The following is a 72,089-nucleotide window of genomic DNA, read 5'->3' as shown; positions in this document are numbered from 1 at the left end:
AATTGCAAAAGTAGGGATTAAAATAAAAAATTCTTAAAATCTAAAGCGTACATGAAAAAATGGATTTGGCATAATTCAATTAATAAATTACAAAAATAAGGATTAAAATATAAAAATTTTAAAATCTAAAACATATCCAAAAAAATTTTAGCAATATTTTCTTAATAAATTAAAAAAATAAGGATTAAAATACAAAACTCTTAAAATCTAAAGCATATCTAAAAAAAATCTGATTTAGCATCATTCACTCAATAAATTGCAAAAACATGGATTAAAATAAATTTCTTAAAATTTAAAGTATACCTAAAAAACATTCAGAATTAGCACCATTCACTCAATAAATTACAAAAATATGGATTAAAATACAAAACCCTAAAATCTAAAGCATGTCACAAAAGATTATGAATTTAGCTTTATTTACTCAATAAATTATAAAAATAAGAATTAAAAATAAAATTTCCTAAAATCTTAAGCATACGCAAAAAAACATATTTAGCATCATTCATTCAATAAATTGCAAAAATATAAATTAAAATACACAATCCCTAAAATCTAAAGCATATCTAAAAAACTAGATTTAACATCATTCACTCAACAAGTTGCAAAAAATAAGGATCAAAGTACAAAACCCTTAAAATCTAAAGCATATCTATAAAAAAATGGATTTAGCATCATTCACTCATCAAGTTGCAAAAAGTAAGGATCAATATACAAAACCCCTAAAATCTAAAGCATATCTGAAAAAATAATGCCCCAAAAGAGTTTGGCGTAGTGGGATTGGACCTAGGCAGGTTGTCTAAGTTTAAATCCCATGGGTGTCACCCCTTGCGCAAGCCAAAGTGTGGTGACTCCCTGGGGGAAATGGATAAGCCCATGAAGTTTTACACTGTTAGGACAACAATCATAAATACGGCATGCAGAACCAACGCGACTAAGACTCTGATCTTGGGGGTTGGTTCTCTATGTAAATATTTAAAAAAAACTGAAAAAGGAATTGGATTTAACATCATTCACACACTAAATTAAAAAAATAAGGATCAAAATGCAAAACCTCTAAAATGTAAAGTGTATCAGAAAAGAAAATTTGGATTTAGCATTATTCACTCAATAAATTACAAAAAATATGGATTAAAATATAAAACCGTTAAAATTTCAAGCATATCAAAAAAAAAAATTGAATTTAGCAAACCCTAATTCTAAAATTGGATTAGGGTTCACTATAACTGATGAAACGCATTTGGGCAAGCTTGAGAATAATGCAATGAAGACATGTTCACACCTAGTGAAACCAAGCTTGGAGGCTAAAATGCCTATTTTTGGATAATTTTGAAATTTTTTGTCTTTTATTTTAGAGAAAACACATTAGTTTTACCCAAAAATCATTTTGTAGGCTTTAGGAATTATTTATGATTTTTGTAGCCCATTAGGATCTATTTGGGCTACTAGAGGGTGTATAGTGTTTTAGGGTAGATTTTTTTTCTTAATTGATTAGATTTGGTTGGTGTCCCAAATTCATCTATTGGGTCCAAAAGAACTTTCATTAGGCAACAACATATTGTTTGACCCAACCTAGCCCATTGGGTAGGGTTGGACGGCTATTCAAGGCCCAAAATATTGGGCGCTTCTTCCTCTTCTTTTGGTTCATTAAAAAGGAACCCTAAACGGATTAACGTTGGTCGAAAAAGACCTAGATCGATCATTATGAAATCTGATTGTGATAAGTTTTTGTTTTCTAGGAGTTTCGAGTGTGGGTTAGTTTTAGTTTTGAGCCCAAACAACTAGAGTTGAATCAGTTTAACATCGAAACCAATATATGTTTTGACTGAATATTGGCATGATTTTATGCACATCAATTTTGAATTAATTAGAAATTATATACATATTTGTTGTTGCATGATAGGGAACTTAGTTTACGGTATCTTCGCGTTGCGTTCGGACAGTTGCACATTGTTCGCACAATATTTTGGGGACGTTCACCAACTACTCGGTGAAACGTCCCAAAGAAGTAATTGACATGCATAACCTCATTCATCTATGGTACTTATAGGTTCTTATTCATTGTTCTCAATTATTGATTTCAATGCGAGAAAATGGTCTTTGGAGCCCTATTGTAATCCCTAAGCTGTATAAAGAGTGGTGTGTGAGGACCACTACTTGGCTGCACCTGAGACACCCTAATCGAGGTGGTAGGTATGCCAAAGTAAAATCAGCAATAGCATATTTTAATTTAAAATTTTAAAATTATTGTTACTTCGTAGAAAATTTTTATATATGATTGCCTTAAATAGAGATTGAATTCTTCTAAGAAATATCTCCATATTTCAATGTGTTTTGGTCAAGCACGTACATAGGCATGTTGCTAGGACATCTTCTATCATCCCCATCATATAAGCAACATCAGTTTGATATCAAAGCCTAGGGTTACTGAGTTTCTTAATTTTATATGGTCCCCTAGTTTTCATAATATCTCAAAAAAGATGAGGGTTAGGTACGGTTATAAAGTTTCCTAAAACTAATTAGAAAGTATGTCAACAATACTGCTTTAATCAACGTCAAATTAATGACTTTAATCAACGTCAAATTAATGACATGATGCAGAGAATAGATATACTGAAATCTCGAGTTTTGTGTAAGCAGAACCATGAGCTCCAACACTGGTTGGATACATTGGTGCAACAGTTAGCAGTTATGGAGGTCAAACAAGTGTGAAGGGATGACAAAGAGGAAGAACCCATACATGAATTTAAGGGCAAACTCATCTTTGATGATGATGGTGAGGAAAAGAGGTTGTTTGTACCTCTATGATTTTTTTCAGAAGAGTCTCGTGGTGAACCCCTTTGCGAGATCCATGATGAATCGATCTTTGATGAGTTCGAAGATGGTGAGGACAAAAGACAAAGCTCATACATCCCTCTTAGTGATATTGAACATTTCATGGGCGATGCAGCTCCTTTCTCACCTGAGTGTGGTTTGAGTATATTGAGTGAGGATAACTCTAAGGTGTTCATCTTCAATTCTTATAGGCATCATAGATTAAGATTAGATCAGGGGTTGAGTGGAAAACTGCATTCAAGACTAGGGATGGTTTGCATCAGATACACCTACTTTCATGTGAATCCTAAACCAGATTTTTAGGTCATATACAAAAAAATTTCTTGTAATTTATTTTAATGATATTTTAAGAAAGAATAAGCATGACCATCTATTTTAGTTGCAATCTAGATTTTCTATTCTTAGAAAATAAAGTTTTTATGTTACCCTTGATAAATGTTTGTTTTTAGTAGATGAAATCGAACTTTTAGGATATGTTGTTTCTATGAGTATATATGTTGATTCCATTAAAGTTTATTATAGTTTAGTTTCATTTTATCAAAGATTTATTTTTCATTTTAGTAGTATGGTTGCATATCTCACTGATTGCATAAAAAAAATCTTTTTAGTGGACATTAGAGACAAATAAATCATTTGAATTGTTGAACTTTAAATTGTGTGATACCTTTGTTTTAACACTTGTTAGTTCTAATTATGTGTTTGAATTATCATTTAATATTTTAATAAAATATTATTTTGTTCCTTTGTTATGTTGGTTGATAAACTTTTTTCATTATTTGTAGATGATCTAGATCTTTCTAATATTTTGTTAGCATTATTTCAATGACAAATTGTTAAATGCTCTTTTTTTATGAGATTTTGTGTAAAGAAAATCTTTAAGTAATCCAAATTGTCTTTTGTATGTTACTATTTTTGCAGAAGAAAACAGAGGTCATTGAAGACAGGACAAAATTCATTTTATCTATTTTTCACACTTTAAGAAAGTTCGCATGTATTTAAATAAAAATCAACAAAAGGTAATTTTTGAACCTCTTGGTTTGGATATTTTGATAAGAGAAAGAATGTCACTTTAAGTATGAAAATTTAGTAAGTCATTGTGTTGTTCGTCTTAAATTTACAAAAATAGTTTATATGTTCAAGGTTCCATCCAAAATATTTATTGTTGAATGTTTTTCAGGTATTATAGTAATCCAACTAACAAAGAGTAGGATATAAGAACGAAGCCTTTTGACCTCGAAGAAACTGATGCAACTCATCTGGGCGAACTTGAGGAGAATGTGGTGAAGACACATTCACACCTAGCTTAACCCAAGCCTATTAAAATGCTTATTTTTTATATTTTTGAGTAATTTTAAAAAATTTAGATTTTTATTTTAGAGAAAATATGCATTACTTTTATGTGAAAATCATTTTGTAAGATTTAGAAATTATTTATGATTTTTGAAAATTCTTCTCTTTTGAAACTAGTTTTTTTTTCATTTTTGATTAAATCATTGGATAAGATCTAGATCCAGCAACCTGTTAGGATCTATTCGGGCTATTGGAGGTTGTATAGGTTTTTCTGATAGATTTTATTTTATTTTGAATTGATCAGATCTGGTGGGTGACCCAAATTCATAATTTGAGTTAAAAAGAACTTTCATAGGAGTAATATAGTTGTTAGACCCAACCCATCCCATTGGGAAGGGTCGGGTGGATATTCATGGTCCAAAACATTGGTTTCTTCTTTCCCTCCTTTTGGTTTTATAAAAAAAACCCATAAAATGTGAGAACCTTCGTTATCTTTATTACTATAAAAAAACTTCTTTGTGACAGAGTTGTGCATGTGGAAGAGATGTGGTGGTCGCCGGTGGTGAGCATGCTACCCTAAACCTCGGCCGAACGTAGACCATTCCTGGTTTGCTTGAGTGCTTCAGAGTGTTGGATGAAGCCCCTTTCTGCTTGGCCAGCATTGTGATGTTGGAGCTAAGCCTTTCTTCATCTTTCTTCTCTATATATTATTTTATATATGTGTTTCTCGATTGATTGAACATGAAAAAGGCTTACAGGAAGCTTAAAGGGGGATGACTCCTATTTATACAAGCATTGGAGTCATGGGGGGGCTCCAATATATACGTTGGAGCCCCTCCAATGGTTATAAATCTAACCGTTGGAGGGGCTCCAATGTATATATTGTGGGGCCCCTCATGGCTAATTGAAATAATAAAAAACAAAAGAAGAAAAAAAACTGAAAAGTAAAAAGAAATAAATTACAAAACATATTCTCAAAAAAAGAATCTGTAAAAGATTGATATACCCCTATCAGGTGTATATATATAGTTAGTTAGTTAGTTAGTTAGTTAGTTAGCTAGTTAGTTAGATAAATACATATGCATATATATTAGATCTCTCTCTCTCTCTCTCTCTCTCTCTCTCTCTCTCTCTATATATATATATATATATATATATATATATATATATATATAAAGAAGTGGACAAATTCATATTACAATTTAACATTGTATGAGAGGTATTTTGACAAGAATAATTTCATACAATCAAGGAGATTTTCTTAAAGGAAAGGACATATGAGATGGTATCCTTCTGGCTTGTGTATTCAATCATGAAGATGAATGATTCTACTATATGTATTAAGTTAGATCTTTCTAAGGCGTACAATAGAGCAAGTTGAAATTTTCTAGAGAGTTTATTATTGAAGTTTGGCTTTCGTCCAACATGGGTCCATTGCATAATGCTCTGTGTGTCTACCCCATCTTTTCATATGGTGGAGAATGACATCCCTGGGAAGAAGTTTTACTCTGCTAGAAGCGTTAATCAGGGGGACCCGATTTCTCTGTACCTATTCTTGGTGATTATGAAATGCTTCTCTGTATAGTTATGGAAATTTTTAAAAGTCATCTTGAAGTCTCTTTCCTACACTTTCAACATAACATTTCACACTTATTTTTTGTTGATAATGTCATGTTATTTGCTAAGCCAGATTTACGATCTTTCTTATCTTAAGTTAATTCTTAAGGAGTTTGAGAATTCAGCAACGATGAAAAATATTGATAATAAGTTTGTTCCTTTTTATGTTGAGAAGAGTCATATAATATATGCAACATAATTCTCTTCCAATTAAGTATCTTGGCTTGCCTATGTTTGCTGGTAAATTGGAGTCAAATTTGTGTTTGCATGTGGTTGAATTTTTTTTTTTTAATGATTGATTCTTGGAATGTCAAGTTGTTTTCTTATTTAATAAGAATTTTTTTTATTCAGAATATATTGAGCATTATTCTAGTTTTTTGGCTTCTATCTTTTAAACTGCCCAAAAGGATTATTAGCATGTTGGAATCACTCTTCAGAAATTTTCTTTGGCAGGATGGAGTTGCTGGTAAAAGACCATGTGGAAAGTGTTATGTAAGCCCAAGATGGAGGGAGTATTGGCCTTCGTAGAGTTGAGAAAATTAATAAGGCTTGCCTTGCAAAGTTGGCTTTTGATGGGTATCATGAGCAGAGGTGTATTAGTTTGTCCAAAAGGTGTATTAGTTTGTCCAAAAGCTTGACTGTGGCAGAAAGAAGGTATGTTATATTTGGTACTTGTTATGATACTCCTTTCCCGTCTTTGCAGCCTATGTGGAGTCTAGTTTTATCTTTCTCTATTTCTATTGGCAATGGCCAGATATGATGGAAATGTAATTCTAATGTTGATTATATTTTTCATTTAGATATTTGGAACACTATAATGGCAGGGAGAATATCATCAATAGTTCAAAATTATATGGGTAATAGATGTTATTCCTGGGGCTTTTTGGACTATATATTTGGCATGTTTTCATAAGTTATTAACTCAAGAATGGATATACAAGTTTGGTATATCTTTGCCTAATTGGTGTTTTCTTTGTGATAAAACAGAGAAGATCTCATTGCCATTTAATATTTTACTTTCCATGTTGCTTAATATAAATATATATATATATATATATATATATATAGAGAGAGAGAGAGAGAGAGTAGTAATGTGTCCCTTAGGCCCCCTTTTTTAATAGGTCTCTTTAAGCCCATTCCAAAAACATAGTTTTAAGTATTTTTTCTCACCTCTAACACCATAGATGTGATCTATAGGTTTTGTTTAGTGGGAGCCGGCTTTTGGATTGATGGAATCTGACCTGTATACAGGTTTTTTTGTGATCCAAAATCAATGGCCATGAAGGTACCAGTTTTTCTCGTTTCATAAAAGCATGTTTTTTCTCGAAAAACATGATCCATGAGTCGATTCCCACTAAATAGAGCATGCTTAACACATCTAACGGTTCAGATCTATCATAAAATTCTTAAAACCTATGGAGCAGAATGAGAAATGGGGCCTAATATGTTCAGTTCTCTATATATATCTCTTATAAGCCACTAGTTTTTTTAGATTTCAATTCTAACTTTTTAGCTTCTATGTGTGCATTTTCTCATTTATCTTTTTTGAATCAGAAATAATTTTCCATGGTTGTTTTTTTTGTTATACCACGTTTCACTTGGAAAAATAAAACAAAATACGTTTGGCATCTTCTTTTTGTATATTATTAGCAAGCTGAGGTTAGGAGACCACTACTAGTTTCTTTTGGCATCTCATATTTAGTCACAAGAAAGGAATACATCACAAAATATAAGTCCACTAAATTCTAAATTACCATCATATTCACATACGACAAACATTATGTAATGTTTGTTTATTTCATTTTCATTCTCACCTTACATATCGAAATATGTGTTGGAAAAAGTTTCAAAATTTAACTCTTTTTCGCATGATGGAAAAATACAAATCACTTGCTCTTTTATAAAGTTTATGGTTTTCTTTCAAAATGCCTTTGAAATTGTTTAGTCCTATATCTAAGAGGGAGAAAAAAAATTGAGCTTAAATAGAGATTTTTTCTATGTTTTTCACAACGTGCTGGAACAAAAGTGTTGTCTACGACACGTGTTAGTGTGCATGTGCGTAAGGGCATTTAGGTGCTTGAAGCACCCTAGACCCGTTTTCTATGCGCATTCATTTGGCTCGTTTAAGAACTTTTAAATGATTTATTAGGTTTTGTGAGTGCTGGGTGGTTTTAGAGGTCATTGACCTTTGGTCAAAGGCATTAGACCGTTCAAGGTCGTGATGGCAGTGGGGAGGGGTGGGGGACAAGGTCTCCACCCCTGCCTTCATCCCCGGTTCAAACGGGGATGAGGCGGGGCGGGGAAAAGTGGTCGGGGAGGGGATCGTGGCGGGGACGGGAAAAGTGCACGTCCATCCCCCGCCTCCATAAGCGGGGCGGGGCCCCGCTTTCCCCCGGTCCACTGCCATCCCTAGTTCAAGGTTATTTTCATCCAACATTTAAAACGTTGGATTGATGACCATTAAAAGTCATTTACAACCCAAAAAGATTATTTTCATTCTTAAGCCTATAAAGAACTTTCATTTTGACCTTTCTATCACCAAAATTTTTTGTTCTTATGTTTTCTCTGTTATCCACTTTGCTCTTGTTTGGCTTGCAAGTTCTATGTGTAGGAAAGATGACCTGGGCTTGTTTCTAGGCTTGGAATATCAAAATTTTAAAATATTGTTTTTGGCCACCATGTTCTAACAATATGTATTCTTAAAAATATGTGCATGCCTTTGCTTAGTCAAAATTTAATTTGATATATAAGTTAATGTCTCATAAATATTTTGTGTACTTCATGTCTTATGGAAAATGAAGTGTTTCTTTTGTCTTGAAACTGTGTATCCAAACTATATAGTTGTAGCATGCAGGCTGAATATGTGAATTGGGTGAAGCTTTTTATTTGAAAATCAGTTAAAGCACCATAGAAAAAAGTTAGCTTAGAGACTTTCTTCTATTCAATGGATTTCAAATGGATATATATAATAACAGTAAACAAGTGAATAAGAAATAAAGTGAGGGTAGCAAGTGTTATACCTGCATTGTGCTAGGAATCAAGCCTGCAAACATGGATCCGAAGCCGTCCCTCTCAATCATTTTTGCCAAATGCAGCAATCAAGCCGAGCTTGGCAGCCCTGTGAAGTTGAAGCTGCCTGCGTTCTACTTCTAGAGGGTATGTAACAGTTTCTGCACAAGCGCCTGCAATAGCTCCTCCATAAATGACAGTCCTCACAACTCCCAACTCTACCCCCTCCTTTTTCCCTCTGACTGTGGTGAGGATTTGAGATAAGCTGTTTTCAGTGTGACTGCACTTGCCGGTCCCATGCTAAGTAGTGCTGGGGTCAGGCCCTTGTAGAGACAGAGAAACCCTTCATTTTAAATCATATGAATGACACATCCAACAACTCCTCTGAGGGCATCTCCTCCTGGTCCCAAAAGCCTAGTCCTAATCTGCATTATAGAAGCCATTGACAGGATAACAACAACAACTGCGCCTTCATCCCAAAACAATTGGGGTCGGCGATATGAACCAACAAAGAAAATCATTCTGGGTCTTCCACATGAATCCTTCTCCTCTAATCATTTTTATCCAATGTCATGTCCTCGGTGAGGTTCAAAGCATTCATATCTTTTCCTATCATATCCATTCAAGTCTTCCTAGGCCTACCCTGACATCTTTTAACTAATATATTTTCCCATTTCTCCATCCTTTTAACTGGAGCATCATTAAGCCTTCGCTGAATATGTCCAAACCACCGTAAACGATTCTCTCTTATCTTATTTTCAATAGGTGCAACGCCTACCTTCCTACGTATCTCCTCATTTCGAATCTTATCTTTTATTGTATTTTCACACATCCATCTAAGCATACGCATCTCAGCTACACTCATTTAAGCCATTGACAGGATATGCTTCTTTATTCTTTTTAGTTCAAAGAAGCCAATGACAGGATTCTTTCTTTATTCTTTTTACTTTTCTTTATGAAAGGACATGGCATCTTTAGCCCAAATGGGAGTTGGCTTAGTGGGGTGGACCTTAGCCGCTAGAGGGGGGAGTCAATGTTTGATTCTCCCCTCTGCATAAGCCAACGCCTAACATAGGCCCTAGAAGCGAGGATCCTAGTTTCAGAGTTTAGTCTGCTGACATCATGACCGTAGGGTATGGCAGGCTGAGCCGCTGAGCCAGCCAGAGCAGGCAGGTCTTCGTGCTGGGTGCAGTTTCTTTAATGGAGATTTTACAGATCTGTTAGTGCCATCAAATTTTAAGGGCTCATTTGTTTCATGTAGTTTTCACAGAGCTGGCATCTCTTTTCCTTTTTTTCGCAATGTGGACGAAACAAACATCCAAGCATCATGGTGGTGGGGAATGCTTGCACGTGTGCCCCAAATTGTCCCACCACCTTCGTCTTTTCATCTGTGAATATCTGCATGCCTTCCTTCATATGAAAGAATTGCCATGGGAAGGATGAGCAAACAAGAGCTTTTTACAAATCTGTGCCATCTCCTGTGGAAGACCCCTCTTTTCCATGGGAATGAAATAAACAAGCTCTAAGGCCACATTTATTTCACTCACAGTCATGCAAAAAAGATCGCACCCTCTACTCCACCACCCACATCCCCCAATTGGGAAAGAGTTTTCCCATGGGAAAGTTTCACACAAAAACCTTCCCCACGGGTGTAACAAACGTGCCCTAGGGGGTTGTTTTGAAGTAGCCACTTGTCTAGGAGAGCAGGAAGAGTTGGAAATTTGCACTGTACTCCACAATGCAATTTGCCAACTATTGCTTTTAAAGGTGAGAGGTTGCATCCAAACACCCCCCAACTTTTTAACTTTGAAATGGTTCAGAAGTTTATGCAGAAACTTGAACAAAAAAAGCTATTTCAAGTTGGAAGCTCTAGTGCAATGACCCAGAAACGCGATTTTGCTGTACGTAGCAGCACCTTCAAAACAGTGACCTCTTGACAAAAACTAGCAAATGTTTCAACTCACATGAGGACTAAGTGGATGTACCATTTGGCAACAACACTGTAATCTTAGCATGCTTTATAAGCCCCCATGGGGAGGTTTGGTTCTAGTCACCCCTACCGTCATACCCCTTGAGATCTCATTGATGCATGTTGTTTTAATCAAATCGGACTCCATTGATGTGATTTGCATTGTCCATTTATTGAAGATTGGAATTTGAATCACCAGAATCTCACTTGTTTGCAGGATTTTTTGGCAATTAAAAAATCAACTGTTGAAAAAACACTGTTGCCAACTTCATCCTTCCCCGTTACTTCTTCCTCTTTCTCTATGCTGCCTAATTTTTCTCGAGGTCAATGCTAAGATACCTCTAGCACTTGCGGATTGTGCAATGTTGGCAAAATTAAGATACTCCTGTGACTGAACCTGCACGCCATTGATGTTGAGGGCTAGTGCTTGAAACTTGGAGGCCAATTGAGATGCCAGGACGAAGAAACTTGCTGCGAATGCCTTGAGCTCCCCGGCATGGTCTGGCTGGTAAAGGGCTGTTGAAAAGGTTTAGATAGAGAGAGGAGAATGGAAAAAAGTGTAGCTTGTGTCAATGGAAATATGGCTGTATTTTGCTTGTTGGAGTTGTGGGAAATACTTGCGTAGGTTGTTACTGTGTGAAGAAAATAGGTTCATCCTATCTTTCTTCCTAGAGAGAGAAGGGAGGAAGAAGAAAATAGAAAAGTTAAATGTGATGGCCATAAGACACTGGATGATAGGGAGGGATCATTTTGTGGTGGAGAGAGAGAGAGAGAGACTCTGCTTCGTCTAAATGTATACGTCGTCTTGTTTTGCGAGGACTAGAAGAGTTGTGCTACCATGGAGGAGCCAGCACAACACCGTCTAGGTTTTTACCCATGTGGGGTCCTGTGTCAAGCTGAAGGCCCAGGATCAAATTCCGCTGATGCGTGCACGTAAGGCTGGGTGGTCGGGTCCTCAACCCAAAATTTTACAGAGCAGGGAGGCAGGCCGATTAAGTGACCCGGTTCTCGATGAGGGTTTTCCTCCATCATCAAAAAAATTAAGCACCGTCGTGGTTTTTCAGTAACTTGCCAGAACTTTCATCCCAGAGATGCAAGATGGTGGGGAGACATGCTTGACGCTACCGTGCATCAAATGTTTTACATGAAAGTCTAGGAAATCAAAATATGCAGAAGCATAGATAGTCCAATACATTGCAGTGCTGCTACTAGGAGCATTTAATTATCTGTAAGTAATACTATTACCAGCAGTATGCGCCCATCCACATGGCCCAGGCTCTAGTAAAAGAGTTATCAAAATTTTACTAAAATTTGAAGAAGAAAAAACTAAAGTTTCAAATATATTTATACATCAAAAATTTTTTTTTTGTTTGATAAAATTAAGCCCATGCCAATGTACAAACAAAATTGCTACAGAAAATGGTAAAATTAACCAAAGGATCTTCACGTACTATTTTTATTCAATCCCTGGAGAGAGAGAGAGAGAGAGAGAGAGAGTTGGCAAGTTTTTTTTATATATATTTACATGGAGAAACCATCCCCAAGATCAGAGACCTAATAGCGATGGCTCTGCCAGACATACATACTATTACTGTCCTAGCAGCATAAAACTCTGTGGACTTACCTCTTGCCTCAAAGGAGTTTGGCGCAGTGGGATGGGCCTATGCTTCTAGACAGGCGGTCGAGGTTCAAATGTCATGGACATCATCTCTTGTGCAAGCCCAAGCGTGAAACGAAATTTTGATGTTTGGGAAAGGACCGAACAACTTTCAGTTAAAAAAACAAAAAAGAGGAAATGGTTTTTGATATATGAGAGAATCTAGAACGCAGACGTGGGAACCATTTAGGTAGGGAGGACGAACAACATTGCTTTTACAGCAATGGTAAAGGCAAAATAAATTTAAATTTCTTGAAATGTCTTTTGAGATATTGAAAAAGAGTAACATTTCTTATGCAGCTTGCTTCTGCTTTTGTATATGGTATGAAAGGACTTTTATGTCCTTTAAACAGGTCCAAGTATGCCCACTCTTGGTAGATCTAAATTAGATTTCATTTAATTGTAACTAGATACACTATAACCGCATCAATCCAATACATACTTTAACGGAACTACAAGTAAAACATCCCCTACTTTGAACTCATAAAGAGAGGTTTTGACCAAATCTGACCCTATGGATGAGTTCAGCATGATAGGGATAGTAAAAACTGACCCTTGGATAGCATTTTTTTGACATAAAATGCAACTTTTTAAGGATTGAAAATTCAGTATATGTAAGGCGTTGATTCTTTACTCTCCAGAAAATCTGATATATATCGGGAAAACATCATCCAAGAGCCAGTTTTTACTAAACCAAACATGTAAATCACAAAACAAAAGGGTTAGATGTGCTATAAATAAAGGGTTAAGATTTCCAAAAGTTTGTATATGAAAACGGCCTAGCAAATGGGACAGAAACCCCTTGTTTGTTTGTTTTTTTACATCTAACACCATAGATGTGATCTACAGGTTTTGTTTAGTGGGAACTTGGCCGGAATCTGACTTGTATACAGGTTTTTCCAGCAATCCAAAAAACAGTGGCTATGAAAGCAGCATTTTTTTCAACTTATAAAAACATGTTTTTTATCAAAAAACATGATCCAAGAGTCGATTCCTGCTAAATCGAGCATGCTGAACACATCTATTAGGTTAGACTATGTCAAAACAACTCGCACTGTGACATTGTGAGGTTCAAACTAGATTGTAGGTACAATCAATTGTACCAACTATAAACCGATAAATAAATCACAATTTTCTACTAGGGGTTCCTTACCCAAAGGGTAGCAAACTTACCCTTTTTCCTTTTTGCTCTTCCAATCTATGCAGGCATAAGAAGCGTGGTTGTGAATAAAAATGCGTACCTTGTTATCACAATTCAAGAAGGTATAGTCCACAAGACAACAGTTGCAAATGTGAAGGAAACAAGCACATGTTTGTGATGGATGTTAGTAAGGAGTTGGAACAATGGCATGTATCAAGAATTCATGTACACCCCCAAAGAACAGCAGGTTAACTGGGGTTTCTGAGGACAATGATCACAGAGTCTCCACGCAAGAACATCTTGCTGATGAATCGATCCTTGTTCACAGGGTGGGCCTTCTTTTTGCCTTTACCAGTCTTTGGAATCTGCACAACCACAGCTGATAAGACGGAGAAGAAAAGGAGAACAGGAATGAAAGCAAAAGGTTTTCTCACACAAACCTCTGTCCACATCTCTCTAACATTCTCAAGCACCATATTGCAGTGCCGGTCAAATGCACGAACACGTCCCAGGAGTTTCTTGTTGTTCCGACAGTTAATAAGTACCTAACAGCAGTCGAGTCAGACAATTTTCCTTCACTAAAGACAGCACTTCATTGATTGAAAGACAAAATCCAGAATATAAAATAATACAATGTGCAACTTACCTGTGTATTGTTTTTAACGCTCATCATCAACACAGATAGAGGACCAGTGTTGAATTCCTCCTCTTGTTTCTTGGCCTGGCACATGAAAAAAAATCATGAGAAAGAGAGGAGAGAGAGACAGATTGCCGCCTAAGCTAAATAACTTTCCAGAGTGAATCAGAGAGAGATTGCTGCCTAAGCAAAATAACTTTCCTGAGTGCCTATTGCATCGTATAATAATCAAGGATATATATGCCTCAAATGTTGCATAGAGAGTTTATATTCTAACTTAGGCACAGACCTCGGCAATAGAACTTGACCTCCTTTTCTTAAGTGGTAACCTGGTACATTGCATAAATATATTTAAGAAAAATATTGATAAATCTAAATGGAGATCCCTACTTCAACAAACAATGAACATGAAGGGAAAAAAATCATGTCATCATTGCAACGAAACGGGACATATTAAACCCTATTGTCCCAAACTCAAAAAAAGGACGACGAGAAGGCTGAAAAGGTAGTCAAGGTGGGTGTAATGAAACAAAGAAAAAGGTACAAAAGAATGCCTCTAAGGGCTACAAGAGCACACAAAATGCACAAATACAATGAGCCATGAGCAAGATACAAACTCACAAGTCACATAAACACTAGCCACTTAAAGGGCTACACAATGTAAAATAAATAATAATTTTAATATTGAAATGCTTGAGAAAGCATAAGCATACAATGGAGAAGAACCCCCTTTTATAGAGCCAAAAGAGAAAGCACAAGGCAAGACCAACTAGCCAAACGACTAGTTGGGCTAGTCCCAACAGCGAGAAAACAGAAAAAAATAAAAATGTTTTACAAAACTGCCCCTAATATGCAGACCTTATTACAAAAAGGGAAATAACAAAAATGCCCCTAATGGGCATTACTTATTACTTGTATATCTTGAATATTATATATATATATATATATATATATATATGAGAACTGAACATATTAGGTCCCATTTCTCGTTCTGCCCCATAGTTTTGAAGTGTTTTATGATAGATCTGAACAGTTAGATGTGTTTAGCATGCTAGATTTAGTGGGAATCAACTCTTAGATAATGTACTTTCGACAAAAAAATGTCTTTTATGAGCGGGAAAAACAGGTCAGATTCCGGTGATCCAAAAACCGGTTCCCACTAAACAAATCCTATAGATCACATCTATGGTGTTAGATGTGATAAAAAATGTCAAAAACGATGATTTTTGAGGGGCAGAACAAGAAGGTAGCAGGAGCGCATTACTCTATATATATATATATATATATATATATATATATATATATATATATATATATATACACACACACACAATGTGCATCATTTAAATACATATACATTGACACTCCCAATTTAAAAAGGCATTATTTGCATCCACTCTATGGTACCCGGATACTCCATTTTGCCCTCCATACTTGTGTTGACACGTGTATCCCCATGTCGACATGTCGACACCCGGACACGCCATTTTACCCTCCGTATATACAAGTTTGTATTCAATTTATAATTTATAATTATATTTTCAATTTATAACTTTATATTTTCAGTATATAATATATATTTTAGATATAGCATATATATTTAGATTATATTCAGTTTATTTTGTATTTATATGATATTTAATATGTATATATATAGTCGTGTCCTTGTGCCCACATTTTTTGAAATTGTCGTGTCGTACACTCCATACCCGAACCTGAACTCGTACATAGGTGACATAACATCCATTTAATATATGGCCCAACCCTTGACAGCAGGCACAACTATGAGTGTCCTAATAGAGGTCATCCTAGCTACAGGTGCAAAAGTTTCATCATAATCTATATCATACTCTTGAGAATAACCTTTCGCTATTAATATGACTTTATATCTCTCTAAAGTCCAGGCACTTTTGGTTTTGACTTTGTAAACTCACGTACAGTCTATGGTTTTCTTCCTTTTGGTAAATCTTTTATTTCCCAGGTTTTGGATTTCTCATGAGCCTCTAATTCGTCATTCATGGCTTTTATCCATTCAGGGTATAGGTAATTGGTTAAAAATATGACAAGATCTTAACTAGACAGGATATATATTGGAGAGAAAATGATTCATATGAAACAAATCTATCAGGAGGTTTATAAAAGATCTTCTAAGTTCGCCTAATTGTTGTCTTTTTAGGTTTGAATAATTTTCTAAAGCACTAGGTTGTCTTTCATTCCCATGTCTACTATATTCGATTATTATGAGCTAAGTTTGGTCAAGATTTTCACCATCCTGGATATTCAGTCATGGTTATTCATTAACAATGTCATTAACTACACAATCACCATTGCTCTTGGGTAATAAATCCAACAACAATGAATATTTAGTGTCTTTCTTAGGCACATTTTGATAAAAGAAAAACTTTCTTTTCTATGAAATAAATATTTCTAGAAACATAAAGTTTGTCATTTTTTAAATCATAGCATCTAAATCCTTTATAGTTTTCTTCATACCCAAAAAATACATATGGTATGGCTTTTGGGAAAAGCTTGTCATTTTTTTTTTGGTAAGAACAAAACACTTACATCCGAAAGTCCTTAGTAGAATAATCATGAGAGATTTTAAAAAGTAATTCAAAATGAGAAATGCTTTGAAGTTTGGTGGAAGGGACTCTATTTATAAGGTATACGGCGGTTAAAGAAATTTCAGCCCAAAACTCCTTTGGAACATGTTTTGATATTAGAAGTGTCCTAATGGTTTTAACTATATGCCTATGTTTTCTTTCGACCAAACCATTTTGTTGAGGTGTAGGCACAAGACCTTTGATGTAAAATTTCATTAGTTAAAATCTTGACATAAACTCTTCCCTTGAATCTGAATGAAAAATGGATATGTTGGTTATGAATTGATTTTTGATAAGGTTACCAAAGACTTTAAATATTTCAAAAACTTCATGTTTCGGCCTAAAAAGTAAATCTAAGTGAATCTTAGAGAAGTCATCCACAAATATTATATTATAGGCATAACCACCTTTTGAAACAACGAAAGACAAACCCCATACATCTTAGTGCCCTGATTCAAAATATTTGAATGAAGAAAAGGACCTTTTAGGAAATGGAAGAGCCTTCATTTTGGCAAGAATGTAACCGGTATAATGAAATTCTTCATTACAAAAAAAATTCAAATGTGGTATATAAGATAGTTTAGATATGCTAAGATGTCCTAGCCTTTGATGCCACAAAACGTCTACATTGTGCACATTGCAACAAAAAAGTGTCTTGGAAGAATTAGTCGATCTCGAGGTTACTAGACTAGGAAGCAGAAGCAAAAAATAAAACAGGAAGCGAGAAGCGAGATAGTTTAAAATTTATAAGCATTAAGCAAGATAGTTTAAAATTTATAAGCAGGAAGCGAGGAATCAATTTAAAAGCAAAATCATAATAAAAAAAGAAGTGATATGGGATCGAGTGGGAAGCAAAATACTAACTAAAGGAGAAGGCAATAAAAACTAAAATAAAAATGCTACTCTTTAATTTTGTGATTTTATAGTGTAGGAATTAAATTCTTCTCAAAATCCATAACTGATGGTTGTCAATCTAAAGAAAGTATATGAGAAGTGACTAAGAAGCGTGAAAGAAAGTACATGAAAAACATGCAAGAAGTTTCGCACTTTTGAATTGAGTTTTCGGGAAGTGCACTTCCCACCTATCTATAAAGCTTCTTGTAACTCTGGTTTATCCATGTAGTAGAAATTGCCTCTATGGCCTTCTCCAGTCAGGGAACCGCTTTCCTGACGGGAGAACCTGCACCTAACATTGGTTTGATGAGAATGAGACACTACACTCGTGGTCGATAATTTGAGATAAGAAAAGTAGGTTCAAGTTAAATTTTGAAACAATCTAATTTTGAGATAAAAAAAATAAATTTTTGAAATTTTCAATGCCTTTTATGTCAAGAGAGGACCCATCAACCGTAAAAACATGACTTTTAATTGAATCGGTGTCATATTCATAGAGAAGCCTCATTTGGGGTCATATGAAAGGATACTTTCGAATCCAAAAGTCAAGAAACCTTACCGAGAGGTAATGATGTAGAGAATGCAGCCTTCAAGATGGAGGAAAAGGAGTTTTTGAGGAGTGCTTGTAGGGCCTCTATTAGTTTAGTCAAGGTCATGGTTCCAATGGATTTGGAATATACAACGGTTCCATTCTTGTCATCTTGAGAAGATCCCATGAACATCACCTTCTTTTCTTTTCTTTTCTTTTCTTTTCTTTTCTTTTCTTCCTTTGAATTTTGAGCAATAGAGCTTAATGTGCCCCGATTGTCCACAATTGTGATATATGATCTTCTTCCTTCCGTCACCATTGCGAGGTTTCTCAAAATAAGGCTTGGAAAAGTGAAGTCCTTGTAAGTATTGGTGTTGGCTCCGAGTCTAGAAATGGCCAACACATTATATTTTGTTTCTTTGGTTTCGGACATAGATTTTAATCGTGTCTCCTTCATATAAACTTCGGCCAAAACCTCATGTAAAAGAAGGGATTTTTTCCTATGAATGATATTTACCCGAACTTGTTTAAATTTAGGTCTAAGGCCTCTCATAAATTGAAAGAGTTGCTCCATAAGGATTTGCTTCTGCCTTTGGAGATCACCATTTGGAATCTCTTAAATAGGCTCCAATTTGGCCATTTAATCCTAAAGCCTTTTGAGAGTACTATAGAACTCTCTAACGAACTTGTCATATTGATTACAATTATGAATCTAATCTCTCAAATGTCAAATCCCATTTGTGAGAGGCATCTTTTTGGTATAAGTTTGTTTGACAAACTCCCATGCTTTTTCTGCCCTTTCAAATTCAAGTATATTAGAGCATGGTTCTTCATGCATGCTACTCATGAAAAAGGATAGGACCTTGGTATGGTCAACCTCCCATTCTTTATAAGCTTTCTAGTAATCCAACAAAGCATTTTCTCTCTCATTTCCTTTAAGTATCTCTTCTTTAGGTACTCCATCTTCTCCTATTATGGTTTTTGTGAGAATAGGTTGAGGCTTTCACATGGGCACTCAATCCTTCACCACGAGCACGAACACGAATCCATAAGCTCCAAGAGCTCAAGGCTCTGATACCATGTAATGAAACAAAGTAAAAGGTACAAAAGAATGCCTCTAAGGGCTACAAGAATGCACAAATACAATGAGCCACTTATGGGCAAGATACAAACTCACAAGGAGTCACACAAAGAGAAGCCACTACATGGCTACACAATGTAAAATAAATAATATTTTTAATATTGAAATGCTTGAGAAAGCATAAGCATAAGAACCCCCTTTTATAGAGACAAAAGAGAAAGCACAAGGCTAGACCAACTAGCCGTTGGGCTAGTCCAACAACTAGAAAACAGAAAAAAAAAAGCAAAAAAATTGTTTTACAAAACTGCCCCTAATGGGCAGACCCTATTATAAAAAAAGAAATAATAAAAATGCCCCTAATGGGCATTACCTATTACATGTACATCTTGAATATAATATGTATATATACACACACACAATGTACATGTACATTAACAGTGGGATCATCCCAAAAATCCAAAATGGTCAATGATAATAGAGCTACACCTATCAGAAGTATGGCACTTCAACAACTTGTAGAAGTTCTCCAACCTTTGTTTAAAGGACCTTCCTTTACCAGGGCGGTCATTTCCTTTTCATCTCCTCCAAGTATGTGGCTTTTAAATTCTGGTGCATCTTTTCATATGACCCCAAACATAATTTTTCTTTCTTTCAAATGTCATGATGATTCGAAAACCTCTTATGTTTCAATTGCCGATGAAACTTGTCTTAGTATTAAAGGAATAGAAAATTTTGAAAATAATCATGGTTTTCAAGTTTCTAATGTTAGACTTATTCCAAAATTAAACCTAAATTTGCTTTATGTTTCCCAAATTACCCACCATGATTGTAAGGTCGTGTTCCCACAACATGATTGCTATGTGCAGGATTGTCAGTCAGAGAGGTTGATTGGGGAAGGTCATAGAGAAAGAGGCCATAATGTCATGGATTTTGTTTTTTTTTACCAAAGAATGTATTTTGTTGTAATGTCCAAAATCTTGATGTAAATTTGTGACACAAACATTTGGGACATCCTAGTGTGTCAAAGCTTCCTCATTTCCCAAATTTGAGAAAATTTTGTAATATTGAGGATTTACATTGTATTGATTGCATTCTTGGTAAAATGAAAAGTTTTCTTCTTGGACAAAGATCTTTTGTCTTCTAAACCTCTTGGATTAATACATTTGGATGTTTGGGGTCGACACCAATTGTATCTAAGAGACGATATGCTTATTATGTAATTTTTTTGGATGACTTTACAAAATATACTTGGATTTACTTTATTAGACATATATCATATGTATTTATCATTTTCAAAACTTTTTATAATCTTGTAAAGAATAGGTTCAAAAACAACATTTGTATTTTTCGCTTGGATTCAGGGAGAGAATTTCTATCAAATGAATTCAAAAATTATTTGAACTCAAATGGAGTAACTCTTATACATATATATATAGAGAGAGACAGAGAGAGAGAGCACTAAAACATAAAATTATATATACCAATTTTTACATCAAACAATTAGATCCGAGAATACATTTCCTTCTGTTCAGACCGTGGCAAACGCATCTATAAGCACTGATCAACTAAAGAATGCCTACATGCATGATTTTATGCTTAGAGTATTGTACCTTAGAGGGTAGTTGTACATGTATGTACAGCCTTGTAGGATAAGTGTGCTTAGTCTACCTTGATTGCAGCCTTCATATGAAAGATTGTCAAAGTTGGGTACTTCAATTATCATGATTGCCCCAACTCCCAACTACCATCCTTTGGATATTATTCTCAAATCATGTGTGGTTACAGCTTGGCCAGGAAAAAAAAGGGAAGAAAAGATTGTGTAATAGCTGAATGACAAGTTCCCTCTGGTAGATAACAACCATTGATCTTGGAGATGTCCAGAATTAGAGGCACAAGCATAGCATACTGTCACGATTGACCTGTCTACACCATGGGGATTCTGAAGTCAGTGTTTGGATTTACCGCTTTTGGACACGTCCCAACCTCTCCGTGTTTAGATGCACCCAATAATCCTAAAAAGCTTAGATACCGTAACGCCAAACGGGTTTTCCTCGAACGAGTTTGTTGAAAAAAAAAAAGGAATTAGTGGCAGCCCTTGACTGCCGCTAATTCCCTGGGCATAAAAATGACCTTTAGTGGCAGACAGTGACCGCCGCTAAAGGTCATTTTACTCAGAACTAGCGTGCGCGATCAGTGGGATGCGCTCGTCCGACATAACATCGATCGAACACTTTGATCTCTCTCTCTCTCTCTCTCTCTCTCTCTCTCTCTCTCTCTCTCTCTCTCTCTCTATATATATATATATATATATATATATATATATATATATATATATATATATAAGGTAACGTTGAATGACATTACCCTCAAACAGTGTCGGACACGTGCAAAAAGGGGCTCCAGTGGCATGCACGACTGCTACTAAAGACCCAAAAGACATCATTTTTGTGCATGTTGTTGATCATGCACTCTGATTTGGATCAAACAAGAAGGGTGTTGGATGATACACCTCTCTCTCTCTCTCTCTCTCTCTCTCTCTCTCTCTCTCTCTCTCTCTCTCTCTCTATATATATATATATATATATATATATATATATATATATATATCAGAAAAGTGGTAGCTGCCTACTACTTTTCTAGCCTAGCCTACCATGAGTGAATGAATATTTTTGGGTTGTTTTCACAAATATGATCCTGCAGATGTATTCAATATAATCGATTTGCTAGGAAAACGACACTTGGATTATGTTATTTTGACAAAAAAACATAATTTATTAAGCCTTGAATACTTATAAAAATTTTAGATTGTTGATTTTTAAACTTTATAAAAATCTACGTGTGTCGGACAATCGAAGAGTTGATTTCCATAAAATCAAGAATGTAGAACATTGTATGGCCAGATTTAAAAATAATAATGAAAAAAAAAACTTCAAAAGCCCAATAGGATGCCAGTAGGCCAAAAAAGTGGTAGGCAGCTATCACCTAATATATATAGGCGCTTTTATGGTGGTACTATACCACCATAGCTTATGGTGGTACTATACCACCATAGCTTATGGTGGTACACATTTGATTTATATAGATTTAAGCTCCAAAAGCAAAATCTAACAGTTGGATCATGTTTAGCATATTATATTTATTATTTTTGTGTTAAAGTTTTTTAAACTACCCTTATTTTCATGAATTGTGAGCCGTTGATTTTTACTGTCTCAAAAATGGAATTTTATTGTGTATTAAACATGATAAAACCTTCTAATTCTAACATACTAAATAAATCAAGTTAAACACGTCTGTACGGCTGGACTTACCATTTGGTGGCCAGATCTATGCAAACAAGAGTGTACCACCGTATGGTGTCATGTGTATCATGGTACAGAACAAATATATATATATATAGAGAGAGAGAGAGAGAGAGAAAGGTGGGATAGTTCTACCTCTTTTAAGACCATCCAAAAATCATATTTTCAAGTATTTTTTGCTTGATTTGAACCATTAGATGTGATTGTCTTTGTTTACTCAATAGCGAACATGTATTTGATTAAGATTTTTTATGCTCAAATGTGTATTTTAAAGAGGTAAAAATATCAATGGTTGAAGTATTTGCATGTAACGACCCCAACTCCTACCTTTGAAAAATGCGAAATATTTTTTTTTTCTAAGAGTCGCGGAAAACTTCCCAGAGACCTGGGGTCCCTACAGTTCCAATTTCAGTTGGATAACCACACACCACAAAGCAACTTACATTTATCAATCATAACCAATCCACTGAATTCTTTTATTAATGAATCAATAAGAGTAATATGTTCCATGTCAAAAATGAAATATCAAATTGCAGGAAATCAGAAGAACTAAAAGAAAATAACAGTAGAGCCACTCTGTCCGTAAGTGAAGTCGTCTGAAACAAATGTGACCCTTGTATCCCTCAGAAGCGAGTAGACTTCACTGATTCACCTGTGCCTGGGAAAAACCAATAAAATAAGAAGGTCAGAAATCCGAAGAATTCTGCGTACAGGTTTCCCTAATGAATCAAATAAGAAAAAGAGCATAAATAAGATCCATGTAATATTTTGAGGAATACAATTATACTCAATTCCTAAGTCAATTAACCATTCATGCATAATTAAACAGTTAACAGGAGGGAACACGAAATATGTAACATTGATCACAACTTAATCAATAAGACAATTAAATGCAAAAGAGCTCAACATCATACAATGATCAACATAAACAACCAAGTGAACAGGTAAACATGAATGAACTAATGCATGGCAAGAATATGCATGATTTATGTGCAATGCATGAACCATTTATTATCTTTCATTTAAGTTTTCCTCTTTCCATATGCATGTCCTATTAAATGCACACAATCCTTAAGTTCCTCTTTTTAATTTATCATTGCCCGCGGATACACCAAACGGGTACAATCCCCGAGGTCAAGTAGGGTTCCCGGGGTAACTTCACACCAAATTTGTATTTTATTTACCGGGTTCCAGACTTAGCCCTCGACCGATATCAGGAAATGGCACCATCAATCGGAACCTTGGAAAACAGCATCCAAAGTCGGGGACACCAGGAAAAACAGCATCCACTGGCGCCACTTTCTTAGTATAACAAAACAAACTCACAGCTGTGACTAACACACCACTCCCGGGTAAAGTGGCGTATTCTCCCTAAAACCGTGGCCAGGAGAAGAACCTCAATATCGGGTTCAGGGGCAACAAAACGCACACGGAGTTTTTGTATCCTCACGGTTTCCCCTAACCGCAACATCCAAGATTCCCACACTAAAGCAAGGACATCAAGGAGAAAGTGAATTACACTGTTCTTTATTTTCTTTTATCTAGTTATTAATTCATTTCTTTTACGTTTGCAAATTTACATGCAGAATTAATAACATAAGCTTGCACATCAGCATGCTAAGCTTTTCACGGGACCACCGCCCATGACAACATAGAACAGGGTGGTAAAACAACAAATCTCAGATTTGATTTGTTGAAATGCATCAAAATAATTAAAACGGAGAACAACTAGTTCTCGAGGCTCACCCAGCCCCTGATGATCCAATTTGATCATCACAGTATTCATAAGCATTAATCCTCAATCACATGCCACTATGCATTCTTTTCACATGCTTTCCAATGCGCATTCATGTGTGCAAGTTGTGCATGAATCAATAATTTCATAAGCATAAGCATAAATTCACACCCCCACATTAAATGCATGTTTTCATGACATGCACATACTCATGTCAAATGCAAGAGTTCATTCATGAATTGTTCCAATTAAAACATACGAGTACTTATGCCAATACACAAAAGCATAGCAATAAAAATTCAAGATTTGCACATGCCCACAAGATGTGTAACATTACATTTGAAATTTGATCACACATAGTTATTCAAGGCGAATTCCCATTCTAACGTGCACATATCCGAAGCATTCATAACAGGAAAAATCTGGGAATTTAGTGCACTAAACTGAACTTTCAGCAACATATGACAACATATTTAGTGTATACAAATCTTAAGATTTGATCCACATAATCCCGTACATTATCCACATCAAAATTCCTGTGAAATGTGTAACCAGTATGAATCTATATTCATCACATGAAAAAAAAGAAATTCCGATCCATGTCCCTACCCAAGGTAACAATGCACTAGCTGGTCTTACCAGACAATAAAACAAGAGGTTAAATTTCCAGTTTTTTTACACTATGATCAGATCATGCTTAACCACAATAAAGTATGCAGCAAAACAAACTTTAGTACAGAATTTCTAATAACATTGATATGGTCTATACAAACAATTTGTATGAGAAATCTAGGAAAAATGGTACAATAACTAAAGTAGGTATTTGGCATTTAATTTCACCAAGCACAACACTCAAAAGATCCCTTTATGCCTTAAATTAGTTTACAAGTGAAAACGTTTGTATTTCCTTTCACAAATAAGATAAAGGAATTATGAAAACAAATTTCCTCAAATAACAAGCATGTAAAGATAATCGTACAAGTGATAAGCCCTTTATTCACCTTATAATATGTTTATAATTCATCTTGTGCAGTCATAAACAAACTTTCAGTTTTAGATATTTTCGAAAAATAAATACATGTGAAACAAGTTTAAGTTTGTATACAGTGAGTTTTTCAAGTATTTGGTATTCCTATATATGCTTTCTCAAATTAATGTTAACACAGTTCTAGGTAATAGAATTCTGTTTGGAGTAGAAACGACCTACACAAAAAATTACATTCTTGACATGCATTGAAAAACACACAGTTAAGGAAATCTGGAATTCAGGAAACACACCACATGTATCTAAAAAGGATCGAACAAGTGGCCCAGTCAAAACTGGGTCTAGCACACAGCCAGACTCACCCAGCCGACCCAGTGGCTGGGTCTAGGACACAGCCCAGCCGACTTAATACCTGGACCCTATTCCTAAAAATTTATCGACTCTTTTTTTTTCTATTATTGCTGACAGCATCCCAAAATCAAAAAGAAATTTGCAGAACAGCAGGTATGCTCGCATAACTCAAACATACTCAGGTTTATAAAGTTCCTACCTTACGTTCGCCTATATTTTTGGCTTTATTTCCAGATTTACAAGCATTAAGAATCCCTAATATGGTTTTTTTTTTTCATAAGGATCAGAACTACTAGACTGCACATACATAAGAAAGTGGATCAACCTTCTGTTTTAATGTAAAAACACCATTACACGAGTATTATTCCGCAATAAAAAAAAAACATGAATACACATGGATTTCATCCATGGATCCTAGAATAAACGCTTGGATTTACCTACCCACATGCTTCCACCCTAAAATACTTCATGGAATCGAATCCATGTTCGATTTCCTCACTTAACCCAAAGAAAAACCCGTACCTTGTTCGCTGGTTTTCCGGCGATCTTTCCGGCGGTCGGAGGTTGGAGGCACGGTCAGCTGGGCTGCTTCTTGTTGCTGCCGTGACGGGGAGATCGCTGGAGGTCGGCAATGGTGGACGTGGGCTGCCGCAGCTCGCCGGCGACCTCCTCTCACCCAACTCGACAGAGAGAGCGATAGAGGGAGAGAGAGATCAAGGGAGAGAGAGATGAGGGAAGGGAGATGAGGGGAGAGGGTGAGACCCCCCTCTTCCACCTCCCATTTATCGCCGAACCCCCCCTTCTTGCCGAGATGGGTGGGGTTTCGGTTACGCCTGTGTAACCCCCCCCCTCTTTCCTGTTTTGTTAGGGTTTATCGGGCAACCCTTATCGGGTTGCCCCTTGCCTTTTAAAAACTTACAGGGGCGCGGCTCGGGTCCGGACCCGAGGCTCGTAACCCGACCCCCAACTGCATGGATCCATCAGTTGGATCCGAATGGATCCAACTGTGGATCCTCGGATAATAAAAAAAATTTAAATTTTATTTATATATATTCTTATTATTATTATTTTTATTATAGATATGGATATAAAGACCATTTTATGGATCTTAGATCCATATGTTGGATCCATTTGGATCCAAACACGGATCCAACATTAAATACTCAGTTTTTTTCTTTTCTTTTTTCCTTTTTTTTTCTACTATTAATTATTTATTTAACTATTATAAGTATAGTTTTAATACCCCATGGTGGGTTATTTACACGTTCTTTTATGGATCCGGTAACGGATCCGAGGCCCAAATTTAGAAAAATACTCGTTGTTTTCAAATAAATTTAAATAAATAATTTACAAAATTTGAGGTTATTACATTGCAAGTGTGTAGAAGGTCTTCAACCTTTTCAATGAGTCTTCAATATTCAAAGATAGATTGGAATGACAGCATTATGCTTGTTCAAAATAGATTAATCCACGTATTCAGTGTGAAGAATGCTGGAAGCTGTCACATGGATATGACTGTGGACATGAGGATAAGGCATTTTTATGAAGCTTTCTAACACAACTACTACATAAGGGATATGGTACAGGAGTAACGATGGAGTATTCATGTGACAGGTTTGACGTAAGGAAATACGAACTCTGTACAAAGTGGGAAGCAAATTATGAAGTGAAGCCAGAATCATTTAGGAAGCACACTTCTAGAATATGGGCCACATTTGGGAACTGTACTTCTCATACAAAATCTAAAATAAAGAACAAGAGCATTGAAGAAATGCCAATGAATCATGTCACAAGTGTTTGAAAGGGAAAAAAACTGAGACAATATAAAGTCCATAACACTTCAAACGCACTACGGTTCGTACTTTCCTAGTAATGGTGATATTCAATATCCTTCTCTTCACCTTGCTCATGGTTCGAATACAGGCTATTTTCTTATCTTCCTAAACTTCATTGAGCATCTTAAGATCTACAAGGGAACGATCATTGATGAGAGACCTACAGTGAATAGTCAGCGATGAGTGGAACATTGCTAGGTAGAAGTAATGAAGACAAAATAGGCAGCCTTATGCATTGCATGCACACCTTAAAAGAATAGGTTACAGGACTATGAAAATTCTGAGTTTGTTTCTATTAAAGAAAACAACATGCTGAATGCAATTCGATATTTATTTGGAGCTTATGATCAATTTGGTGATCTAGAATAACAGTTAATATAATTGATGAGAAACTAAACAATGTTATGATCTAAGGTTCAATGTCTCAAAAAAAGACGATCATAACATCAGCTCCCATAATTCTACATCAGCTTGAAGAAAAAATGGACACTTGAAATTTATGTATTTCAAGAACAGCAGTTCCCAATTATTTACTCGATGCTTTCTGTTCTTCATTGGCTTCTCCTAAGAAACAATATCTATATGACAATCCAACATTACTTTGGAGTTTGGAGCTTACATTTCTCTTGATACCAAGGACAAGATACATAATCTGGTATATAGCAGCACCAAATTAAGAATTGAAAAAAATAAAAAATAAGGAATGATGCTAAAGATATAGTGTTCAATTGCAAAAGGAAACCCATCAAAACATGAAATTTTCCCAAAATGTTGATCTGACCAGAAGGAATATTAAAGACTTGAAATTCATGGAGGTGAACATAGTGGCTAACTGATATTAACAAAATCAGTAATTGCTGATTATTTTTAACACTGCCTTTAGACAAATCCATGATAGATCTTGCTTAAACAACCTCAAGATGACTTTGGTCAAGAATTTTGATCTCTCAATACTTTGAGTGCAATTAAGCCATTATCACTATCACTGCATTAAGCTATGACCCCCAACCTGCCAAGTTTCAACTACAGAATTACTTCTAATTCACAAGGATCCTGCCATAGAGTGCCGTGGTGTTTAGCCCTTGGCAACTTATGATCCTGGTGACTTAAACTAAACATGACATGTTGTTTGTTGGATGATAAGACCAAGCCCTGTGATAGTCCAAACTCCACCCAATCGCTTTCAAGATGTACATTGAGGCAGATTGATCGCACATTTCAAGGAACCCACTTCAATAAATTCCAATAGAATTTTGTTATCTAACCATTTGCACTCATATTCCTTGTGATTCACGTTCTGCAAAATTGAGCTTGAAATTTTTTTTCTTCATATGAATTAAAGTCTAATAAGATATTATGACACAAATAGCGAATAATTCAGTCATTTCACATAACATGATCCTAAAACTCCACGGTTACAAACACAAGTGATCAAACAGTATAGATCTAGGAAAATGTGCAAGTAACTCCAGTCCAGGAATTCATCATTTTGAAACCCTTTTGGCTATGAATTTGACATCTATCAACGAGACAGTGTCAATATGATCGAGAGATGATAAAATTCCTTACAAACAGGTTCTTTGGATTCAAAACTAGTGTAACAAACAACGAAGATCTAACATTTTAATAGCCCGAGATATGAAGCCCTCCCAAGAATTACGGTGCTTAAAACTGTTCTTCAAGGCTGAAGCTAACAATATGAATGCATCTAGAAACAGTCACCATATACATAAAGCAGTGAATAGGGTCAGATCAAACTATCATTAATCCAATATTGGTAGTCTCTACAAAATGCAAACCACTCATCCCAACTAACAAAATTCTAAGATTCCATCTGAAATATTGATAACATCTGAGAATAAGAGGGAGGGGGGGGGGGGGGGGGGGGAAATAGCATGCAAGGCTGTCTGAGAATGCAGAAACAACCAAGTGACAATTATAAACAAAAATAGGCCTTGTGAATATGATAATAACAGCTAAACGCCAAAGTAAGACACAAAAAAAAAATACAGAATAATCAATCCGAAGATGACAAAGAAGTTAGGCAACTTACATTCTCATCATTATCCATGGCTACACTGCAATAATTCAAAGGAAAAGGATAGTTAGAATTTAGAATCATCCAACTGCTGAAAGAATGACTACCATTCTGCTGATCAGAAAATTACATTAGCAAGAGCTAAATGAAACAGCTTCTGCCTGCACATAGGCACACACCCACCCACCACGCACATTCACATGCACATGCACGTACGATCACACACACACACACACGTGCGCGCGTGCAAGTAGCACTAAGTGGATTTTAGATTCAACCACCTACACAGAAACTGAGAAAAGTTGGGACACACACACACATGCACAAAGTAGCACTAAGTGGATTTTAGATTCAACCAGCTACACAGAAACTGAGAAAAGTTGGGATATTGCATTATAGTGCACAAAGCTCCATCCCAAGTTACCCTGATTTTTTTGGAAAAGTGGGTGGATCCAAACAACATATAAGTGATCTCACCAACAAGCTTATTAGCGTGGAAAAGTCGACATCAAAATAGCAAGCAACTATCCTTGACAAGAAACTCATTGACCCCTTCAAATTTTTAGCTACCAACTAGCAGGAAATCAAAAGGGATCCCTACCGTTCAAATGAAGGTCACAACCCCTCTTAGGGTTTGTTCTCCAACATCAAATTCTGATAGATAATCAAGAAAAAAAATACAAATAGTTGAGTTTGGAGAAATTATATACCATCACCATTGCAAAAAACGCAGAAATTAAGAAATTATAGCAAAGATCGGTTTTTCGAACAGAATCGTTGAGAAAAAGAATGAAGAGAAATGAAGACAAATCAGAAAAAATGAAAACAAATGCGCACCAGGAAATTTCTGGCCGAAACTTCAGCCGGAAAACAACTCTCTGCTCCAACCACGACCCCGCTGTCGGTGCGAGAGGAGAGGTTTTAGGGATTGCCTACTTGGGTTTTAAGCTAGGTTTAAGCTCCTGTGAATCTCGGATCTAGATCCTAGGATAGTTCGGGTTGGATGGCCTTAATGCTTAATGGTACCACAGTCGTCAAATTGTACGGCTTATGGAATTTCGTACCAGGCCTAGATCCGACGAAAGTCCCGATTAAGATCTATTTTTTCAATGTGAATTGTATAAATTATTTATATTCTAGGGAACCTGGTTTATGTCGCCCTTATAGGACCGGGGTACGGTTTCACTATTGGTAGGTCCGATCGGGTCCTGACCCAACTATGGCTTTGTGTTTGGTAAGTTGGGTCCGATCTGGGTTGGGACCCACCTTGGCCTGCTTTAGACACCCATAGGGAAGGACATAAACTGATTGGGTTTAGTCTGAATCTAGGCATTTGATAAGATATCACCCAATTAGACTTGGATTTAGATGGGAAAGGAACGGGGTCTGCTAGGCCTTCAAATCTGCCCTTGACGTTCAGTACAAGGTTTGGAAACTGAGGCTCGATGTACGTGGCATAAAAGAATTTCTCTAGTTCAAGGCTCATGTTTTCCAACATCCTTGAGCACCTGCCGATATACTTTAGACTATGACCCTTGGTATGTGGCAGGGGGTTTAACCCAAATAGGTGGCCTAGTTGTGAGGCTTTGTTCCGAACTATGGTTCTGAAAGAAAGCCCAACAACGTAGTAGCCAGGTAAAAGTAGGTGGGGTTGTTTTTTAAATATGATCAACATGCAAGAAAACAGAAGGCTCTAATGACCTAAAGAAGTAGATTTTTGAAAAAATTTGAGAAGCAAACAATGTTTTCAATCAGATCCTAGATTGAGGAGGATTGTATTAAACCTAAGTCTACGTGAGCATGAATAATGTCTCATCAATCGGTCCTACCAAACCATGCCTAAATTTATATGCAATCCATGTCAACTGGGTTTGATTCTAGGCTCCTAGGTTCACAAGATATAAAGCTGACATTGTAGAACTCAATTTTGACAATTCGAATAGAGGAAGGCACAAGATTTATCAGGCGAAGACAGGTCCCATCTCAGTCGCCAAACCTTTTATCATTGCAAAATTTTACTGTTGCAAGTCAAAATGACCATTGAAAAAGTTTTTGAAAATAACTCGCATTCATTTTAAAATGTAGGATAATTTCGAAGAATGAGATTCGCCTGTCGGTACGTGGTTCAACCATTTCTGTCACCTTTACCAAGGGTAATTGAACCAATGATCAATCATGTGTTTTGCTTTATTCAATCATCTAAATCATGTTCTATTTCCTAAATGCACAAAGAATCAAGCATGTGCTATGACTTAGAGAATTTTTTTTTATTGAAAAACATGATGTATGCTTCAGAGATTTGAAATACTTGAAAAAGATGACACATTGAAAATCATGAGCCTTTGTTGAGAGGATACTTCTGAAGAAAAGAAATGTTAATTTATGAGAAATCCAAGTGTTTTAGGAAAATTGATTTCTAAGGAATTTCAAATAACTTTGAAAAAAAACTTGATTTCTTTGAATTCGAACTTTGAAGTAAAGAATCTAACTTAGAAAATCATGGATTGAATTTGATAAACTACTTGAAAAATCCTTGAAAGAACCAAGGTTTTTGAGAAAATCAATTTTTGAAGAAAATCTAGCAATTTTGAGAAAAAACAGTTTCATTGAAATGGAATTGGAAAATAAGTCAAAAGAAGGGGCGTGTAGCTTTGTGAAACTTTTATTTTCATGATGCAATCTAAACCTAAATGATGTATCAATATGATTTTGAGAAAATTGTTTGAAAAAGAGAGTTTATATGCCTTATAGAACTTTAATGAAGTAAATTCGCCTCATATCCCTGACTATGGCCACAGATATGGATTGAATATAACCCATTTGATTCTAAAAGGATAAAACATTTATAAAAGATTGAAATATGCAATGGTTTTTGAATATAGCCTAAGAATGTAGGCTGATTGTGGCTTAAAAGAAGATGATAAATCTAGATTTTGTTTGTATTCTAACTATGGCCATAAATACAAACTCAATCGAGTTTACCAACTCCCTAGAAGCTAATGCACATGTCATTCGTGTAGACCACGGTGAATTTGAATATGCATGAATCATCATCCATCACACAATTAACATTTATTAAAATAAAATTTAACTATATGCACATGTAAACCCTAATCTAAGTAGGAATTTAAACTCTTATTCCAAAATTAGATTTAATTTACATCACTAATTGAATTTAAATAAAGGAAAACAAAAGAAATACAGCCTTGAATATCCCTACAAAACTAAAAAACTCGTTAGTGAAGATATGTTGGCTTTTCTAGATTTATTCTGTAATATCTAAAAATTACTAGATTTTTCTAGATATAAGTCTTTTTCCATGTTTTTCTAAGATAAAAATAATAAAAGATGATATAAAATTTAAAAAATAATAAAATTAATAACTTTAAAATTCAAATTTTGGAGAAAATAACAAAAATGCCCTAAAAACAAGACCGGCCTTGAAATTAGGGTTTTCAATTTTTTTTTGTAAAATTTTGGATTTAGGGCTCAAAAAGATTCAAATCAAAACTAAATCGGATATGTAGCTTCCTAACATGATTATAAACATGAACAAATCCTAAAAACATAAAATTTTATGAAAACAAATTAGAAATATCACAAAAAACATGATTTTGCCAGTGTTTCGCTCAAACCGGGACTCTGCGAGCACCCTCTTTTCATGATTTAAACAAATAATATATCAAATGAACACAAAAATTAACCACAAATTGACATGGATAGCTCTGATGACCCTATAATTAAAATGGAATAAAATAGATATGTTTTTTATATTATTTTAATAGGAAAATCAAATAAAACCCTAAAATATGTGATTTTGCATGTAGGCATGTACTTGTCACAGTGTCAAACCTGAATCAGGGACCAAATCACCAGAAAAATTCATAAAATTTTACAGAAAGATACTATATAGAAGAACAAAGATTTTCCTTTTTACAGATCGGAAAAACCATCTTCGGTTAGGGAGATATTGTTTCGGCAATATACGCTTGATTTTAACAAAGATAAAACATATTAAAACAGGTTCTTTCGGTTTCAAGTACAGAGAAAGATAGCAAATCATATTAAAAAATTATAAAATTTTAGTAGTGAATAGAAGATATATAGAGAAAAAATTCCTTTTTACAGATTGTTGATCGAATCTCCGGTTATGGAGATACAATTGACATAAGTCAGTCTAGGTTTTAAACGAAGTATAACAAGCTCTGAGAAACCAATTCTATCTTCTAACAAAGGAAAAACAACAGTCAGATGGAAAAAATATGAAAACAATATAGTAAAAACTAGACATCAATATGAAACTACTGTAATCTACAGATCATAAATCGATTCTCAGATGATAGAAATATCGCTTCTGCAAGTTGCTCTTGAATCTCAATAGTGATTTCACGGTTTGAAAAATAAGGTTCGGTTTTCTATTTTTTGACAGAGTTTCAGAACCCAAAATAATCTATTTTTTTTTACAGAGAGTCACTGACAAATCCGTGAATCAACTCTAAAAAAGTCAGAAATTTTCAATGAAAATTCAACCATGAAACAATACGATTTTTGAGTGATCGGGGGTGAAGCACATGAATATTCAATAAAACACTAAAAACCCTAATTTAAACATGAAAAAAAATGCAAATAACACAAATAAATTGGAATTGATGCTTGAACATGTAAAATAAACACTAATATGATAAGAAAAAAAAATCAGGGAATACACAGTTAGTTTTGATTTAGCCTCTGAAAAGAGAGATTCGATCCATTTAAAGGGCGAATCTCATCTTTTATTAAGCAAAAACATAAAAAACCTTATTCTAAACCATTCTAACGGATCAAAAACAAAAAATAAACCATGGAACAACATTAGATCATGTTCTTGATTTCACTTTAGGGTTCTTGAAGGTAGATCATGCATAAAACCCATAAACAAGGGGGCAGCAATGGTGGGATTCATGAAATAAGCTTAAAAAAATTAGTAAAACAATGAAATAATATTGAAGAAGTTTACCTTGGGGGCAGCAGCTCCAATAGAGGAAGAAGAGGATGCTGAGAGGAGAGAGAAGCTCTAAGAAAGAGAGAGAAATCCTAGGGGTTGACCCACCCCATTTGGCTTATTTTTATAGATTTTCAAGCCTCGTATTTTAGAAAGAATTTAGGCCAATTAAGACTTTCCTAATTAAGTTTGGATAAGCATGTGAGGGGGGGGGGCAATTTTTTGGAAATTACCTAACCTACCCTTGGCCCTAACTACCTAATCTAAATCCTAATAAAACCCTAAAACCTATCCAAATGTGGCACCAACTTCTGTGGGGCCACATTTGGTTCTTAAAGCTCTAATTTAAAAACTTTAAAAACCAATAGTTTAAAACCAAAGTAAAAAATGGATTTTTAAAATCAATTTTGACTCTTTTAAACTTCTAACCTAACTAGAACATTGACTAACCCTAATTTAACCCCAACTTGTTCAAATGTGGCGCCACCCAAAGCGGTCCCTATTTGATTTATCAAAAACTATTTTAAAACTTGAAAATGAGAGATTTTCAAAAGAGGTTTAAAATTAGAATGAGAATTGAAAGTTTTTAAAACAACACAGAGTCCTGACTGGATCAGAACTCCTTCAGGTATGGCGCCAACTGAGTGAGCCCCACATCAAGGTTTTGAAAAAGCTGAAATAAAGACTGAAAAAGGTTTTGAAACAAAATTACAATCACTAGATGAGAATTGGAGGTTTTGAAAATAGAATCCTAAACGAACTGAAACTCTAGACTCGAGTCCTAAACCAACAAAGACTCCGACATTTAGGTTTTTGAAAGCCAAACGAAGAAGTTTTTGAGGGATTTTCTCAAAACTAATAAAAACAAGTCAGAAAAAACAGTCAGGGTTAGAGTTCTAACTCAATCGAAACTCTAAAATAGAGTCTTGAATCAACTGAAACTCTGTAAAATGGCCTAATTTTTGAAAAACAAGTGAAGAAAATAGAAACAGAGGTAGAAACAATAATCAAGATAGAGTCCTAATTGAATTAAGACTTTGAGTCAGAGTCCTGATCAGACTAAAATTCTAGATTTTTGGCTTTTTCTAAAAAACAGATGAAAGATTTTCAAAAACCAGTGAAATTAGCAACAAGCGGTGAAATCAGAACAGAGTTCTGATCCAATTAGGATTCTCAAGATAAAGTCCTGATTTGACGAAGACTCTCAGAGTTTTGAACAAACAAGAAGTTTTTAGAAGCCTTTTCCAAAGACAGATGAAAACAAGGTGAAAACTGAAATCAGATTTAGAGTCCTTATCCAACTGGGACTCTGGGACAGAGTCCTAGTTTGACTAAAACTCTTAAAGTTTTGGGTTTTCTCAGAAGGCTAAGGCAAAGTTTGTGTTTTTTTGGGAAGTGATAGCTGGTATGAGACAACTATACACTAAGCGGCATGGACGACATGGAATGCGTATTTGGAAATGCACTTGATCAGCTTCTGTTAGGCAGGTGCGCGCGAAGTGGTGCCCAGAGCCAATGAAAATGATTTGTCACATGAAAACATGTTGGTATGCGGCCTTTGGCCGTTAGGCTGTTCAGCTTGAGCAGCTTGATGCGTCACGAGCTTGTGAAGCATTTTATGCCCGTGACAGAGCGATAAGTAGGCTCACGATGGTAAGAAACGATCGTCGCGCCACATTGGCTTATTAAAAAAAGTAAGCCCGTGACAAATTGACATCAGAGTAGAAAGATTCACGGAGACCTTGTTCTTCATTGTGTGCGACACTGAAAAGGACAACAATGCTTTATCTTGGTTACGTAATTTTTCGCAGTTGAAGGGTGGTTGGCCGAGCATAGAAGCAAGATGGTATGAGACATTTTATCAATGATAAGCAGATGTGTAAGGTTGTTGTTCAGTTGGTTAAGAGAACGTAGACAAGTCAAAGATTTCTCTTAGTTATGTGTTAGGCTCACAGGTGGAGAGTGATGTTTGCCTTGTGCATGCAGAGAATGCACATTGGATTCAGCTGGATGGATTTGCACATTTGGGTATGAGAGACTCAATCAAACTTCTAGATTCTCTCCCAAAATTGTGGGTTAGCTGAGTATCCACATTGAGCAGAAGGCTCATTATTTTGGTTCCTTGAGTTGGCAGATCTTCAATGGATTGCGCATGTAGAAAAAGTTGTTCATGGATTGTTAGTTCTTACAGAAACGTTTTGCTAACTTTGAGAGAGAGTACAACGTGTTGACTTCAGGAGGAGAGTGTAACATTGCGGCAAAGTGTCCTTGTGAAGACAAGTGCTTAGGAAGACACTTTGGAGTACTGCATTGGGGTGATACACAAGAAGACGTCCCCCACTTGAGGACTAGTTTGGATCATTGAAAAACAACAAGTTGGTGCTTAAGGGAGTTGATATCCCTGCGGCATACATTGGTAGTTGTCTTTCTCTGCGATGACCACAAAGGGCTTGAACTTGCTCTTCCTGGGGTTGAAAGGTACCCCAACTATGAGCATCAAGATGACAAGTTTGTCGTGCAAGCGAAGATGACCCGCTTGTGTTTGAGACTGTACTAGGGTCTCACGAGCAGAGAATGCTCGATGTTGATAGAGCAGAAGACTGTTGTCTAAGTGATCGGTGATGCGTTAAAGGTATGAGACTTGGTGTGTTAAAGGTTGTGGCGACGATGGATGTAATCCAGAACAAGTTGAGTAGGTTGAAAAAAAAAGATTAAACCAAAGATAAGTATAAAGGGAAACTGGTATATCAGTGAAGACTATGTTCTTACCTGCACCAGCATTGTCGAGGTCGACAGTGTTTTTGGGTAGGTGAGAATGTCCAGGGCTGATCTTTCAGAATGGGGCATGTGCAATGCAGAACTCTACTGAGTGGAAAATGCATTAAGTGTAGAAACGCGCGGTATGCGTTCGCTTGATGACGTGCAGTGGTAGCATGACATGTGATAGACATCGATATCGTCGTTAGTGCATCACTGTGTGGCGGCACATACGGGGAGTGTTGTTCGGTTAGGCAGTGACAGCGGATGAGAGGATGTTGCCTTTGGAGATTTGGTTAAGGACTTTTCAGCTTACAAGATGTTTCTCATGCGTAGATGTTGGATGCACGGGGGTGCATGTGGGTTAGGGCTAATTCCCTCAGAAATCACCTTAAGTGATTCCAACCGAGTATGGTGACTCGGGGCTACGTGAGTGAATGCCTAGGTGCATGCGAATGAGTCTGGGTGGTGCTCTTCGCTATGAACTTCAATCATCAACTGATTTTCGAACTGGGGGCCACAAGGTCTTGTTCCTTCAGTGGTGAGGTTTTGCTATGTCGGGTGCATGGAGCTGTAAGACGCTTCATGACGTGCAAGGCTAAGGCAAAGTTTGTGCTTCTTTTGGAAGTGATAACTGGTATGGGATGACTATACACTAAGCGACATAGACGACATGAAATGCGTATTTGAAAATGCGCTTGATCAACTTTCGTTAGGCAGCTGCGTACGAAGTGGTGCCCCGAGCTAATGAAAATGATTCAGCACATGGAAACATGTTGGTATGCGACCTTTGACCGTTAGGCTGTCCAGCTTGAGAACTTAACGCGTCGTGGGTTTGTGAAGCATTCTATGCCCGTGATAGAGCGATAAGTAGGCTTGCGGTGATAAAGAAAGACCATCACGCCGTATTGGCTTATTGAAAAAAGTAAGCCCGTGACATTACTAGTATATTTCAATTTAGAATATAAGATCATCTTGAGTTATATCACTTGTCTAGGATTTACTAATGGGTTTATTTCACTTATTTAATCTCTAGTTGTGCAAGGAAAAGGTCCTACATCAAACCTTAGTGTTCACAAACTGAAGATGCTAATGTGCTGTGAGTCAATAATAAGGGTTTTCCTTGTCGTAAAAAAAAGTTATTCGATCCGACTTCTAATAAAAATCACATATTCTTGTCTCGAATCTGTATTGTAATCCGTGTACATGTAACAACACCAAACCATCCTCACTCGTTGATAATCTCATACACATTTACCACCTTCGTAAAATAGAAATTAAGAGATAAGATAAACCCATGACTGAAGGTTGGAAGATCTACTAGGGTGCAAACAGATTGAATACATACCAAATACGAGTCCAGTTTCAAAATACAAACAGTTGATCAAAATCTAACTTAAACATATCCAATCAAGTAGGGTTTAATCCGGATCCAAAGATACATTTGATAGAACTGAATGCGGCAAAAAAGGTTTAGCTTACATACAAAAAAAGAAAGCAATGGAACCAGATTTTGGTGCGAACCTGGATTAGATCTGACTTAAAAAATTCAAATCCAATCTGAGTCCAAAAATAACATGACTAAACAAATTCAAACCCAATCCAAATACACATTTAAAACTTATTTTAAACATCCAAATTCAAAAATAACATGTCGGATTCGGATATGTTATCCAACTATATCCGATCCGTGCTGCCATTTGCCAACGCCCAAATCCAACAACCGAAATAAAACTGAAGAAAACGTAGCGTGAGGTTACACGCTGCCTCAAACTCTCTCTCTCTCTCTCAACTGCTTTCTTCCTTCTTTCCCACCAGGGCCACCACCACCACCACCACCCCGGCCGCAGTAGCCTTAGACAGAGAAACTAGAGAGAGGGAGTAAAATCTAGAGAGAGAAAGTGGGGGATGAAGTCGTTCGTCATCTACTTGGCGGTGGCGGTGCTGCTCATCTTCCTCATCACCCATGGCCCCAAGAAGCCGTACGATGGGCCGCACCACCACCGCCGCCTGAAGTTGCGCTCCGCCTTCACCTTCTCCAAGGAGAACCGAGACCCCGTTGCCTTTGACCCTCTCATCGCCGAGATCGAGCGCCGCAGGGAGGACAAGCAATGGGAGAGGCAATACTTCCAGGAGCACCACAAGGAGTTCGCCGCCGCCGACGATCCGGCCGCCCCTGGACACCAAGCGCAGCCGGAGTGGGAGGATTTCATGGACGCCGAGGACTACCTTAACGACGAGGACCGCTTCAACGTCACCGCCCGGCTCATCACCCTCTTCCCCCATATCGATTTGAACCCCTCTGATGGCTTCTTGAGCGCCGATGAGTTGACGGAGTGGAACTACCAGCTGGCCCTCAAGGAAGTGATGCACCAGACGGAGAGGGACATGGAGATCCAGGACAAGAACGGTGACGGCTTCGTCTCGTTCCAGGAGTACGATCCGCCGAGCTGGGTTCACCAATCTGGTTAGGTCCATTCTCAGATTTTCTCAGTTTGTTTTCCTTTTTTGCGATTACTTCGATGATTTTCGCTGATAATTAGTGGAAATTGCCAAGTGGGGTTTCCGAATTTTCTGCATTTATGAGCGATCTGTGATTGGTTTTGCACCAGTTTCTTCATTGATGTCTATTTAGTGGCTGGCATGAATCGAAGTCAAGAATTGGTTGTCTAATGTTGGTGTTCTCAGCTTATCATATGATGGTAACTTTCAGAATGGTGCTGGGGCAATGATTTTTCTGAGGTGTTGAAATTTCTGAATTTGTGTGAATGTTTTGGGAATGCACAGAAACTAAATCAGACGTTGCTAGGTGATAAAATGTCGTTATTTGATTTGGTCTATGTGGATTTTTTATTTGACTGGTAATTCATTTAGCCTAAGGAGGGACATAGAGGAATATATTGATCAGAGTTGCCACTCGGGGAAGGGTGAAGTGGGAAGTGAGGGACTTTCAAAATTTTAGGAAGCTAGAAGCGTCAGACTCGAACCAGGAATCGTCTCTGAAGTAAGAAGAGAAGTGAATCGAAAGCGACCTAGGAAGCGAACCGAAAGAGATCTAGGAAGCGAGGGGAAAGTGGAAAAAGGGAAAAAAGAAAGAAAAAAAAAGGAAAAAACAAAAAGAAAAAAGAAGGAAAAGTGAGCTTCTCATTTAGGGGAAGCGAGCTTTCCATTAATGGGGAAGCGTGCTTCCTAATTTTTCTTGGCACGTCCTAGTATGTTCCAAAAGCACCACATTTCGTTTCGCGCTTCTGAAACGTGCTTTGGAGAAGTAGGCTTCCCCATGTCCTATTGACCTTCTGGTAACCCTGATATGTATCTTATTTATTGGGAAAGTATACTACAATGGAGGGTTGTATGCTGGAAAGATTGTTCTCTCTCTCTTATATATAAGGTTTATGGTGGAGACCGACCATGAGTGGGTTCATGACCGAGACACCGTGTACCTATTATTCTATTGCGGAAGGTTTCAAATTGAGATTTTGGAAATACAGTAGGAACTGTCACTACTGGAATTCGACACAGTAGATCACGAATTTTGGAAAAACACAAAATTGAGAAAATGCAGACGACAAAATGCTCTTTCCAACGAACCAAAAATTGAAAATTTTCGATGTTGGGGTGAGAAGATACACAACGATTATCAGACCTAACTGTCAGGCCAGTAAGACAGTCTCTCGGGGAACTGCTTGTTCTGATCGAGTCTGTTTTCAGAGACTGTAAGAATAAAATCTGCCGACGGACACAACACGAAATTTGAAGATACATTCGTTATCTTTCTAACGAATCTGAGAACACAATTTGTTGACACCATCACATAAACACCGAGACTGACTGATAAAATTGAACACATGCGTGGGAATGACAAAGGTCTCTGTTCAGGTCCGTTTTCAGAGATTATAGAAATAGAATCCGCCGACAGACAGAACATGAAAGTTGTTGAAAAATTCGTCAGCTTTCCAATGAATCCAAGCACGCACAAGTCTGATTCAAAACGAGAGAGATATACCCGAAATACTGTAATTGGGTCAAACAGACCAAAATTCTGAAAAATCAAATAGCGAGCATAAACACACCAAATTATGGTCTGATTGTATCTTTAGGTGTTTAAGGTTCAACCTGCATTCAAACACACTTCTAAAGGTGATTTCTATAATGTCAATATCCCTTCCTCCTTAACCCAACTCCGGTTAGATCGAAAAAAAATATAGGCAACACATGAGAGATGATCAACGGCACAAGCTTTTATAAAAAACATAACTTCACAAATTCATAGTTTTTCAAAAGATGTTCAAGTTTTAAACAAGGTTTCAAAACTCACCGAGTCAACTCGGCTGACTTGGCTCGGCTCGGGCCCCCAGCAAGTCAACCCGGCAAGGCAAACTCGGTTTGCCAAGACTCGGGCATGACTCGAGCGAGTGCTGGGCCTTAGATCATACCGAAGAAAAAACTTCTAGTGCATATGAAAATTATCTCACATTTAGTGCATATGAAAATTATCAGATGTGTTTATTATATTTACTAAGAAGCACACAACATTAGAATGAATGAAAAACTTCATTGGAAACATATAAGATTGAAATTCTTTTTTTTTTTTTAGTTTTTTACCCAAAGTTATGCTCTTAAAATCTATCAATTCTATTTATAATTTCAAATTTCATCAGCCTGGTATCTATGTTAAGACAATGTTCTATAGGCTAATTCATATAGATGCAGTAAGGCTTGGCGATTTATTAGGGGCATATTCCTATAATTTCCAATGTCTGGGAAGGCATTTTTTTAGATAGATGCTAAGTGGTTAAGATGATCTAGGTCATATTTTCTGTTGTTTGATGTTTTATCCAAACATATATGATTATCCAAAGATGTGATTTGCATGATATTGTGCTTTTAACAGTTAATTTTTGTGATGCTCTACTATGAGCATGCAAATTTCAGCTACCAATAATGTGGATAATGAATTTGAACATATGTGTGTATGTGCATGTGTGTTTGCATGCCTGCATGCCCGTGGCCAACACTGCATTGAAGATACCAACCATTATGATTAACAATTCCAGATACAAAATGTATCATATAGATCAAAGCATTGATATGGAGAAGTACCTACCCATATTCAGTGGGGTGGATTTGTTTGTATGTGGTACCGACTACCAATCATCCCTAACACATCTTTGTCTGTGTTGCAAATGTTATTTTAAGAAATAGGTTTTGGTGCTAGAGGGACTTCTCGGCATTTGTTATGATCAATTAAACTAGTAATTAAGTCATTCTACAAACCTTTATATGTTTAAATGACAATTTATATATTGTTTTTCTTTTAAAATCAAAAGTTAACAAAACTCGATCTGAGTCACCGAGTTGACCCGCCGAGTCATGAGTCAATAAAGAACGAGTCGAGTCCCGAGTCACTGGGTTTTAAAACCTTGGTTTTAAATATTGCAGACACATAAGAACTCAACAATAATATGATGGATTCAAAAAACAATAACACTCACAACACAAGTTCAACAAAATAAACAAATTTTTCTAGTCAAATTGAAAATGATGAAATTGGTCGATTTAAACACGATGTTCTTCCAGAACAATGGCAACAATGAAAAGGATGCAGCCCACGACTGCCACAAGTTAACATCAACAACACAAGGATTCATGGCAACAACAAGGGTTCACCACGAATTCCTGTAGCGACAATCTCGACCGCCTTGTAGCTCATGCCAAACACTCCCCACGACACTCCCCACAAGTTCCTCAAGAACCCACAATTTCCTTACTCATGACAAAACCGAACTCTCAAGGATTCAATCTCACGTCACCTTCAATGAAAGCATTCCAGTCATTTTCAGAGCTTCAAAAAATTACAAAACAAGAGGCAAAAAACCCTCTGTATTTTTTTCATCATACTTTTATAGAGAAGTCAAAACTAGCATTGCCTCTTATTGGCCATGTGTGAGGCAACCACTCTTGAGGCCAATAAGAAGCCTCAATGCAAAATATGCTCTCTCCTTGCACCACTCAACTGCCCAATAGAAAATCATCCTGCAAAAGAAGAGAGAGCAGTTGGGTGGCACCTCAAGATGGGTCAATGGATGAATGGTGAGGTGGCTAAAGAGGGATTGGCCATATAAGAGACCACCACACCTCACATCCAATGAAACAAGGCAATATGTAATGAACCTTACAATACAATGGATCTAGATCCACATTGGCCCAATAAATGCATCCTCTCAAGGTGGCCAATGTAGATCCAAAGTTTGAATTTTGGATCCTTCCTAAAATCTAACTTGGAAATTGGACCTTTAGCAAAAGAATGGACCTAAGGTCCAGATCTAAAGCCGGATCAAAAAAATAAAAACTACCCATATTCTCCATACACCCTCTAGTACCCAAAGTTAAGCTTAATGGATACCAGAACTATCCAGATCCATAGAATCCAACACTATATATATATATATATATATATATATATATATATATAAACGAGTTATTCTTAAAGACAAAAATGGAACCACATAACAACATTAATTTTATAAGATGGATGAACAAAAAATTCTCAGAAAATTGAAGCATGCAAAATGAGTAAAATGCCCTAAAATCCATTTGGACCCAAACGGGTCGAATTAGGCTTGGATCTTCTTGGGTAAGACTTTTTGGATCGGGTCTTCAGAAGAGGATCACTCTCCTGCTCCTCGCTAATATCTGTATGCTCTGGATGCGTTGCATCATCCCCCTAGGTTCAGAAGGCTTCATCCTCGGAGTTGGGTCCTCCTTGGTACCGCTCCAAATGCTTGACATTGATTACATTTGACGTCTTGAAATGATCTGGTAATTTAACCCTGTAAGCATTATCATTGATAACATTAGTAATTTCACAAGGATCAATACGCCTATGGGCTAATTTACCATGCATATCACTAGGCATTCTTTCTTTTGTCAAAGTAACCCAAACACGATCACCAGTTTTGAAGATTACCTTTCAGCATTTTTTATCATAACCAGTCTTGTACTTACCAATGCTTTCTTGCAGCTTCTGATGTATCTTCTCATGATTATTATGCAAAAAAGAAACATGATCCTGGACAATATTCAAAATAGGACCAACAACAGGAATAAGAGCTAAATTTGCAGGAGAAAAATGATTAGACTCATATAAAATAGCAAAAGGACTAAACTCGGTGGATCTATTAACGAATTTATTATAAGCAAACTCAGCTTGGGCAAGTATGTGATGCCATGACTTAGGTTTATCTCCTACTAAAGCTCTTAAAAGATTACCTAAAGATCTATTCACAACTTCAGTTTATCCATCAGTTTGTCGATGATGAACAATACTAAAATGCAATGAGGTACCTAATTTCTTCCACAATTACCTCAAAAAATGACTTACAAACTTAACATCTCTATCTAAAGTTATGGTTTTAGGAATACCATGTAGCTTATAGACTTCTTTGAAAAATGAATTTGCTATTTGTGAAACTTCCATAGTTTTCCTACATGGTATGAACCTAGTCATTTTTGTGTACCTATCCATCACAACAAAAATAGAATCTAAACCATGTGATGTTTTAGGCAAACCTAGGGCAAAGTCCATAGTTATATCCTGCCAAGGTTTTTTTAGAACGGGTAAGGGTAAATATAATCCCGCATTTGTGACACTACCCTTAGCTATGTGACAAGTATGACATTTTTCTACAAATCTAGTCACATATTTTCTTATGTGTGGCTGTTAAAGAGACAAGTTTCATGATTTTATCTCTACCAAAATGACATTCATTATGCAAATCTGAAATAAGCCTAACTCTAAAAGAATAATCATGTATGCAAAGTAAATTTCCTTTAAACAAAAATTCATCTACTAAAGAAAAATCATTATGATGTGCTTCATTTATTTCACTAACAATTTTAGAAAAGTAACTATCACTAACATACAAATTCTTTAAATCCCCAAACAAACATTTTCATATTAGAAAGCAAAGAACTTTTCATACTTGATGCATTAACTACAACATTATATTTTCCCGCTTTATGCTTTAAAACAAAATTAAACTCTTGCAAATACTCTACCCATTTAGCTCTACACAGATTCAATTTTTGTTGACCATTTATGTATTTCAATGCTTCATGGTCAGTTGCAAAATGAATTCCTTATGAGGTAATGCCTCCAATGCATTAGGGCTCTGACAATAACATAGAAATCTTGATCATAGGTGCTATATTTGAGTTTTTAAGTTTCTCACTAAAGTAGGTAATGGGTTTGCCTTCTTGACTCAAAACCGCACCTATACCAACACCCAAAGCATCACAAGACAACTCAAAGGAAAACTCACAACTTAGTAAAGCTAAATGAGAAGTAAAACATAGTTGAGCTTTCAATAGCTCAAAAGACTTTTGGGCTTCAGGGTTCCACTGAAAAGTTTTTCCCTTTATGCTCGTTCAATAGGGCAGCAATGCTACTAAAATGTGGTATGAACCTTCTATAAAATGATGCTAACCCATGCAAACTCCTAACAATAATAGAGTTTTTGGCACTGGCAAATCTCTAATAGTTTCTACCTTTGAAGGGTTGACAGAAATACCTTTTTTGAACACGACATATCCTAAGAATAAAACTTCAGTAGCCACGAACATGCACTTATATCTTAAATGATACAAATGCTCATGCTCACTCTTGTTATAAATGAGTATGTCATCAAAATAGACTACTAAATTTTTTCCTATGTATGGCCTAAAAATTTGTTTCATGATTCACATAAAAGTAGATCGGGCGTTGGATAACTCGAAGGGCATCATCACAAGCCACTCATATAGACCATCACGAGTCTTGAACACAGTTTTTCACTCATCTCTCGGCCTAACTCTAATATGATAATAACCAGTTGTCAAATCGAGCTTAGAAAATTTTTTGGACTCTGTCAATTGATCTAACATGTCATCTAACCTAGGGATGGGAAACCTATATTTGATAGTGATTTTGTTAATGACATGACTATCGATGCACGTCTGCCAAATACCATTTTTCTTGGACATAATAATGTAGGAACGACACACAGTCTAAATCTTTCTCTAACATGTCCTTTTTTTAATAACTCTTCTACTTGCCTACGGAGTTTCTCATACTCTGTGGGACTCATCCTATAGTGGGGTGCATGTGGCAATAACGCGCCAAGATGCAAATCTATGTGGTGCTGGACATCCCTAAGAGGTGGTAGACCGGGTGGAAACTTTTCAGGAAAGATGTTCTTGAATTCTTCCAACAATGAGACTCTAGGATCTACAAGTGGGGACTTAGGCTCGCTCGAGTGTGAACTCATAGACAATAGGAAATAACAAACCTTGGACTGCTCTAAGACCTCCTTGAACTCATACCTAGCTCTGAATGCACTGGATAACTTAGCCTTAAGGGCTACAGTCTTGGATGGAGTAGGGTTGGGTTTGGGGGTGGTAGATAAAGATGGAGATGCATTGGATGATGAAGATATCCCTAGAAGGTAACAGATTGATCTTCTTTCACTTATTTGTGAACGAGTAGGTATTTGTCTTACCATTATACACCACCGACCTATCAAACTGCCAAGGTCTGCCTAGAATCAAATGACTCACATCCTAAGAAGGACATCACATCAGACCTGGTCAAAGTATGAGTTTTCAATGAAAAACTTAACCAATCAACATAGACATCCACACTCTTTTGAAGCCACAACATCTGACATGGCCTAGGATGGGACTTCATGCTCAACTTCAACTTGGACACAACTTTTACATATATGACATTTTCATTCTCACAACATCTTAAATCGATGATAAACCTACGCACCTTACCATAGATGGTGCACGCAAACTAAAAAATGTGGTTCCTAAGCCACCTTTCACTCGGGTCCTGCCTAGGTGCTTGACAAATCCTCTTGAAAATGAGTACTTCGCCTCTATCAGGTAATAACGAGTTCTCAACCTTAATCTCCTCAACTTCCTTATCCTCCATATCATAACGAGGCTAAGAATTTGGATCAAAATCTGAGTCATCCTCTTTATGTATACCCTCAGTGAATAAAGCTTTACCCCTACATTCTATGGACTTATGATCTGGTTTCTCACAAGTGTAACACTTAATGGGGACACCTAAACTAGGCAGACTAGACTATGATGATCCTTGAATGCCCTGACTCGCATTCCTAGGTTGGGGTACTTGCATTGGGATGTCTATAGGGTGGTACTGACTTACTTGATGGTGCAACCGGTGCACGACTAGTGGTCTTCACGGGTTGACTCGCTCTAGCCAAAGCCTTCCTCTGAAAAGCTTTCTCCCACTTTCTAGCTTTCTGATGAGCTTTAGATAAAGCCCAACATTCTACAAAATTGAGCATATCATGCATCTGATATCTCAAACCACCTATGTACTTTGAAACTAATTGTTCTTCGCTCTTATGAATGTTATTTCTAGCAACGAGGTCATGAAATTCTTCGGTATATTAATCTATCGACTTCACACCTTGCATGAGTTTAATAGGCAAGAATTGGTTTCAAAGTTTCTGCTCCATGTGATCTCAACGCTCGATAGGCGCTCTGGATGCATACGAGTCTGCCTGAGCTGTCTCCACTAAGCGGCGACCTTACCTTTCAACCTAAGAACGACTAATCCTACTTTCTTCTCCTCGTAAACCTCCTTGAACTCAAGGACCTCCCAAACCTCACTTATCTAGTCTAAGAACTCTTCAAGTGTGCTTGATCCCTTAAATTCAGGAATTTCGAACTTACGACCAGATTCTTAATTGGATCTCCTAGGCGGATCCATATTCTTACCTGAATGCGAATGCGAATGCATATGGGGATCAAACTCGCTATCGGAGTCGTACTGACTCGTATCATGAGACCCTTGGGATCTGTGAGCACTGTGCTCGGATCAACACTCTCTCTCTAATAAAATCATTTATTCTTCAAGTCAACTCTTCGACTTGTCGCCGCGTCGCGATTTTAGCATCTAAGATCGCGCACTTCATTTTTGATGTTATAGTCGCCTCAACCATGACCTCCCATTCGCCTATCCATGGAGAATGCACCCAAGGACACACTAGAATTAGACAAGACCCAAAAAGGCTATGATACCAACAATGGTGGAGACCGACCACTGTTGGTTCGCGACCAAGACACCGTACCTACTATTCTATTGTGGATGCATTCAAATTTAGATTTTGGAAATACGTCAGGGACTATCACTATTGGAATTTGATACAGTAGATCATGAATTTTGGGAAAACACAGAACTGAGGAAATGCAGACGATGAAAGGATCTTTTCAACGCACCAAAAATCAGAATTTTCGATGTCAGGGTGTAGAGATACACAACGATTATCAGACCTAACTGTCGGGCCAGTAAGATAGTCTCTTGGGAAACTATCTGTTCCCTTCAGGTCCATTTTCAGAGACGGTAAGAATAGAATCTGCCAATGGACAAAACACAAAATTTGAAGATATATTCATTATCTTTCTAACAAATTTGAGAACGCACGAGATGTTGCACAAACATCGAGACTGACTGATAAACTAGAACACAAGCATGGGAATGTCAGATCTCTCTGTTCTGGTCCGTTTTCAGAGACTATAGGAATAGAATATGCCAACGAACAGAACACAAAAGTTATTGAAAAATTCATTAGCTTTTCAATGAATCTGAACACGCACAGATCCGATTCAAAACGAGAGAGATATACCCAAAATACTATGAGTGGGTCAAACAGACCAGAATTCCGAAAAATCAAATAGCGAGCACAAACACATCAAATTATGGTCTGATTTTATCTTTAGGTGTTTAAAGTTCAACCTGCATTCAAACACACTTTCAAAGGTGACTTCTACAATGTCAATATCCTTTCCTTCTTAACCCAACTCCTGTTAGATAAAAAAATATAGGCAAAACACGAGAGATGATCAATCACATAAGCTTTTATAAAAAATAAAAAATTATCACTTCACAAATTCAGATTCTTTCAAAAGATGTTAGTTTCAAATATTGCAGACACATAAAAACTCAACAATAATATGATGAATTCAAGAAACAATAACACTCACAACACAAGTTTAGCAAAATAAACAAGTTTTTCTAGTCAAATAAAAATTGATGAAGATTGGTCGATTCAAGCACAACGTTCTTCCGGGACAATGGCAGCAATGAAAAAGATGCAGTCCACAACTACCACAAGTTAACATCAACAACACAAGGGTTCACAACATAAAGGGTTCACCACGAATTCCTGTAGCAGCAATCTCCACCACCTTGCCGCTCACGCCAAACACTCCCCAAGAGTTCCTCAAGAACCCATGATTTCCTCACTCATGACAAAACCGAACTCTCAAGGATTCAAGCTCACGTCACCTTTAATGGAGGCATTCCAATCATTTTCAGAGCTTCAAAAAATTACAAAACAAGAGGCAAACAATCCTCTGCATTTTTTCCAGAGAAGTCATAACTAGCATTGCCTCTCATTGGCCATGTGGGAGGCAGCCACTCTTGAAGCCAATGAGAGGCCTCAATATAAAATATGCACTCTCCTTGCACCACTCAACTGTCCAATAGAAAATCGTCCTTCCAAAGAAGAGAGGGCAGTTGGCGGCACCTCAAGATGGGCCAATGGATGAATGGTGAGGTGACTAAAGAGGGATTGGCCACATAAGAGGTCACCTCACCTTACAACCAATGAAACAAGGCGACATGTAATGAACCTTACAACACAATGGATCCAGATCTACATTGGCCCAATAAATGCATCCTCTCAAGGTGGCCAATATAGATCCAAAGTTTGAATTTTGGATCCCTCTCAAGATCCAACTTGGAAATTAGACCTTTTGCAAAAGAATGGACCCAAGGTCCAGATCTAATGCTGGATAAAAAAAATAAAAACTACCCATATTCCCCATACACCCTCTATTACCCAAAGTTAAGCTTAACGGATACCAGAACTATTCAGATCCTTAGAATTCGACACCTAAAACAATAAAACAATATAAACAGGTGATTCCAAAAGACAAAAATGGAACCACATAACAACATTAATTTTTCAAGATAGATGAACAAAAAAATCTCAGAAAATTGAAGCATGCAAAATAACCAAAGTGCCCCTAAGATTCATTTAGACCTAAATAGGTCAAATTAGGCTTGGATCTTCTGGGGTAAGTCTTCCCGGATCAGAGTCTTCAGAAGCGGATCACTCTCCTTCTCGTTGCTAATATTCGTATGCTCTGGATGTGCTGTATCAGTTTATTTTATATTAAACTAGTTGTATTTAACATTAAATTGATTCAACCTTATTAAAATGACTAAAATACCCTTAAAAGAATGACATTTTTTAAAATGCATGGTTACTTTTTAAGGTCAAAACGGTAACTTTGATAGATTCATCAAGTTAATTTTTTGGAAAAGGTGTTTACCTTTTCATTTTTATGCCTAAAAAAGTAACCTTGCATTTTAAAAAATGTCATTCTTTTAAGATACTTTAGTAATTTTAATATGGTTGAATGTAGCTAATGTTAAACACTATATATATATGTATGTATTGCCAATTTTTTGAAAAGCGTTGTGCGTAGTGCTCGGATGTGCTGCATCAGTTTATTTTACATTAAACTAGTTGTATTTAACATTAAATTGATTCAACCTTATTAAAATGGTTAAAATACCCTTAAGAGAATGACATTTTTGAAAATGCATGCTTACTTTTTAATGTCAAAACGGTAACTTTGATAGATTCATCAGGTTAATTTTTTGGAAAAAGTGTTTACCTTTTCATTTTTATGCCTAAAAATGTAACCATGCATTTTAAAAAATGTCATTCTTTTAAGGTACTTTAGTAATTTTAATACAGTTGAATGTAGCTAATGTTAAACACTAGTTTAATATATATATATATATATATATATATATATATATATATATATATTGCCAATTTTGTGAAAAGCGTTGAGGCATAGCGTAGTGCTCCACCAAAAATTAAAGCGAGGCGTAAAGTGTAAGCTTCAATTTTTATAACTTTAAAAAACATTTAAAAATATCTACAAATGCAAACAAATCAAATAAATGCTTTATTAATGAAGCAACAACCAATAAGAACTAGAAAATCTCAAATAAATATCGAAAAATATGAGATTAAGATGTAAAAGTAACATTAATGCAACAACTTGATCTAGCTAAGTATCTGAGAAATAAAATATAAGCATTTAATAAAAAAATAAGTAATAAAATCACTAACAATCAAATTTCTCAACATCATGCCATCATCAGAAAATGCGTATTAGCATTAACAACCAAATGTTAGTGTATTTGTTCAAAACTCTCCAAAATGGGAATATTACAAGTAAGGAGGTGTAGATAAAAAAAATAAATTAAAAATAAAAAAATTTAGATCTCACAGAGAAAGTAGATGCTGAAACACTATATATAATATACTGAAATAAAAATTATATTGCAGAATATACATAATTACATATTTATATATATATATATATAACTGTATATACATGTATAAATATTTATTCAATTACAGAAGCACAGTAACGCACAAACATGCTTTCCGGCTTTTATAGAAAAATTGACAGAAACAAATAAAATTCAGAATGTAATAACTATGAATATATCAACAAAATTAACATGCTTTCAAGCTTTTATAGAAAAAATTAATCAACAAAATTAACTATGCATGCTTTTGGGATTTTATAGAAAAATTCATAGAAACAAATAAAATTCAGAAAGTAATAAATATGCACATATCAACAAAATTAATCAACAAAATTAACATGCTTTTGGGTTTTGTAGAAAAATTCATAGAAACAAATAAAATTCAGAATCTAATAACTATGCATATATCAACAAAATTAACATGCTTTCGAGCTTTTATAGAAAAAATTATTCAACAAAATTAACTATGCATGCTTTCACAAAAAAACAAAAATCCAACTAATAAAATTCGAAAAAAATAAAAACATACAAATAACAATCAAAAGAAGAGGGAGGAGGTGAACGGAAGGGAGGAAGAATAGGGGAGAAGAAGAAGTGAGAAAAACAGGGGAGAAGAGGCGGGAGAAGAAGGAGAAGGGAAAATACAGAGGAGGAGAAAGAAGAAAGGAGAGGAAGAAGAGGGAGGAGGCGAGCAGAAGGGAGGAAGAACAGGGGAGAAGAAGAAGAAGAACATGGGAGAAGAGGAAGAAACAGTGGGGGAGAAGAGATGAGATGCAGGAGAGAGGGAGAGTCAAGCGACGAGGGAGATGCAAAGAGAGAGGGTGAGCCAAGAGAGAGGGTGAGCCAAGAGAGAGAGAGAGAGAGAGAGAGAGAGGCCCTCCCCCAAAATCTTGGTCAAATGGGTTCTTTGACCCCATTTGACTTGGATTGATTGAGGCGTGCCTCGCCCTAAGGTGTACGCCTCATAACATTGTATATTGGCAAAGTTTAGTGGCCCATCCATATGGCTGGGCCCTAGATAAGTCATGTTTATATTAAAATTTTTATGAGAAAGAAAATTAATAAAAATGTTAAGTAACACATACAAATATACATTAATTTCAACATTAATTCTCCAAGGTGAGGTGAGGTGAGTTTTTAAAAATCACAAGTATACGATGTAAGTAACACTTTATTTTTTAATACACATGCCCAAACAAATTTATAATTACATTACTAAAACACATATTAGAAATGTCATTTAAAAAAGTTATAAAGAATCAAATTGTTGATGTGGACTACCCTGTTTCTGCTTTTATATGATTTATGATATGACATGTGTGTGCGTGCACACATAGTTTCAAATCTCATTATTGGGATTTTCTTAGAAAAGTAAAATCTCAAGGTAAATAAAAAAATTTATTTCCCCCAGAAAATCTTGAAAAATATTGGTAGATTTAAATTTTAAAATATAAAAATATAAGAAATTCATGCAAATTTTTTTTATAAATATTGCACTAATAATGTGATGTGTTGCATTAAAACTCAATATTTTCAAAATATCTGTGATTTTGAAAGTATCATGTTTTTTTTTGGGATTATATCAGTTTTTAAATTCTCGCGAGACTCAATCAGGAGATTTTCAAAAAAATAGCTGATATTTGTGACTGTGTGTGTGTGCCCGTGTAGTTTAGTGTAATCTGGGTTTTGGTAGATTCATCTCTAATCCGGGTGTTTTTTTTTTTTTAATTTGGTTCAAAACCCATGTACATCACCTGTGTTTGTGCTGGATCAAGGTTAGACTGTGTACTTATATCCAACAAACACACTTGTGCAGGATTTAGTTTGATGCAACACATCTTGTGTGGAAAAAAATGAGAGTTTATCTAATATATGAACACTATTGGGAATAGCTTCATCCCTGCTTTTGACCATTTATTATTAATGACTTTTGGCTTTTATTTTTTTGATGCTTGCATGCCCTATTCAACAGTTAACAATTTTGTTATTCTTATTTTCGTCCTTCATTTCTCATGTTGTGAAGTTATAGTATAAGGTCTACCACACTAAGACATTTCTGCATGCATTTTGATTGTTATATGTTCTTTCATGTGGATGATTTTATTTTTTATTTTTTAACATATTGTTCTTTAGTAGTAATGATGATGCATCATCTGCAATTTCAAAACCATGGGCAGTAATTCTATGCAGTTTAGATTTCTTGAAACATTTCATCTAGCTGGTTGATCTGCTTTTCTTTATCAGATAATGATTCACATGCTTCTGAGCTGGGGTGGTGGAGAGAAGAGCACTTTAATGCTTCAGATGAAGATGGAGATGGTCGTTTAAATAAGACAGAATTTAACAAGTGTGTATTTTCATTTAAATTCTGGTTGCCTTTTCTATGTACCTGTGTTCACTAATCTATTTTTCTTATCTTCTTTTAGTTTCTTGCATCCGTCTGACAGTGATAATAAAAAGCTCCACATGTGGTTGTGCAAAGAGGAAGTAAGGTATCAAAATTTACTTAAAAGAAAATTTTCCATTTGAGAATCTTTTTCCATCATGTTTGGCTTCTATAAAATTATTTTACACCCTGAATCTCTTCCCTGCTTTTTTTTTCTCCATTTTTGGTCTAATTACATCTCCTTGGGGTTTGAGCAGAGAGGGGTGCTTCACGTAGTTTCATGAAACTGAATTATGCATTATTTAAAAAAACAATGCACTTGAAACTAAAACTGAAACAAAGGAGAGAAAAGTTTTGATGATTATAGATGGGCTTTAAATAACAAAATGTAAATAGAGCTTCATGATGATATGCATAAGAGAGCTGTGAAGAGCATGACTAGCAAACAAGCATAGCCATTGCAAGACCTAGCATGTTAAGTTGAAAAAAAAAAAAGAAACTGAGAGAACAAATCCCTGATGGTAATGGTCTTTAAGTAATGAACTATGTGGTGGATTCATGATATGCACAATGAACTGTGATGCCCATTGCTACAATTGATTGTATCGACAATTTACTTGGAATCTCATGATGCAAGTCGTTTTGACTCCATTTAACCTTGTAGATGTGTTCAACATGGTTGATTTAGTTGGAATTGGCTCTTGGATCATGTTTTTTTTTATGAAAAAACAGGTTTTTTTAGTCACAAAAATCAATGCACCTGTACACATGTTAGATTCCAGTGATCCAAAAGCCGATTTCTTCTAAAAAGGACACTATATCATATTGATGGGGTCAACTTGACCAGAAAAAAAAGAAAAAAATTGGAGTTTGCTAAGTTGTCTGTATATATATACAAATGATTGTAGCAAACATTAATCCCTATATATATGGGCTAATGTTAACTTTTTTATGCCAACAACTCTCTATTCTCTTCCATTTTGTATATATACAAACTCTTGTCCCATTTGTTAAGTATGCTTTTTGCATACTGTTATGAATAAGAAGTTCTTATTTTTTTATATGTGTTTAAGTGCACATTTGATCTCTTTATTCCCTTTGTGATTGTGCCTTAGTGCACGGTTTGTGTGAGAGCCTTTGAAGTTACTTTTCAAAGCTCTTTTGTCTCTTCATCAGCTCATTTTAGAGCTGATTTTATGTGTATATATATATATATATATATATATATATATATATATATATATATATATATAATCACTGTCACCAACATCACAGATATATTGGAAATATCGTGATATTATCGGCTATTTCAAGGTAGCCGATAATATCGAGAATATATCGTGATATTTTCAAAATATCTTCAAAGACAAAATATCTCGATGTTTTTTAGATTTTTTTTTTTTTTAAATTTTAAATTTGCATTTCCTATTTTTTTGTTTCTTTTATATTTTAAAACCTTTAAAACATGTTTCTTTATATTTTTGAAAGAAAAATAATACAAAACTTATTATTTTTTTAGTTTTTTTGTTATTTATATTTTTTTCAAAATTTTAAACTCCCGAGATTTATCAACTTTTAAAAATCTCTCCAAGAAATACCTTCGCCTAGAAATTACCTTTAACGATACAGGTGACTATGACATATATATATATTTATATATATATACACAAAGAGAGAGAGAGAGAGAGAGAGAGAGAGAGAGAGAGAGAGAGAGAGAGAGAGAGAGAGAGAGAGAGAGAGAGAGAGAGAGAGAGAGAGAGATGTCTTAACCCGTCCTAAACACTTTCAAAAAACATAGTTTCATGTGTTTTTTGCTTGATCCTAACCTATATATGCATTGATGATATTTTATTCGCTAAACACCATGCATTGGATCTAATTGATTGGATGAGAAACCTTGATTTCTATTTTACCAAACTTTTGGTGCAATATGAGCCATAAATTTTTTACCGCTTTGCATCTAAACATGAAAAATACTTAATCTAATACATGTTTCATACTAAGCTATAGAGAGTACATCTATGAGTTTGAATTAATTAAACACCTGAAACTTTGTCCTTTAAAGCTGTTTAGGATGGTCTAGGAGCTACTCATCTCTCTCTCTCTCTCTATATATATATATATATAGGGAAACTAAAATATGTTTACCAGGAAAACATGTTTGCTGGTATGAACTAGGCATTTCCGACATTTTTTTGCAAATCTAACCCAGCAGCCCTGCAGATGCATTCGGTGTGGTCCATTTGCTAGGAATTGACTGTTGGATCATGCATTTTTTATCAAGAAATGTGATTTTTTATACTTGAATATTTATGAAAATTCTGAGCCATTGATTTTCAAGCCTTAAAAGATCCTTCTTATACATCATAATCGAATGATCCAAGAGTCTTTCTATAAAACCAAGCATCTAGATCACATCCTACCGGTGAAATTTTAGAAAAAAATAAAGAAACATATGAAAATCTCGGTTCATACCAGCAAACATGTTTTGCTGGTAAACATATTCAAGTTTCCCTATATATATAGTCTAGCCAAGTAGGGAGTTGCTGGGGCATGGGTATTTTGTATTGTGCTTAAACAGTAGACTTGAGCTTGGCTTGCAGAGCTTGTTTTCCTGGGTTTGCATGATGGTTTCATAAACCGATGTCAAGTAGCTTGGAAGTTGATCTGCTTGCTTATGGCTGATAAAATTCTCATGAATGCCACCACCAGACTTTCTGCTATTTGCACTTGCATGCGGCATCAGTAGCCAAACAAGTAGGTTATTAGTATTGTTTTGATGTTCTCAACATGCCAAAAAAGTTGATGTTCCCTTGTTTGGGCTTGTCATTCTGGCTCACTGTCAGCTAATCTTGGGGTTAATCTCATCATGAACGCGAGCACAATTGCTTGTGCTCGGCTTGCCATGAGCTTGAATTGTCCTAAGCTGGCTTGTTAAATTAAAAGTTACTATTTTTAGGAGGGACATAACAAAAACTTGAACACCCAACTTAACGTGGAGGTCCACACTAAGAACCAAGATTGCCACAGTATTGTATTGTGTAAATTTGATGAGTCCAACCTAGCCTAACTGCAGATGAGTGTTGTTTATTCAGGCTTGGCTTGTTAAACATAATGAGCTTATACATTAAGTTCATGTTTGGCTTGAAAAACCTATTTTAAAAGCACGAATGAGCTCAAAGCTCAGCAAACAAAGCTGAGTTGTGAGCATCTTGGCTATTTGGAGGCCTTGCAGTCCCTATTTCAAAATTAACAGTATATTGCTTGGAATAAGTTTGCTAACTGCATTGGCTTTTTTTTTTTTTAAATGTCAGGGAAAGAGATTCCAATAAGGATGGGAAGATTGACTTTCAAGAATTTTTCCATGGTTTGTTTGACTTGATACGAAACTATGATGATCCAGATCCTAATGCTACACATGTCTTTGATACCTCAAGGGAGATACCAGCAAAGAAATTATTCGGAGAGATTGACCGAGATAATGATGGGTGTGTACCTATTTTTGCTGCTTTTGTAGAAACTTGATGTCATTTTTTCTCCAATACTAGAAGCATCCTTTTACTGTTCATCATCTTTCATCTTCTTGTGTGTTTGAATGTGTGCATGTATGTGTGCGCACATGTGTGCTTACATGTATGCGTGTCTGTGTGTGTGATTACCTTTTCATATTTAAGAATCTGAAACTTTTGCTTCTCAATCAGGTACTTGTCAGCAGCTGAATTACTGCCTGTCATTAATAAACTTCATCCAGGGGAACGTTTCTATGCAAGTCAGCAGGCAGACTACACAGTAATGCAGGTTATACTTTTGGTACTCTGAGATAAAGATTCCTTGTTAGAATGTCATGGTTTGCATAATTTTCCACTAATGGTAGCAAATAATGTTGGTATTTTATCTGGTTCGTCAGTCCATATCAGTGCTTCCTTCTGGGATTTTGTTAATAATTATGTTTTGTGCCTCTTATTTTTCTTTCTTCGAAACCAGTCCATAGTTATGTAGGGCATCTGGCTATCTGCTTGGTTAACTTAATGATGAATTATCCACTGATCTTCTGTTAGATGATGTCATCCTAAGCGCATGAAGTCATAATAGTTCATTGTATGGAATGGTCCCTGAATAGCAGTAGATCCCAGTTCATTGGTAGCTATATTTTTTTTTGAACTTATAACCCAAAGAAACTGCACCTGGCACGAAGACCTGGTTGTGCTGGCTCAGCCTGCCATACCTATGGTTGTTGTGCTGGCAGCGTAAAATCCCGAGGCTAGGACTCCTGCCCCTGGGTCCTATGCTACACGTTAGCTTGCGCAGAGGGGTGACACCCATGAGAATCGAGCCTTGACTGACCGTCTAGCAGCCAAGGCCCCACCCCATTACGCCAAGCCCCCTCGGGGCCATTGGTAGCTATATTGCTTATGAAATCCAAAATTACAAATATTTTTCTTTAACAATTGAATCTACATGACAGATTAACCATTCAATGTAAAAAAATTTCTTGGACAGTGTGGGTCTCAGGCCTAAGCCTGTTTATTTCTTTTTAACTGATCTTGACTGAAAATGTCATGGAAAAAATTCAGATGCTAAAACTGACATACCTGCATATGCAATGGAATCTTTTGATGATTATCAAACCTTGCTTTCACCTCTTGATGATCTCAGGTCATTTGAATTATTTCAGCTCACAGCCTCACAGCACTTTTTTCAGAGAGCATGCTTGATCATGGTTTACCGTTGTAGCTATCATTGTTCAGTTGAATGCATTTTGAAACTTTTATCATATACAATCTCTCACTTTTGAAGTACTCTTTTTATAGGTTTCTTCTCCTATTATAAGGAAAATGACCCTTAAATTATATTCATCTTCTGTTGAAATCTCAATCTACCAACTGATTTTTCAAGATGTTTAAAGTGCGTTGGAAGGGAAGGATACTCAAAATGTACATGGCCTTAATACATTGCTATTCTGCAAGCCACCTGGTTGGTTATTTGAATTAGAGATGGACATTGCATAGGAACAATTAATCACAAGATTGGGACGTTGCTATGGTTTTGAATTGCAAGTATTTACTGATTCACAAACTAGATAGCATGTGTTTTTATGCCTAGGATAGCAAAACCGATATAACAATGACACTGGTGATGATGATGATTTGTCAAGGCATTAAGAAAAACAAAATTTCACCCTTATGTTGGAAATAATTAGATTTCTTTGATATGAAATCTTACGTCCAGAAAGAAGCCTCCTTGTGCATCATTATACAAGATATATTGAGTGGATAATAGCCTTGTCTGGCTGGTTTCTAAATGATAGGAGGTTCTTTCTAGGGAAAGGAATAATCTTAGACAACTGCATTGATAGCGTTTTGCTAGTCATATTGGGTTGGCTAATCTTGATTGACTGATGGCATTTGCTGACTGTAGTGTAGGGGTTGATTCTTAGTTAGACATGAACTTTTATTTTTGTGGCTTTTTGCTTTTATGTTTTGTGTTTGAACTACTAGTGAAATTTTTCCTTCATTGATCGAGTTAAAAGCTCAGAGAATCAGAGATGCTTTTATCTATTTTCAACTAAATATTATTATTTCTTGAGGCTAGAATGATAGAGCAAGTTCTTCAGTAAATTATTATACATCCATGTCATGGTGATCAGAATCTGTTATATGACAGCATTTTGCGTTAATCTTAATTTTGTTTCCCAACAAGCATAATAAATGGTTTCATTTTCAGAAAGAAAGTAATGAGTCGATTCTGTATGAAAATTAAACAGTAAATTAAATTAGGAATAAAGTATGTATGAACTCTTTCTGTGGATTTTGGTAACTCGAGCAGTCTACTGGGTGGAGGTGTGTTTATATCATTGATATATCACAATTTATGTTCCAAGCTGGGAGTTGCGTTAGCTGTTAGGGGAGTTATACCAGGCCTTAGGCATTCAAGAGAGAAGGTATTCAGAAAATGGAGGATTCACAGACATGTCCTCTATGGAAGATTGGAAGTGACTTCTGGATAATATTCTTTTACAAAACCAAGGGGCCAATTTCCTACCAGGTGACCCAAAGTCCTGCACAGTATTCTCCTCCGACATGAGAAAATTGTAGAATTTTTATTTAAGTCCCTCTGGCTGCCTTTCTCCTGAACAATGCTTAATCTACCAGTAGCATTCTGCAGGAAAATAAAATCAACCTACTTGTTATATCTATTTGATAAGCTATTTTTTATTAAGCAACATACATGAGTCTGTGCATTTATGTCAGGAGTATGTTGTTTATTTTCCTTTTACTTAATTGATTTATATTTAATAATTGCAGGCAGACAAAAATAAGGATGGACGACTAGATTTGCATGAGATGATTGAAAACCCATATGTTTTTTATAATGCTGTCTTTGGTGATGATGAAGAAGATGGATATGATAATCATGATGAATTCCGTTGAACACCTATTGAAGTGGGTTTCTACACCATTCATTCAAGTTATTTCACAAATCCAGTTCTACCTTGTGATCTTGTTGATGGATATCATCATGTTTGATCAGTGACCCCATGGAAGCCGTACATAAAGAGATGATTCAAGAATTGGATTTATTTTTTTCGTTAGGAAGTTTTTGTAGTTTTGGAGTATTTATGACACAGTGGACTAGTCCAAGATCCGGGTTGGTAGAATCCCTTGATTGTAAGCTTATCTATTTTCCTGTTTTTCAAACAAATATTGCTAAATGGCTAGATTGCTAATGTTGTTCTTTGATAGAAACTAATCATGGTTTTACCAAAGGGGGCTCTGCTTGTCTGGTAGGAGCAGCTAGTGCACGTCACCTTGTGTTGGGACGTCGCAAGTTTGAATCCTAATGGTATCGTTGTATTACTGGTAGGGGTCTGCCTAACCCCAGCTTGCCTTTAAAAAAAAAGAAGCTAATCATGGTTTGGCCTCTCCTATTCTTTGTGCAGTTTTGGTACATTTGATTTATAGATGGAGGAGGAACTCTTGCATGTAGCTATGTAGCTTAACAGCAAAGGACATGCTCTAACTGTTCACACTTAGATTGTAATTTATTCTATGAACTTGTTAATGATCACATCACCAGTCATTTGGATCACGTATTATAAACTTTACCAATATTTTTTTCTCCATATCATTCCAAGAAAGTTTTAGCATTCTTTTACATCTAACACAATGTTCATTCTCCCTGATTTTCCTTTCTTTATATATAATTATGCACTGTGGTAACTGCTCTGTAACATTACGGGTCTGCTTACATGGTTAGAGTGATGCATGATTGTTCGTTCTTTCATGGACATCTCCCAATCAATTCCGTGTCTGCACACCATGTTAAAGCCTTGGAAACAACTTGGTAGTGGCCGAGGAAGCGATCATAAGGTTTTAGTGTCCAAGCAGGGGGGCTAGTCCTAGGTTTTGAACCCACCTAGAATGGTCCAACACCTTGGACAAGTTTCCTCATCATGAAAAAAATCTGTTTTCCAAAATTGGTCGAGTTTTTCCTTCCACTTTCCCCCCCTCTGAATCCTCCAAAAAGAAAAAGAATCATTTATGCGAGAAATGTGGTCACTCTTTGTTACCACTGAATATCCAGCCCTCTTCTGTTATGGAATCAAAACGGGTTATTTGTTTTCTAAGTCATTTTCATCAAATACACCTATCTGCATGACTGGATCTTGTGGAATGGAACTGTCTTTAACCAAGGGGTCTGGTGTTTCAATCCCCAAGCTTCACTATCGTGTGTTTGTATTTGGGAAATTTATTGGGACTGATGCAATTCCGCTAAACCTTTCTGCCATTTTCCAGCCACAAAAGGGGAATTTTAGTGGAAGTGAATTTCAACTCCGCTGAATTCTGTGAATCCAAACACGGTATCAGAAATTGAAAGAAAGTTCAGTTCTTCTGTATCACTGACAGGTTTATTATGTCCATCATTTGGAGATGTTCATTAACCATAAATATCCCTCGACTATCAAATGCCGGCATGAATGGGAAGAATCATTTGATAGCCATGTATGTGAGTGAGGGCATCCCCTTGTTGCATCAAGTTAGCTGAGCCAGGGTGGGTGTAAAACTGGATGGATCTAGGTTGGATCATGGCTGATCTGTGTTAGGATCCAACCCTTGTCAAAATTTGATCGAGGACCAGTTTCCATAGAAGATTCAAACTCTCGAACTTGAATTAGGTCTGATAGTGCCTATATAATGAAAAGCCTGTTACATATTATCACAGCTGGGGCATGTAAGGCTGGGTGGTTGTGCCCTCAACCCCGAGTTTTACTTCTCAGGCAGAGAGATGGGCTTATTAGTGACCCGGTTCTCAGTGAGGGTTTTCCTTGGCCATAAAAAAAGAAAAACTTGTTACAAAGGGATGTCAACTGATCAGATGTTATCCATTATCTGGCCTAAATCGAACTTCGATTAGTCTGATTGGGATTTGGTAATTTGGTTTACTTTTATTCGATAACTTGAAATATGTATGAAGAGGGGTAAACCATCTATACCAAGGCAGGTTGAGAATCGTCTATAGTTGAGAAACTAGCCTGCCTTTTTTCTTTTTTTCTTTTTCCCCAATTGTGAAACTGGGGAAAAGGCCCCACCCTAAGACTTCCAGCAATGAAAGTGCTGAAGAGTCAATCATACAGCCCAATCAGAGGCTTTATCTTTCCAGTACATATGACTTGCATTATTGGAAATGAAATAAAAAATCTACACAACCCCATATCTGGACTCCTACACCTGAAGGTTCATTTTGATGGAAACCTCTTTAACATGTTCAAGTATGGCCTGAGAGATCTGCGACCTTCAGCAATATATGACATCCAAGCGATCCATCGAGCTTTATTAGCATATACTGTAATACTAATATTACAGAATGTTTGATCTTCTGGTTCAAGAGTAGTATCAAGAATTTCAGCCTATGGGAAAATCAACTCAAGGTTCCTTCTAAACACTCCTGCCCTTAACATCCTGATCTATCTCAATAATAAGCTATTAACATGCAGTCACCCTTCAACACAGTGGCTACCTGCACATCAAGAGTATTCTGAACTGAGGGTTCCCAATGATAAGGTGATTACATCATATCTACACCAGGATTCAATAGCAGCTCTGTCATTATCTGACCAATTTACCTTTAGAAAATTTCCCTTACAAGCAGCCCAGATATCCTTTTGCATCCTCTGTTGAAATTTTGGGACTTTTTCTGCAGCAATCGATGGGACTGATGCTCAGAGGCATGAAGTAGGGGCACTTTCTTAAAAGCCGCAATTACCCCACCGGGTTGAACTTGGATGCAGTGGGGTAGTGGTCAACCTTGCTTTTGCGATACAACCATGTGCAATGCCAATCACTTGTTGCACTGAGTAGACATGCCACCACGATACAACTACCCTTGAACAACTTAGTAAGAGAGAGAGAGAGAGAGAGAGAGAGAGAGAGAGAGAGAGAGAGAGAGAGAGAGAGAGAGAGAGAGAGAGAGAGTTCATAGATGGTCTGACCTGTGGCAGTTGGAGTTTATATAGACCGAGTTTGCATGGGTCCATAAAGGCTCATTAAGGTCCAAACGGGCTGCATACACCCATTATCAATAATGACTCAAACAAACACCCTCAACGGGCTGCCTATGTCCACTAACGTCCCGACATCTTTGGACACGTTGAGACTACGTGTCACTTCCCAGTAATGTCATAAATGACCTTTGATTGCTTTGGTCAACTATCAAAACGTTTTAAGAAAATAAAGCTTCTTAAATGGTTTTTATGAGGTACAAATTTATCCAAAATAAGTGATAAAAAGTTTAGTCAAAGTCAAACCACAACCAAGATCAGATCGATCGAACCAAATTGAGTCGGTCTGAATCCGAATCTAAAGCCAAATCCGAACCCGAATCCAAATTCAAGTCCAAAGTTTAAAGTTTAATTGACAAGCCCAAGATTCAAGCCCTTTGAGGGCCTTACCCTCTAAGTCAACTCTCTAACATTTTAAGTTCAAAGTATTTTTCAAAGATGATCAATGTGGGATTAAACAATTTTCATATGTGGGTTTTTTCCTTCAAAATGCTTTATCAAAGAACTAGGCAAAAACGAGAATATTTTTGCCAAATAACATTGGTTTAAAAAAGGTCTAATTTTGAGCCACATACTAACAATCCCCACATAAGTCAAAATTATAAAGGAAAAACACAAAGCTATTCGTGAAAGTCATATGCATAAATAAAGATACCTTTTGGGTTTAAACCTTCACTTAGTGTGAATAAGATTCAAACGTCTCAAAAAATTAAGTAGCAAAGCTTTGAACTTAATCTATACTATGAACTTCTTAGGCCCATTTACACACATAGTCCTTTTAGGTAATTATATGTGTGATCAATATATAAAAACTGCATATATTTAGGGTCCTATACATTATCTCACTTCATGAGTGTTCTAGAAACGACATCAATCTCATAGAAAATGACCCACACTTTCACACTTATATAGGTGAGTATGTCAAAAGTGAAAACCTGTTTAGACCACTTTAGCTCATTTGGCCTACAAATCTCATTAAGTCATGAGACTTATCCTTATATCACAAGTTTTCGAGCATTTACATCAGAATGAGACTTAAAGATATTCTCTATCTTTATATATTCTTTAATGCATACCCAATTACTCCAGTGACTTGTTTTTTTCATTGAATCAAGAACTCAGTTGACCCGAGTCACTTGGTTGAGTTTCTATTATGAATAATTTCTTTAATAGGTTTAATTACATTCCCTCAGATGTATTTTTAATGATTTTTCATGAAAGCCCTTTCATAAGTGGATCCGCAAAATTTTGACATAATTTCACATATTCTATTAAAATTTCTTATTGCTTGAGTACATTATTCAAAATTTTATGCTTTAGACTAATATGTCTAATTTTTTCATTGTATATATTGCTCTCTGAGTTATATATAGCAACTTGGCTATCACAATAAATTTTTATAAGTGGCAAGGGTTTGCTACTCAAAGAAATCACAATTAAGAGATTCCTTAGTCATTCGGCTTCTATACTAGCAGATGCTAGTGCTATAAGCTCAACCTCTATAATAGATTGAGTTATGATGATTTGCTTTTTGGATGCCTAGGATATTGTTTCAGATCCAAAGGTAAAGACCCATCAATCTTGTAGATATAGAATAATCCATATCTAAATTCTAATTCACATCACTATATCCCTCAAGATTATCGGGTTCCTCTCGTATAAAATAACTTATAATCTAATGTCCCTTTAAAGTACTTTAAGACCCTTAAAATTGTATTCTAATGCTCAGGTCTCGGATTGCAAGTATATCTACTTAGTTTGCTCATGCAAAATGTTATGTTTTATATAGTTTCATTCATAGCATACATATGACTACCAATAATGCTAGTATAGTGAAGTTGAGAAATACCGCCTTTAGTGTATTTATATAATTTAACACTGGGATCAAACATAATATCAACAACTTTGTTATCAAAACAATTAAATTTTTTAAACACTTTTTCAATGTAATGTGATTGAATTAAACCATACCCATGTTTATATCTAACAAATTTAATTCTAAGAATTATATCATCAAGCCCTATAACTTTCATATCAAAATTAAATGAAAAAATTTCTTGGTGTCATTTATGCATTTTATACTATTGTTAAGTATCAACAAACATGTCATCTACATATAAACAAATTATGATAATGTTTTCATAATCAACCATAGCATAAATGCAATTTTCAGATTCAAGGGTATTAAATGTATAGCTAAGAATCACTTGGTCAAATATTTTATGCCATGGTTTTGGAGTTTGTTTTAATCCATGTAAAGACTTTAGCAATTTGCCAACTTTATTTTCTTGACCAAAAACTACAAAACCTTTAGGTTATTCCATGTAAATATCTTCTTTTAAATTGATATTTAGAAATACAGTTTTAACACCCATTTGATTAATTTAAAGCTTAAAAATTGAAGCAAAGGCTATAAGTACGATTATTGAAGTAATTTTAGAATTTAGAGCATACATGTCAAAATAATCAATCCCTTATTTTTGTTTAAAGCCTTTTGCTATTAATCTTGCTTTAATTTTGTCAATTGATCAATTTGCTTTAAATTTTCTTTTAAAAATTCATTTACAACCAAGTGGTTTAAAACATATGGTAATCTAGTTAAAACCCATGTTTAATTTTTAAGAATAGAATCAATTTCACTTTGAATCACTTTTTTTAAGATGCAACATCAAGTGAATACATAACTTCAAAAAAGGCTAATGGATCTCAATCAATCAATGTAGAGATGAAAAGCTGTTTTAAAATTCTTTTGGTTTTATTGCTCTTATTTTTTTTTTTAATTTATATATTTTCATGTTTCAAAACACATTTTTTGGATACAGGTTCATAAAAAATATTTGAAGAACAAAGATTTTGCAAATTTTTAAGAGTATCTAAATTCAACTTGCAGATTCACAAATTTCTTTAGTCTCTAAGTTCATGAATCTAAATGCTTTGCTGTTTTGAGAGTAGCCAATAAAGATGTGTGCTATTTTTAGGTCATAACTTAGTTTGTTTAGGTTTATTCAATCTCACATAAGCAATACAACCCCAAACCTTAAGGCAAAATTTGGTTTTTTGTTCTTTCATAATTCATAAGGACTAACTTTTAATTTTGAGTAAGGTACACAATTTAAGAATAACATGAGCTTCTCTTTATATAAATTAAAATCAAGACTATAACTAATAAACATTACATGCACCATATCAATTAAATATTTTTCATTATGGAACACCATTATGCTCGGGAGTGTAAGGTGCAATGTTTTATCTATGTATGCCATGTTCTTCACAAAATTTGATAAAATCATGAGATAAATATTCTCTATCTCTATTTGATTTAAATGAAGTAATTTTGCAGTTGTGAAAATTCTCAACTTGAGCTTTAAAAATCTTGAATTATTCAAAGGACTCGTCAATGAAAGTCATAAAATACAGATTACCTCCACAAGTTGGAGCATTTTTCAAATCACAAACATCACTATGTATGAGTTCAAGAATTTTAGAATTTCTTTTCACTTCATGAAAATATTTTTTATAAAACTTTGTTTGAATGCACACATCACATTTATTATAATGATCATGCTTGCAAATAGAAATCAATCCTAATTTACTCATTTTCTTAATGAATTCAAAATGCATATGACTAAGTCTAGTATAGCATACATCAAGTGAGTTAAGCAAGTAAACAAAAAATAAATGTATTAGTATTGATCACATTCAGTTTGAACATGCCATCACAAATAAAACCTTTTCCAATAAACACATGGTTCTTCGACAATATTAAATTGCTAGATTCAAACATAAGCTTAAAACTATGTATTGTCAACAGGAAGACAAATACAAGGGTCTTAGTTACGGCGAGTACATGATACCCATTCACCGACTATAAATTTGAGTTTTATAGTCCCTTTTCTTTCAATATTTGTAGGATGAGAGTTTCTTGTGTAGACTCAATTTTTTTTATTGTATGTTTTAAATATACTCCAGTCATTACAAGTGTAAATTTTAGACCCCGAGTCCACATACCACTCTTTGTCCATTTGAACCATAAAGATTGAACTCATTACAACAACTAGCTTATTTTTGGGACTTTCTTCCTTGGTACCTTGTCATTTGCGATGATGACACTCTCTCACATAGTGCCTTGGTTTGTCACACACATAGAAAAAAATAATTTCTCATTTGGATTTCTTAAAAAAATTTGCTTTCTTCTTTTTAGAGTTTAAACTAGGCTTGAACTTAGCTTACAATCCATCATATTTATTTTGGCAACTACTTCTTTAACTTTTTTTTTTTATCTTTATAAGAAGCTTCTTCTTTAATTCGAAGATGAGAAAGAAGTTGTTCTAAAATAAAATCTTTATTTTTATGTTTTAACATATTGCTATAGTCTTTTCATGCGCTTAATAATTTCTCAATTGTCATAACCATTTGGAAAGACTCATCAAGGTCCATGCCTTCTATCTTACGTTGATAAGCCAATAATTACATTTAATCAACTTAAGATAGAAAATGTTTGTCATAAAAAAACTTGAAATCCATCTATTTATTAACAAAGAATTTATAATTTATTGCATCTTCTGTGTTGTATTTATTTTGAAGAACTTCCCAGAGCTTTTGCGTAGAGTGTACTTCAAAGTAGAGATTAAACAACGAGTCAGACCGGACATTCAAAATGTGCCCTTAGTATACATAATAATCTTCCTTCCACTTGCAACACTTCTTGTTCTCAACAATAGTTTATTCTTCTTATTCTAGAGGGTAGGGTTCAGTCAACAAGTACACTACTTTAGCCATGGTTTGAATATCATGATTCCTGACCTTCGATGTGGATACCATGAAGCTAGAATGTCACTTTTAAATTGTTGAAATTTTAGGACTTTTTCTGCAGCAATCAATGAAACTGATTGGAGTCACGTAATAGGGATATTGTCTTAAAAGCGACTGTTGCTCCACTAGGTTGAACACGAGTGCACTGGGTTTGTGATCAACCTCGCTTATGAGAAACAACTAAGCATGCATCTCATGCGGAATGTCAGTCACTCCTTACACTGAGTAGACAGACCACCATGACACAACTACCCTTCAACATTTTTTGGAAGTGAAAATAATGAGACAAAGAGAGCACTAGAAGAGGCAATTAGCAAATGATCTGACCTGTGGTAGCTGGAGTTTATATAGACCTACCTTGTATAAGTCCATAAAGGCCCATTAAGGTCCAAACGGGTAGCATGCACCTATTAAGTTTCAAATGGGTAGGATGCACTCATAGTGGCCCAATCAAACACCCTCAATGGGCTGCCTACACCCACTAACATTCCAAAGTTTTTGGACACATTGGTGTCTCCTCCCAGCAAGGTCACAAATGACCATTAAGCGCCTTAGTTAATTATCAAAACATTTTAAGAAAATAAAATATCTTAAGTGGCTTTTATGAAGAACAATTATCCAAAATAAGTGATAAAAAGTTTAGTCAAAGTCAAACTATGACCAAATCAGATGGGTATGAAGTGAGCTAGGCTAGGGTGGTCGGAATCCGAATTCGAATTTGAATCCAAGTTCAATGTCTAAAGTTTAATTGAGGAGCCCAAGATCCAATGCTCCTTGAGAGCCTTGCCCTCTAAGCCACATTTTAACTTAAAGTGTTTTTCAACTATGATCAATGTAATACTAAACCTTTTTTATAAAGTGGCTTTTCCCTCTAAAAATGCTTTATAAAAAAGCGAATATTTTTGCCAAAGACATTGGTTAAAAAAAGGACTAAATTTTGAGCCAAATACTAACATCCTCATGACAATTTTGGTAATTATCATGTGCAATCTGATTCCTCCATACCCAAACCTTACAAACAACGTGTTAAGGTCTGAGTCTAGCATCTTTGTAGCCACTGTGGTTTCACCTTAGTTCAATTCTACCACTGTAAAACTTGAATGAGATTTTGAGCTTGAACATTTCAGTTAAAATGACTTACTATAGACAGCCAAACAACTTTAGTAACATCATAGTCTATGAAAAGGTGGTGGTTACTCTCTTGTTCATGCTCACACAGAAAGCATCTGTTCACCAAAGGAATCCCCATCTTTTGTAACCTGTCCAAGGTAATCAAACGTCGCCCAAGAACAGGGTTCAGGACACTCTTTGCAAATGATTTTTTGGCCATAATCCATCTCTGTTTGTAATTTATCTCAAATTTCATTCCTTTCTTAAAACAGAGCTTATCTCCCTCTTGAAACATGAGACTATCCAACCCTGCAGTTACACTTGGAACTTGAAGCACAACCTAGCTGGACAACAAAGGCCACACATTAAGCATAAATCTGTATAAACTAGGAGCCGTGACAGATAATCTAAGGTCTTTATATATAAGACCATAATTATCACCACTAATTTGATCACGGAGTCGCTGAGGGCCCCAAAGATCTGGGTTTGGTGATAAATAAGAATGTCTGATTAGAATCGGGTCCGATTAATATATGGAGCCTGGTATAGTTTGTGATATTTCATACTAGACTCTGGCCCTACTTGAGTTCTGACTAAGCTCCGCAATTTTTTCAAAGTAAAAAAAGCTAAAAAGTATTATTTTATTAGGTATGGTTCGGGTCTGGATCATGTAATCCTTATAGGATTCGAGTATGGTTTCTCTTATGGTGGGTTCCAATATTGGACCCAAGTCTGGACCTGATTCCATCATCTCAAATGAGATCTGAGTTTGGTTTCACTTGGGTCTGAACCAAACCCAACCCATTGGCACCCTTAAACACTCGTGGTTAGCATGACTTGTTGCCAGCATGGTTTTACCACCATTTTATCTAGATTCATGCATCGATTAAGGATAACTCTTCAGAAACCTCCTATTCCTATCACAAAAGCTCAAACACTTGAACTATAAACCTAGACTCTATTTATAAACTTCATAAATCTATCTTGTTTATCTTGTCATTCTAGAAACCAAAGGCCCAAAGCTAGTTAACTCTGGCAAACCATGGATCCAAATATTTAGACCTTAAATCCAATAAGATAAGATCCAAACTCATTAAAAATTCTATAAATAAAACCATAAAAAACCCATAACATTTAGATTGTGTTTGTTGTGAGAGTCTAACCTATCCCAAATACTCTCACCATGTCAAACCTATCTTCAAAAATCTAGGTCTAGATCACTTATCGTAGGGTCTATTCCGCTGTCAGCCAACTTTGGACCTGACTTGATGCGGGGATGTAAATGACTCATATTCAGGATGGAGGTTTTGCAATTTTTGGCTGTTCTAAATCTGGCCGGATCCGAACTCCTATATGTATTTAGCTGTTTCGGACCCGAACCGTTTGCATTGGGGTTTGCTAAGCCTATTTGGGTTTGGGTCTTTATACTACTGGTTCAGACCAACTCAATACTTATCGCTCCTCGTTTGAGGATAACCAAGAGAGAGAGAGAGAGAGAGAGAGAGAGAGAGAGAGAGAGAGAGAGAGAGATGGCTCTGCAACTGTTCCCACCCTGTTTTGCAGTCTCAGCCAAGCCTAAACCCCTCGGTGGAGTCTTCTCGATGCATTTCCCAACCAATTCCGTCTCTTTCCGATCCCTCAGCTTCTCCGCCAACCTTCAGGGCAATCCATTCCATCGAGGTAAATTTCATTTCCCTCGTCATCTCTTCCCGTTTCTCGTGATACCAACTTCCCCAAATCACGTATAATCACGTATACGTTACACGAATCGTTATTTTTTTGAGGTTCACTTTGAGTTCTATGGTGAATTAGAACGACAGTTTATAGCTTCTTCTACTACTACTACTTCTACTACTACTACTACTACTACTACTACTACTACTACTACTACTACTACTATTACTTTTGTAGGCACATTGTGTTCTAGAGGAATCAGTATAGCGCCGCGGAGAATTTCTGTTGTTTGCGAGGTGGGTTCGGGGAAGAAGCCCGATTCGGCCGCGAAAAGAACTCGGCAGGCTGAGAAGAGGCGAGTTTACAACAAATCTAGGAAATCCGAAATCAAAACCAGGATGAAGAAGGTATGGACGAACTTTCTTCTGGGTATTTCCAGTACAAATTTATGCTTTTCCTTTTTACACCGGTTCCGTGAACGTAATGTGTTTTGATGCAGCTTTTACGTACTAATGCTACTTGTGCATATTATGGGTTCCAGAGAAGATGGTTGTGAGGATTTTAATGGGGGGATTTTATCTTTGTGGTGGTCCTTTTGTGATGGTTATTGATTGTTGGATATTTGAAGGGCTTGACTTATAGTGGCTTGAAAAGCAAAATTACGCCATATCACTGTAATTGTCTCTATGGATTTTGATTTTAATGTAACTGTTGTGTTTTTATTAATGGTGAGTAGTTCCCTATGATTTTTGGAATAGTGGAAATTTGAAGGATGAGCTCAACATATATTGTAGTAATGGTGAGTTATTTCCCAAGTTTCTATTATGCATGTTGATGGCTTAAATGGGTGGACGAATTGGAGAAAATCCAG

At 35.9% G+C, this 72,089-nt stretch overlaps 3 protein-coding genes across 5 annotated transcripts in view; 2 read left to right on the top strand and 1 right to left on the bottom strand.

Moving 5' to 3' along the window:
- Positions 1-13,576: 13,576 nt before the first annotated feature.
- Positions 13,577-30,414, bottom strand: LOC149815016 (uncharacterized). Of its 3 annotated transcripts, none has more exons than XM_089989100.1 (6): positions 30,340-30,411; positions 29,518-29,542; positions 14,442-14,481; positions 14,162-14,236; positions 13,956-14,060; positions 13,577-13,880 (listed from the first exon to the last, which is right to left on the bottom strand). In XM_089989100.1, the coding sequence occupies exons 2-6, from the start codon at positions 29,526-29,528 to the stop codon at positions 13,764-13,766; spliced, it is 348 nt and encodes a 115-aa protein (XP_089845226.1). In that variant the 5' UTR covers positions 29,529-29,542; positions 30,340-30,411; the 3' UTR covers positions 13,577-13,763. The 3 variants fall into 3 exon arrangements, with proteins under 3 accessions (XP_089845226.1, XP_089845228.1, XP_089845227.1); XM_089989102.1 differs by lacking the exon at positions 14,442-14,481 and adding an exon at positions 30,104-30,156 and having other exon boundaries at positions 30,340-30,402; XM_089989101.1 differs by lacking the exon at positions 14,442-14,481 and having other exon boundaries at positions 30,340-30,414.
- An 8,611-nt stretch (positions 30,415-39,025) lies between these two features.
- Positions 39,026-60,813, top strand: LOC149815015 (uncharacterized). Its single transcript, XM_089988309.1, has 6 exons — positions 39,026-39,707; positions 53,922-54,024; positions 54,104-54,169; positions 57,378-57,551; positions 57,765-57,861; positions 60,369-60,813. Exons 1-6 carry the CDS (start codon positions 39,149-39,151, stop codon positions 60,492-60,494), a joined length of 1,125 nt encoding a protein of 374 aa, XP_089844435.1. The 5' UTR covers positions 39,026-39,148; the 3' UTR covers positions 60,495-60,813.
- Positions 60,814-71,002: 10,189 nt separating this feature from the next.
- LOC149815014 (small ribosomal subunit protein bS20c-like) overlaps positions 71,003-72,089 on the top strand; it is an 18,542-nt gene continuing 17,455 nt past the window's right edge. Inside the window, exons 1-2 of the mRNA XM_089988308.1 lie at positions 71,003-71,224; positions 71,456-71,625. Of these exons, the coding sequence (XP_089844434.1) occupies positions 71,074-71,224; positions 71,456-71,625 (321 nt within the window). The 5' untranslated portion in view covers positions 71,003-71,073. The remainder of the gene's footprint in view (positions 71,225-71,455; positions 71,626-72,089) is intronic.

This window comes from Nuphar pumila, chromosome 15 (genome assembly GCF_984573655.1).
Source record: "Nuphar pumila chromosome 15, dmNupPumi1.hap1.1, whole genome shotgun sequence".
Taxonomy (NCBI): domain Eukaryota; kingdom Viridiplantae; phylum Streptophyta; class Magnoliopsida; order Nymphaeales; family Nymphaeaceae; genus Nuphar; species Nuphar pumila.
The sequence above is the reverse complement of the archived record's forward strand: the minus strand, read 5'-3'. Positions and strand labels throughout refer to the sequence as shown.

What these genes read in the sequence shown, in the direction of transcription:
- LOC149815016 (XM_089989100.1), bottom strand. An exon ending in GGTCAAGTTCTATTGCCGAG is followed by an intron (nt 14,237 to 14,441) that starts GTCTGTGCCTAA and finishes TTCATGTGCCAG; the next exon opens with GCCAAGAAACAAGAGGAGGA. An exon ending in TTAGAGAGATGTGGACAGAG is followed by an intron (nt 13,881 to 13,955) that starts GTTTGTGTGAGA and finishes GTGGTTGTGCAG; the next exon opens with ATTCCAAAGACTGGTAAAGG.
- LOC149815015 (XM_089988309.1), top strand. Translation starts at nt 39,149, where the DNA reads ATGAAGTCGTTCGTCATCTACTTGGCGGTGGCGGTGCTGCTCATCTTC. An exon ending in GAGCTGGGTTCACCAATCTG is followed by an intron (nt 39,708 to 53,921) that starts GTTAGGTCCATT and finishes TTTCTTTATCAG; the next exon opens with ATAATGATTCACATGCTTCT. An exon ending in AATAAGACAGAATTTAACAA is followed by an intron (nt 54,025 to 54,103) that starts GTGTGTATTTTC and finishes ATCTTCTTTTAG; the next exon opens with TTTCTTGCATCCGTCTGACA.